Raw genomic sequence first — 61,092 nt, 5'->3', positions numbered from 1 at the left:
CTAGAGTCCCCGCAGGACAGGGACCGACAGACAGAACGGGGGGGACAGGGGGACCGGGGGATGGGAGGACCGGGGGACAGGGGACCGGGAGACGGGTGTAAGGGGGGGGACAGGGAGAACGGTGGGACTGTAGGAACCCGGGGCGGGGGTACCGGGGGACGGGGTACCAGGAGATGGGGGAAGGGTGGCAGGGGGACAGGGAGACCGTTGGAACTGGGAGAACCGGGGGACGGGGGGTCTGGGAGACGGGGGCATGTGGGACGGGGGGAAGGGGTGACCGGAAGATGGGGGGACGGGAGTACGAGAGGGCCGGGGGGACGGGGGGACTGGGGGATGGGGGGACAAGGGGACCGGGGGACCGGGGGGACAGGGGGACTGGGTACTGGGAGACAGTGGGACCAGGGGACGGGGGGACCGGGAGATGGGGGGACACGGTACCAGGGGAAAGGGAGACCGGGGAATTGGGGGACAGGGAGACTGGGGGACTGGGGGATTGGGGGAATGAGAGGACGGTGGGACTGGCGGACGGTGGGACGGAGGGACCAGGAGACCGGTGGATGGAGGGACAGGAGTACGAGGGTACTGGGGGACGAGGGACATGGGGAGGGGGGGACCGGGAAACGGGGGAACGGGGGACCGTGAGACGGGGGGACCGGGAGATGGGGGACCTGGGGCCGGGGGGACGGGGTGACGGGGGGACCGGGAGACAGAGGGACAGGGGGACTGGAGGGTCGGGGGGACCGGGGTACGGGGGGACCGGGGGACGGGGGGACCGGGGCAACAGAGACGGGGGGGACCGGGGGAACGGCGGATGGGGGGACCAGGGGACCCGCGGACCGGGGGACCGGAGGTTGGGGGAACCGGGGGATAGGGGACCGGGCGACGGGGTGACCAGGGGCATGAATGGACTGGGGGGACGGGGGTACCAGTGGACCGGGAGATGGGGGGACCGGGGGACCGGGGACCGGGGGACGGGGGGACGGGGGACCGGGGGTTGGGGGACTGGGGGATGAGGGGACCGGGAGATCGGGTACCGGGGAACGGGGCGACTAGGAGACGGGGGACCGCGAGACGGGGGACCGGGGACGGGGTGACCGGGAGATGGGACACCGGGAGACGGGAGACTGTGGGACGGGAGGACCGGAAGACGGGGCGAACGGAGAACTGGGGGATCGGTAGACGGGGGCCAGGGCGATGGGGGAACCGGGGGACTGGGGGACCGGGGGACCGGGGGCCAGGGACCGGGGGTTGGGGGTCCAGGGGATGAGGGGACCGGGAGACGGGGGACCTGGGGACCGGGCGACCGGGAGACGGGGGACCGGGAGACGGGGGGATGGGTGTGCGGCCGGACCGGGAGACAGAGGGACAGGGAGATGGGGGGACCGGGGGACCGGGGGAAGGGGGTAACACTGGACGGAGGACCGGGGGACCGGAAGACCGGGCGACCGGGAGACAGGGGACCGGGAGACTGGGGACCGGGAGACGGGGCGACCGGGGAACGGGGGGACCGGTAGAAGGGCGCCTGGGCGCCGGGGGAACCGGGGGACCGGGGGACCAGGAGACGGGGGACCGGGGAACGGGAGACCGGGGGTATGGGGGGACGGGGGGACCAGGCGAAGGAGGGACGGGGGGACGGGGAGACGTTGGGACTGGGGGACCGGGGGACAGGTGGACCGCGAGACGGAGGACCGGGAGACGGGGGAACGGGGGTCGGGGGACCCGGGGAGGGGGGGAACGGGAGACGAGGGAATGGGGGACGGGTGGACCAGGGGCGTGGGGGGACTGGGGGGACGGGGGAGCGGGGGACGGGGGATGGGGCACTGGGGGGACGGGGGCACCGGGGGACGGGTGGACTGGGAGAGGGTGGATGGGGGTACGGGGGAACAGGGGGATCAGGGGACGGGGGGAACAGGGGACGGGGGGGACCGGAATAGGGGGGATGGTGGAACGTGGGGACGGGGGACCCGGGAGACGGGGGACAGGAAGACGGGGAACCGGGGGAACGGAGACAGGGGTGACGGGGAGACGGGGGTACCGGGGGACGGGGGTACTGCGTGGGGCTGCACTGACATCAGCTGTTACCGCTTGGCCTTCAGCTGTTGCCAGTTGGCCATTGGACACCGGCAGAGCTGCGGTGGCCAAGCTAGGAAGCGCGGATGGTGGACTGCAAATTGCAGAGGGGCGCGGACTGCAGTGGGCCGGCTTGGTGGGTCTGTTGGTTGGCAGAGAATCGGCCAGCAGGTGGGGGATCGGGCGGCTCCGGCTTGCCGTGTCTCCAAGCCAGCCGCCCGTGAGACATGGTGCTATGAGCCCCCTATCCGTGGCTCTGTGGGTGTTCCTTCTTGGCCTCGCCAAATCCTGCGTTCTTGTGCGGGCAGAGGGACTAGAGTCCCCGCAGGACAGGGACAGACAGACAGAACGGGAGGAGGAGTAAGAGGGAGCGAGATGGAAATATACACGTATATGTACATGTATGTGTCTAGACATACAGAGAGACATGGACAGAGACAGAGAAAGAGGGGGCTGGCACGCGGGGAGAGAGCTCCTGAGCCAGAGCCAGAACCCAACAGGCACGTCACAGAGCCAGACAGACATGGGGTGGGGGAGGGTGGGAGGGACGCCCATTCGGGCACACGGACTGGGACAGACGCACTGAGGCTGTGTTGAAGTGGTGGCTTCTCCACCGGAGTGTGGTCGTGCCCGGGGCTGGGCTCCGCCAAGGAGGCATTGCCCTGGCGTTGGCAGTCACCATTGAAGCCCCCGGGGCGGGCCGCCAGGGTCTCCGGAGGGCCAGTGGGCTCTGAGCCCCGCCCAGGGACCCGCCCGCGGGAGGAGAGTGGCAGCCCCCAGGCACCCTGGTTGTGAGGATTGTGTGCCTGCGTGCCTGCTCTTCCCTTGTGGCGGTCTCCCCTGGAGTCGATGGCGCGTGGTGTGTTGGGGTGCTGCTCCCGCCGTCCCCTGGTTTGTCCCGGCTCTTTGTGCCCTTTGTGTCGGGGACACCGTGGCCGGCGGGAAGGGAGGGCTCCTGGCTCTTGTGGGAGACGGGAGGGGACGCGCGGGGGTGTGGGGAGAGGTGCCTGCCCGCGGAGACAGAAGACTCCGGTGCGGCGGGGCGGGTGGGCGTCCCGTTTGCCCGAGGACACGCCGATCCTGTGTCTCGGGGCCCAGGGGCAGGCGCAGGGATGGGCGTCCCCTGGGCTCGGGCCGAGGTGCAAAGGACTGGCACGTCCTGGGATGGAGAGAGCCTGGTGGAAGCCTGCGCCGGCAGGCAGCCCTGGGCTTGGGCGTTGGGGGTTGCGGCGGCGGCAGGGTCGGGGAGCGAGAGGGAGCCCTGCGATGGCGGTGGCGGCGGCGGCGACCTAGACGCGGCTGACTGCTGCAGGCTGACGGCCTGCCTCGGCGAAGAGCACTAAGAAGAGGGAGAGGGGGGGAGCCCTGGCCGACAGGCCTGGTGTGCGGCCGGGGATGCGAGCTTGTAGTGCTGGGCGGCTGTCCCTCCTCTGGCCAGCGGGACCTTCGGCTGGCTGGGCGGCTGCAGGGGTTGCAGAGGGGCAAGGGGCGGCAGGGATTCGGAGGGAGGCACGCCGGGGCGGCGGCGCAAAAGGAGAGGCGAGCAAAAGCCTACAGGTATTCCCAGGAGGTCTCCCATGCAAGTACTAACCAGGCCCCTCCCTGCTTAGCTCCCGAGATCAGAGGAGATCGGGCGCGTTCAGGGTGGTATGGCCGTAGACGCTGGGACCCGGCTCCCGCGCCCCAAGAGCCTGCTCCCGGCCTGTCTCGTGAGCGCCCGCCATGCAGATGAGCCGCTCCGGTGGCGAGCATCGACCCGCGGGCCGGCTCTGCCAGCACCGCGTCCCCCCCCAGTCCGGCTCCCCGCCTCTTCCTAATGCCCCTGGCGTGGGCGGCGGGCTACTCCTGGCCGACAGCGAGGCCCCTTCGCGCCACCCGGGGCTCCATGGGACACTGCCACTTCCCTGATGGTGCCAGAAGTCGTGGAACTCTGGCATCCTGGGACTCCCCGCACCCAGACCGGCATACAACCCGCCCCCCTACCGCCACCAGGTTTACCCCCAACCGCAGCCCCAAGGCTGGTGGAGGCCTGCACCAGCAGGCAACCCTGGGCCTGGGAGTTGTGGGAGGACCCCGCGGCGGCGGCGGGGGCGGCTGCGGCGGCGGCGGCGGCGGCGGCGGAGGCAGGGGAGGGTGGCGAGGTAGGCGATGGCAACCGCGTGGATGGCGCCAGGGCGACGATGGCGGCGGCGACAATGGGGGCTTTGACGGTGGGCGCTGGGACACGGGGGCCGATGGCGGCGGCGGTGGCGGCGGGGGCTGGGGAGGGCGTGAGGGCGGTGCTGGCGGCGGAGGCCGGGAGAGCAGAGGCGGGAGACTGAGCGAGTATGGCATTGGTGGCGGCGGGGGCTGGGGCGGGGGCGGGGGAGATGGCGGTGCTGGAGGCGGGGAGAGCAGAGGAGGGAATTGAGGGAGTGCGGCAATGGCGGCAGCGGGGGCTGGGGAGGGCGTGAGGGCGGTGCTGGCGGCGGAGGCCGGGAGAGCAGAGGCGGGAGACTGAGGGAGTATGGCGATGGTGGCTGCGGGGGTCTGGGGCGGGGGCGGGGGAGATGGCGGTGCTGGAGGCGGGGAGAGCGGAGGAGGGAATTGAGGGAGTACGGATATGGCGGCGGCGGGGGCGGGGGTGGGGGAGAGGGCAGCACTGGTGGCGGAGATGGGGAGCGCGGTGCTGGCGGCCGAGGTGGGGAGAGCACAGGAGGGAGTTTGAGGGAGTTTGGCGGTGGCGGCGGCGGGGGCGGGGACAGGGGCGGGGGCGAGGGCAGCGCTGGCGGGGGGGGGGGGGGGGGGGGTGGGGGGGGGGGAGCCCGGTGGTGGCGGTGGCTTTGGCGCAGGCGGCGGTGGCGGCGACCGCGAGTCGGCGAAGGATTCGCGATGACGGCCTGCGGGACCGAAGAGGACTGAGAGGAGGGTGTGTGGGGGGAGCCCTGGCCCACGGGCCTGGTGTGCGGCCGGGGCTGCCAGCTTGTAGTGCCGGGCGGCTGACCCTCTGCTGGTCAGGGGGACCTGCGGCTGGCTGGGAGGCTGCAGAGGGAGCCACGCCGGAGCGGCGATGCAAAAGGAGACGCTAGCAAAAGCCAACAGGTATTCCCAGGCGGTCTCCCATCCAAGTACTAACCAGGACAGACCCTGCTTCGCTTCCGAGATCAGACGAGATCTGCTGCGTTCAGGGTGGTATGGCCTTAGGCACTGGGACCCGGCTCCCGGCACTCCAAGAGCCTGCTCCCGACTTGCCTCCTGAGCGCACGCGCCATGCTGCTGGGCCGCTCGGGTGGCGAGCATGTCTGCCCGAGTGCCTCCCGCCCGCTCCCCGCCTCCTCCGGTCGCCGCTGGTGCTGGTGTGGGCGACGAGCTACTCCTGGCCCGCAGCGAGGCCCCTTCGCGCCCCCCAGTGGCTCCACAGGCCTCTGTCACTTCCCTGACTGTGACATATGTCTGGGCGCCCTGGCATCCTGGGACTCCCCACGCCCGGAATGGCTTTTACCACGCCCCCCTACCCCAACCCCTCTCATCCCCCCCCCCCAGCCCCACAACCGCACACCCCCCTTGCTGCTGTGCTGTCCCCACCACTCAGGGCCACCGAGGGGGTCGCAGGGTCCTCTCAGTCCCCTCCACCCTAGGGACGTGCGACCCAGGCCCTGGCCCTGGCCGGCCCCACCCACTGGCCCAAAGCCAGGGAGAGCCACCCGCGACCAGGGGGCAGCACCTCCAGACTGCCGCCACCCTTCGTCACACAGCCTTCTGTCTGGGCCCTCGCCCCTCATCAGCGACCGGCGTCCCGCCCGATCACTGGTCACTTCACTGGCTACACATCACCTCTCCTGACCCAGGGTGTTGAGAGAGAGGATGAGAGAAGGCCAGAGACGGAGCAAGAGGTAGGCGGAGAGAGACAGACGGGGACTGTGGGGACAGACTTGCAGAGAGCACTTTCCAGGCTCTGGGCCTCGCGTGGAGGGGTGCTGCGTGGGGGCTGCACGGACATCAGCTGTTACTGCTTGGCCATCAGCTGTTGCCAGTTGGCCATTGGCCACTGGCAGAGCTGCGGTGGCCAAGGTAGGAAGCGCGGATGGTGGACTGCAAATTGCAGAGGGGCGCGGACTGCAGTGGGCCGGCTTGGTGGGTCTGTTGGTTGGCAGAGAATCGTCCGGCAGGTTGGGGATCGGGCGGCTCCGGCTTGCCGTGTCTCCAAGCCAGCCGCCCGTGAGACATGGTGCTATGAGCCCCCTATCCGTGGCTCTGTTGGTGTTCCTTCTTGGCCTCGCCAAATCCTGGGTTCTTGTGCGGGCGGAGGGACTAGAGTCCCCGCAGGACAGGGACCGACAGACAGAACGGGGGGACAGGGGGACCGGGGGATGGGAGGACCGGGGGACAGGGGACCGGGAGACGGGTGTAAGGGGGGGGACAGGGAGAACGGTGGGACTGTAGGAACCCGGGGCGGGGGTACCGGGGGACGGGGTACCAGGAGATGGGGGAAGGGTGGCAGGGGGACAGGGAGACCGTTGGAACTGGGAGAACCGGGGGACGGGGGGTCTGGGAGACGGGGGCATGTGGGACGGGGGGAAGGGGTGACCGGAAGATGGGGGGACGGGAGTACGAGAGGGCCGGGGGGACGGGGGGACTGGGGGATGGGGGGACAAGGGGACCGGGGGACCGGGGGGACAGGGGGACTGGGTACTGGGAGACAGTGGGACCAGGGGACGGGGGGACCGGGAGATGGGGGGACACGGTACCAGGGGAAAGGGAGACCGGGGAATTGGGGGACAGGGAGACTGGGGGACTGGGGGATTGGGGGAATGAGAGGACGGTGGGACTGGCGGACGGTGGGACGGAGGGACCAGGAGACCGGTGGATGGAGGGACAGGAGTACGAGGGTACTGGGGGACGAGGGACATGGGGAGGGGGGGACCGGGAAACGGGGGAACGGGGGACCGTGAGACGGGGGGACCGGGAGATGGGGGACCTGGGGCCGGGGGGACGGGGTGACGGGGGGACCGGGAGACAGAGGGACAGGGGGACTGGAGGGTCGGGGGGACCGGGGTACGGGGGGACCGGGGGACGGGGGGACCGGGGCAACGGAGACGGGGGGGACCGGGGGAACGGCGGATGGGGGGACCAGGGGACCCGCGGACCGGGGGACCGGAGGTTGGGGGGACCGGGGGATAGGGGACCGGGCGACGGGGTGACCAGGGGCATGAATGGACTGGGGGGACGGGGGTACCAGTGGACCGGGAGATGGGGGGACCGGGGGACCGGGGACCGGGGGACGGGGGGACCGGGGGACCGGGGGTTGGGGGACTGGGGGATGAGGGGACCGGGAGATCGGGTACCGGGGAACGGGGCGACTAGGAGACGGGGGACCGCGAGACGGGGGACCGGGGACGGGGTGACCGGGAGATGGGACACCGGGAGACGGGAGACTGTGGGACGGGAGGACCGGAAGACGGGGCGAACGGAGAACTGGGGGATCGGTAGACGGGGGCCAGGGCGATGGGGGAACCGGGGGACTGGGGGACCGGGGGACCAGGGACCGGGGGTTGGGGGTCCAGGGGATGAGGGGACCGGGAGACGGGGGACCTGGGGACCGGGCGACCGGGAGACGGGGGACCGGGAGACGGGGGGATGGGTGTGCGGCCGGACCGGGAGACAGAGGGACAGGGAGATGGGGGGACCGGGGGACCGGGGGAAGGGGGTAACACTGGACGGAGGACCGGGGGACCGGAAGACCGGGCGACCGGGAGACAGGGGACCGGGAGACTGGGGACCGGGAGACGGGGCGACCGGGGAACGGGGGGACCGGTAGAAGGGCGCCTGGGCGCCGGGGGAACCGGGGGACCGGGGGACCAGGAGACGGGGGACCGGGGAACGGGAGACCTGGGGTATGGGGGGACGGGGGGACCAGGCGAAGGAGGGACGGGGGGACGGGGAGACGTTGGGACTGGGGGACCGGGGGACAGGTGGACCGCGAGACGGAGGACCGGGAGACGGGGGAACGGGGGTCGGGGGACCCGGGGAGGGGGGGACCGGGAGACGAGGGAATGGGGGACGGGTGGACCAGGGGCGTGGGGGGACTGGGGGGACGGGCCACCGGGGGACGTGTGGACTGGGAGAGGGTGGATGGGGGTACGGGGGAACAGGGGGATCAGGGGACGGGGGGAACAGGGGACGGGGGGGACCGGAATAGGGGGGATGGTGGAACGTGGGGACGGGGGACCCGGGAGACGGGGGACAGGAAGACGGGGAACCGGGGGAACGGAGACAGGGGTGACGGGGAGACGGGGGTACCGGGGGACGGGGGTACTGCGTGGGGCTGCACTGACATCAGCTGTTACCGCTTGGCCTTCAGCTGTTGCCAGTTGGCCATTGGACACCGGCAGAGCTGCGGTGGCCAAGCTAGGAAGCGCGGATGGTGGACTGCAAATTGCAGAGGGGCGCGGACTGCAGTGGGCCGGCTTGGTGGGTCTGTTGGTTGGCAGAGAATCGGCCAGCAGGTGGGGGATCGGGCGGCTCCGGCTTGCCGTGTCTCCAAGCCAGCCGCCCGTGAGACATGGTGCTATGAGCCCCCTATCCGTGGCTCTGTGGGTGTTCCTTCTTGGCCTCGCCAAATCCTGCGTTCTTGTGCGGGCAGAGGGACTAGAGTCCCCGCAGGACAGGGACAGACAGACAGAACGGGAGGAGGAGTAAGAGGGAGCGAGATGGAAATATACACGTATATGTACATGTATGTGTCTAGACATACAGAGAGACATGGACAGAGACAGAGAAAGAGGGGGCTGGCACGCGGGGAGAGAGCTCCTGAGCCAGAGCCAGAACCCAACAGGCACGTCACAGAGCCAGACAGACATGGGGTGGGGGAGGGTGGGAGGGACGCCCATTCGGGCACACGGACTGGGACAGACGCACTGAGGCTGTGTTGAAGTGGTGGCTTCTCCACCGGAGTGTGGTCGTGCCCGGGGCTGGGCTCCGCCAAGGAGGCATTGCCCTGGCGTTGGCAGTCACCATTGAAGCCCCCGGGGCGGGCCGCCAGGGTCTCCGGAGGGCCAGTGGGCTCTGAGCCCCGCCCAGGGACCCGCCCGCGGGAGGAGAGTGGCAGCCCCCAGGCACCCTGGTTGTGAGGATTGTGTGCCTGCGTGCCTGCTCTTCCCTTGTGGCGGTCTCCCCTGGAGTCGATGGCGCGTGGTGTGTTGGGGTGCTGCTCCCGCCGTCCCCTGGTTTGTCCCGGCTCTTTGTGCCCTTTGTGTCGGGGACACCGTGGCCGGCGGGAAGGGAGGGCTCCTGGCTCTTGTGGGAGACGGGAGGGGACGCGCAGGGGTGTGGGGAGAGGTGCCTGCCCGCGGAGACAGAAGACTCCGGTGCGGCGGGGCGGGTGGGCGTCCCGTTTGCCCGAGGACACGCCGATCCTGTGTCTCGGGGCCCAGGGGCAGGCGCAGGGATGGGCGTCCCCTGGGCTCGGGCCGAGGTGCAAAGGACTGGCACGTCCTGGGATGGAGAGAGCCTGGTGGAAGCCTGCGCCGGCAGGCAGCCCTGGGCTTGGGCGTTGGGGGTTGCGGCGGCGGCAGGGTCGGGGAGCGAGAGGGAGCCCTGCGATGGCGGTGGCGGCGGCGGCGACCTAGACGCGGCTGACTGCTGCAGGCTGACGGCCTGCCTCGGCGAAGAGCACTAAGAAGAGGGAGAGGGGGGGAGCCCTGGCCGACAGGCCTGGTGTGCGGCCGGGGATGCGAGCTTGTAGTGCTGGGCGGCTGTCCCTCCTCTGGCCAGCGGGACCTTCGGCTGGCTGGGCGGCTGCAGGGGTTGCAGAGGGGCAAGGGGCGGCAGGGATTCGGAGGGAGGCACGCCGGGGCGGCGGCGCAAAAGGAGAGGCGAGCAAAAGCCTACAGGTATTCCCAGGAGGTCTCCCATGCAAGTACTAACCAGGCCCCTCCCTGCTTAGCTCCCGAGATCAGAGGAGATCGGGCGCGTTCAGGGTGGTATGGCCGTAGACGCTGGGACCCGGCTCCCGCGCCCCAAGAGCCTGCTCCCGGCCTGTCTCGTGAGCGCCCGCCATGCAGATGAGCCGCTCCGGTGGCGAGCATCGACCCGCGGGCCGGCTCTGCCAGCACCGCGTCCCCCCCCAGTCCGGCTCCCCGCCTCTTCCTAATGCCCCTGGCGTGGGCGGCGGGCTACTCCTGGCCGACAGCGAGGCCCCTTCGCGCCACCCGGGGCTCCATGGGACACTGCCACTTCCCTGATGGTGCCAGAAGTCGTGGAACTCTGGCATCCTGGGACTCCCCGCACCCAGACCGGCATACAACCCGCCCCCCTACCGCCACCAGGTTTACCCCCAACCGCAGCCCCAAGGCTGGTGGAGGCCTGCACCAGCAGGCAACCCTGGGCCTGGGAGTTGTGGGAGGACCCCGCGGCGGCGGCGGGGGCGGCTGCGGCGGCGGCGGCGGCGGCGGCGGCGGAGGCAGGGGAGGGTGGCGAGGTAGGCGATGGCAACCGCGTGGATGGCGCCAGGGCGACGATGGCGGCGGCGACAATGGGGGCTTTGACGGTGGGCGCTGGGACACGGGGGCCGATGGCGGCGGCGGTGGCGGCGGGGGCTGGGGAGGGCGTGAGGGCGGTGCTGGCGGCGGAGGCCGGGAGAGCAGAGGCGGGAGACTGAGCGAGTATGGCATTGGTGGCGGCGGGGGCTGGGGCGGGGGCGGGGAAGATGGCGGTGCTGGAGGCGGGGAGAGCAGAGGAGGGAATTGAGGGAGTGCGGCAATGGCGGCAGCGGGGGCTGGGGAGGGCGTGAGGGCGGTGCTGGCGGCGGAGGCCGGGAGAGCAGAGGCGGGAGACTGAGGGAGTATGGCGATGGTGGCTGCGGGGGTCTGGGGCGGGGGCGGGGGAGATGGCGGTGCTGGAGGCGGGGAGAGCGGAGGAGGGAATTGAGGGAGTACGGATATGGCGGCGGCGGGGGCGGGGGTGGGGGAGAGGGCAGCACTGGTGGCGGAGATGGGGAGCGCGGTGCTGGCGGCCGAGGTGGGGAGAGCACAGGAGGGAGTTTGAGGGAGTTTGGCGGTGGCGGCGGCGGGGGCGGGGACAGGGGCGGGGGCGAGGGCAGCGCTGGCGGGGGGGGGGGGGGGGGGTGGAGGGGGTGGGGAGCCCGGTGGTGGCGGTGGCTTTGGCGCAGGCGGCGGTGGCGGCGACCGCGAGTCGGCGAAGGATTCGCGATGACGGCCTGCGGGACCGAAGAGGACTGAGAGGAGGGTGTGTGGGGGGAGCCCTGGCCCACGGGCCTGGTGTGCGGCCGGGGCTGCCAGCTTGTAGTGCCGGGCGGCTGACCCTCTGCTGGTCAGGGGGACCTGCGGCTGGCTGGGAGGCTGCAGAGGGAGCCACGCCGGAGTGGCGATGCAAAAGGAGACGCTAGCAAAAGCCAACAGGTATTCCCAGGCGGTCTCCCATCCAAGTACTAACCAGGACAGACCCTGCTTCGCTTCCGAGATCAGACGAGATCTGCTGCGTTCAGGGTGGTATGGCCTTAGGCACTGGGACCCGGCTCCCGGCACTCCAAGAGCCTGCTCCCGACTTGCCTCCTGAGCGCACGCGCCATGCTGCTGGGCCGCTCGGGTGGCGAGCATGTCTGCCCGAGTGCCTCCCGCCCGCTCCCCGCCTCCTCCGGTCGCCGCTGGTGTGGGCGACGAGCTACTCCTGGCCCGCAGCGAGGCCCCTTCGCGCCCCCTAGTGGCTCCACAGGCCTCTGTCACTTCCCTGACTGTGACATATGTCTGGGCGCCCTGGCATCCTGGGACTCCCCACGCCCGGAATGGCTTTTACCACGCCCCCCTACCCCAACCCCTCTCATCCCCCCCCCCCAGCCCCACAACCGCACACCCCCCTTGCTGCTGTGCTGTCCCCACCACTCAGGGCCACCGAGGGGGTCGCAGGGTCCTCTCAGTCCCCTCCACCCTAGGGACGTGCGACCCAGGCCCTGGCCCTGGCCGGCCCCACCCACTGGCCCAAAGCCAGGGAGAGCCACCCGCGACCAGGGGGCAGCACCTCCAGACTGCCGCCACCCTTCGTCACACAGCCTTCTGTCTGGGCCCTCGCCCCTCATCAGCGACCGGCGTCCCGCCCGATCACTGGTCACTTCACTGGCTACACATCACCTCTCCTGACCCAGGGTGTTGAGAGAGAGGATGAGAGAAGGCCAGAGACGGAGCAAGAGGTAGGCGGAGAGAGACAGACGGGGACTGTGGGGACAGACTTGCAGAGAGCACTTTCCAGGCTCTGGGCCTCGCGTGGAGGGGTGCTGCGTGAGGGCTGCACGGACATCAGCTGTTACCGCTTGGCCATCAGCTGTTGCCAGTTGGCCATTGGCCACTGGCAGAGCTGCGGTGGCCAAGGTAGGAAGCGCGGATGGTGGACTGCAAATTGCAGAGGGGCGCGGACTGCAGTGGGCCGGCTTGGTGGGTCTGTTGGTTGGCAGAGAATCGTCCGGCAGGTTGGGGATCGGGCGGCTCCGGCTTGCCGTGTCTCCAAGCCAGCCGCCCGTGAGACATGGTGCTATGAGCCCCCTATCCGTGGCTCTGTTGGTGTTCCTTCTTGGCCTCGCCAAATCCTGGGTTCTTGTGCGGGCAGAGGGACTAGAGTCCCCGCAGGACAGGGACCGACAGACAGAACGGGGGGACAGGGGGACCGGGGGATGGGAGGACCGGGGGACAGGGGACCGGGAGACGGGTGTAAGGGGGGGGACAGGGAGAACGGTGGGACTGTAGGAACCCGGGGCGGGGGTACCGGGGGACCGGGTACCAGGAGATGGGGGAAGGGTGACAGGGGGACAGGGAGACCGTTGGAACTGGGAGAACCGGGGGACGGGGGGTCTGGGAGACGGGGGCATGTGGGACGGGGGGAAGGGGTGACCGGAAGATGGGGGGACGGGAGTACGAGAGGGCCGGGGGGACGGGGGGACTGGGGGATGGGGGGACAAGGGGACCGGGGGACCGGGGGGACAGGGGGACTGGGTACTGGGAGACAGTGGGACCAGGGGACGGGGGGACCGGGAGATGGGGGGACACGGTACCAGGGGAAAGGGAGACCGGGGAATTGGGGGACAGGGAGACTGGGGGACTGGGGGATTGGGGGAATGAGAGGACGGTGGGACTGGCGGACGGTGGGACGGAGGGACCAGGAGACCGGTGGATGGAGGGACAGGAGTACGAGGGTACTGGGGGACGAGGGACATGGGGAGGGGGGGACCGGGAAACGGGGGAACGGGGGACCGTGAGACGGGGGGACCGGGAGATGGGGGACCTGGGGCCGGGGGGACGGGGTGACGGGGGGACCGGGAGACAGAGGGACAGGGGGACTGGAGGGTCGGGGGGACCGGGGTACGGGGGGACCGGGGGACGGGGGGACCGGGGCAACGGAGACGGGGGGGACCGGGGGAACGGCGGATGGGGGGACCAGGGGACCCGCGGACCGGGGGACCGGAGGTTGGGGGGACCGGGGGATAGGGGACCGGGCGACGGGGTGACCAGGGGCATGAATGGACTGGGGGGACGGGGGTACCAGTGGACCGGGAGATGGGGGGACCGGGGGACCGGGGACCGGGGGACGGGGGGACCGGGGGACCGGGGGTTGGGGGACTGGGGGATGAGGGGACCGGGAGATCGGGTACCGGGGAACGGGGCGACTAGGAGACGGGGGACCGCGAGACGGGGGACCGGGGACGGGGTGACCGGGAGATGGGACACCGGGAGACGGGAGACTGTGGGACGGGAGGACCGGAAGACGGGGCGAACGGAGAACTGGGGGATCGGTAGACGGGGGCCAGGGCGATGGGGGAACCGGGGGACTGGGGGACCGGGGGACCGGGGGCCAGGGACCGGGGGTTGGGGGTCCAGGGGATGAGGGGACCGGGAGACGGGGGACCTGGGGACCGGGCGACCGGGAGACGGGGGACCGGGAGACGGGGGGATGGGTGTGCGGCCGGACCGGGAGACAGAGGGACAGGGAGATGGGGGGACCGGGGGACCGGGGGAAGGGGGTAACACTGGACGGAGGACCGGGGGACCGGAAGACCGGGCGACCGGGAGACAGGGGACCGGGAGACTGGGGACCGGGAGACGGGGCGACCGGGGAACGGGGGGACCGGTAGAAGGGCGCCTGGGCGCCGGGGGAACCGGGGGACCGGGGGACCAGGAGACGGGGGACCGGGGAACGGGAGACCGGGGGTATGGGGGGACGGGGGGACCAGGCGAAGGAGGGACGGGGGGACGGGGAGACGTTGGGACTGGGGGACCGGGGGACAGGTGGACCGCGAGACGGAGGACCGGGAGACGGGGGAACGGGGGTCGGGGGACCCGGGGAGGGGGGGACCGGGAGACGAGGGAATGGGGGACGGGTGGACCAGGGGCGTGGGGGGACTGGGGGGACGGGCCACCGGGGGACGTGTGGACTGGGAGAGGGTGGATGGGGGTACGGGGGAACAGGGGGATCAGGGGACGGGGGGAACAGGGGACGGGTGGGGGGACCGGAATAGGGGGGATGGTGGAACGTGGGGACGGGGGACCCGGGAGACGGGGGACAGGAAGACGGGGAACCGGGGGAACGGAGACAGGGGTGACGGGGAGACGGGGGTACCGGGGGACGGGGGTACTGCGTGGGGCTGCACTGACATCAGCTGTTACCGCTTGGCCTTCAGCTGTTGCCAGTTGGCCATTGGACACCGGCAGAGCTGCGGTGGCCAAGCTAGGAAGCGCGGATGGTGGACTGCAAATTGCAGAGGGGCGCGGACTGCAGTGGGCCGGCTTGGTGGGTCTGTTGGTTGGCAGAGAATCGGCCAGCAGGTGGGGGATCGGGCGGCTCCGGCTTGCCGTGTCTCCAAGCCAGCCGCCCGTGAGACATGGTGCTATGAGCCCCCTATCCGTGGCTCTGTGGGTGTTCCTTCTTGGCCTCGCCAAATCCTGCGTTCTTGTGCGGGCAGAGGGACTAGAGTCCCCGCAGGACAGGGACAGACAGACAGAACGGGAGGAGGAGTAAGAGGGAGCGAGATGGAAATATACACGTATATGTACATGTATGTGTCTAGACATACAGAGAGACATGGACAGAGACAGAGAAAGAGGGGGCTGGCACGCGGGGAGAGAGCTCCTGAGCCAGAGCCAGAACCCAACAGGCACGTCACAGAGCCAGACAGACATGGGGTGGGGGAGGGTGGGAGGGACGCCCATTCGGGCACACGGACTGGGACAGACGCACTGAGGCTGTGTTGAAGTGGTGGCTTCTCCACCGGAGTGTGGTCGTGCCCGGGGCTGGGCTCCGCCAAGGAGGCATTGCCCTGGCGTTGGCAGTCACCATTGAAGCCCCCGGGGCGGGCCGCCAGGGTCTCCGGAGGGCCAGTGGGCTCTGAGCCCCGCCCAGGGACCCGCCCGCGGGAGGAGAGTGGCAGCCCCCAGGCACCCTGGTTGTGAGGATTGTGTGCCTGCGTGCCTGCTCTTCCCTTGTGGCGGTCTCCCCTGGAGTCGATGGCGCGTGGTGTGTTGGGGTGCTGCTCCCGCCGTCCCCTGGTTTGTCCCGGCTCTTTGTGCCCTTTGTGTCGGGGACACCGTGGCCGGCGGGAAGGGAGGGCTCCTGGCTCTTGTGGGAGATGGGAGGGGACGCGCGGGGGTGTGGGGAGAGGTGCCTGCCCGCGGAGACAGAAGACTGCGGTGGGGCGGGGCGGGTGGGCGTCCCGTTTGCCCGAGGACACGCCGATCCTGTGTCTCGGGGCCCAGGGGCAGGCGCAGGGATGGGCGTCCCCTGGGCTCGGGCCGAGGTGCAAAGGACCGGCACGTCCTGGGATGGAGAGAGCCTGGTGGAAGCCTGCGCCGGCAGGCAGCCCTGGGCTTGGGCGTTGGGGGTTGCGGCGGCGGCAGGGTCGGGGAGCGAGAGGGAGCCCTGCGATGGCGGTGGCGGCGGCGGCGACCTAGACGCGGCTGACTGCTGCAGGCTGACGGCCTGCCTCGGCGAAGAGCACTAAGAAGAGGGAGAGGGGGGGAGCCCTGGCCGACAGGCCTGGTGTGCGGCCGGGGATGCGAGCTTGTAGTGCTGGGCGGCTGTCCCTCCTCTGGCCAGGGGGACCTTCGGCTGGCTGGGCGGCTGCAGGGGTTGCAGAGGGGCAAGGGGCGGCAGGGATTCGGAGGGAGGCACGCCGGGGCGGCGGCGCAAAAGGAGAGGCGAGCAAAAGCCTACAGGTATTCCCAGGAGGTCTCCCATGCAAGTACTAACCAGGCCCCTCCCTGCTTAGCTCCCGAGCTCAGAGGAGATCGGGCGCGTTCAGGGTGGTATGGCCGTAGACGCTGGGACCCGGGTCCCGCGCCCCAAGAGCCTGCTCCCGGCCTGTCTCGTGAGCGCCCGCCATGCAGATGAGCCGCTCCGGTGGCGAGCATCGACCCGCGGGCCGGCTCTGCCAGCACCGCGTCCCCCCCCAGTCCGGCTCCCCGCCTCTTCCTAATGCCCCTGGCGTGGGCGGCGGGCTACTCCTGGCCGACAGCGAGGCCCCTTCGCGCCACCCGGGGCTCCATGGGACACTGCCACTTCCCTGATGGTGCCAGAAGTCGTGGAACTCTGGCATCCTGGGACTCCCCGCACCCAGACCGGCATACAACCCGCCCCCCTACCGCCACCAGGTTTACCCCCAACCGCAGCCCCAAGGCTGGTGGAGGCCTGCACCAGCAGGCAACCCTGGGCCTGGGAGTTGTGGGAGGATCCCGCGGCGGCGGCGGGGGCGGCTGCGGCGGCGGCGGCGGCGGCGGCGGCGGCGGAGGCAGGGGAGGGTGGCGAGGTAGGCGATGGCAACCGCGTGGATGGCGCCAGGGCGACGATGGCGGCGGCGACAATGGGGGCTTTGACGGTGGGCGCTGGGACACGGGGGCCGATGGCGGCGGCGGTGGCGGCGGGGGCTGGGGAGGGCGTGAGGGCGGTGCTGGCGGCGGAGGCCAGGAGAGCAGAGGCGGGAGACTGAGCGAGTATGGCATTGGTGGCGGCGGGGGCTGGGGCGGGGGCGGGGAAGATGGCGGTGCTGGAGGCGGGGAGAGCAGAGGAGGGAATTGAGGGAGTGCGGCAATGGCGGCAGCGGGGGCTGGGGAGGGCGTGAGGGCGGTGCTGGCGGCGGAGGCCGGGAGAGCAGAGGCGGGAGACTGAGGGAGTATGGCGATGGTGGCTGCGGGGGTCTGGGGCGGGGGCGGGGGAGATGGCGGTGCTGGAGGCGGGGAGAGCGGAGGAGGGAATTGAGGGAGTACGGATATGGCGGCGGCGGGGGCGGGGGTGGGGGAGAGGGCAGCACTGGTGGCGGAGATGGGGAGCGCGGTGCTGGCGGCCGAGGTGGGGAGAGCACAGGAGGGAGTTTGAGGGAGTTTGGCGGTGGCGGCGGCGGGGGCGGGGACAGGGGCGGGGGCGAGGGCAGCGCTGGCGGGGGGGGGGGGGGGGGTGGAGGGGGTGGGGAGCCCGGTGGTGGCGGTGGCTTTGGCGCAGGCGGCGGTGGCGGCGACCGCGAGTCGGCGAAGGATTCGCGATGACGGCCTGCGGGACCGAAGAGGACTGAGAGGAGGGTGTGTGGGGGGAGCCCTGGCCCACGGGCCTGGTGTGCGGCCGGGGCTGCCAGCTTGTAGTGCCGGGCGGCTGACCCTCTGCTGGTCAGGGGGACCTGCGGCTGGCTGGGAGGCTGCAGAGAGAGCCACGCCGGAGCGGCGATGCAAAAGGAGACGCTAGCAAAAGCCAACAGGTATTCCCAGGCGGTCTCCCATCCAAGTACTAACCAGGACAGACCCTGCTTCGCTTCCGAGATCAGACGAGATCTGCTGCGTTCAGGGTGGTATGGCCTTAGGCACTGGGACCCGGCTCCCGGCACTCCAAGAGCCTGCTCCCGACTTGCCTCCTGAGCGCACGCGCCATGCTGCTGGGCCGCTCGGGTGGCGAGCATGTCTGCCCGAGTGCCTCCCGCCCGCTCCCCGCCTCCTCCGGTCGCCGCTGGTGTGGGCGACGAGCTACTCCTGGCCCGCAGCGAGGCCCCTTCGCGCCCCCTAGTGGCTCCACAGGCCTCTGTCACTTCCCTGACTGTGACATATGTCTGGGCGCCCTGGCATCCTGGGACTCCCCACGCCCGGAATGGCTTTTACCACGCCCCCCTACCCCAACCCCTCTCATCCCCCCCCCCCAGCCCCACAACCGCACACCCCCCTGGCTGCTGTGCTGTCCCCACCACTCAGGGCCACCGAGGGGGTCGCAGGGTCCTCTCAGTCCCCTCCACCCTAGGGACGTGCGACCCAGGCCCTGGCCCTGGCCGGCCCCACCCACTGGCCCAAAGCCAGGGAGAGCCACCCGCGACCAGGGGGCAGCACCTCCAGACTGCCGCCACCCTTCGTCACACAGCCTTCTGTCTGGGCCCTCGCCCCTCATCAGCGACCGGCGTCCCGCCCGATCACTGGTCACTTCACTGGCTACACATCACCTCTCCTGACCCAGGGTGTTGAGAGAGAGGATGAGAGAAGGCCAGAGACGGAGCAAGAGGTAGGCGGAGAGAGACAGACGGGGACTGTGGGGACAGACTTGCAGAGAGCACTTTCCAGGCTCTGGGCCTCGCGTGGAGGGGTGCTGCGTGAGGGCTGCACGGACATCAGCTGTTACCGCTTGGCCATCAGCTGTTGCCAGTTGGCCATTGGCCACTGGCAGAGCTGCGGTGGCCAAGGTAGGAAGCGCGGATGGTGGACTGCAAATTGCAGAGGGGCGCGGACTGCAGTGGGCCGGCTTGGTGGGTCTGTTGGTTGGCAGAGAATCGTCCGGCAGGTTGGGGATCGGGCGGCTCCGGCTTGCCGTGTCTCCAAGCCAGCCGCCCGTGAGACATGGTGCTATGAGCCCCCTATCCGTGGCTCTGTTGGTGTTCCTTCTTGGCCTCGCCAAATCCTGGGTTCTTGTGCGGGCAGAGGGACTAGAGTCCCCGCAGGACAGGGACCGACAGACAGAACGGGGGGACAGGGGGACCGGGGGATGGGAGGACCGGGGGACAGGGGACCGGGAGACGGGTGTAAGGGGGGGGACAGGGAGAACGGTGGGACTGTAGGAACCCGGGGCGGGGGTACCGGGGGACCGGGTACCAGGAGATGGGGGAAGGGTGACAGGGGGACAGGGAGACCGTTGGAACTGGGAGAACCGGGGGACGGGGGGTCTGGGAGACGGGGGCATGTGGGACGGGGGGAAGGGGTGACCGGAAGATGGGGGGACGGGAGTACGAGAGGGCCGGGGGGACGGGGGGACTGGGGGATGGGGGGACAAGGGGACCGGGGGACCGGGGGGACAGGGGGACTGGGTACTGGGAGACAGTGGGACCAGGGGACGGGGGGACCGGGAGATGGGGGGACACGGTACCAGGGGAAAGGGAGACCGGGGAATTGGGGGACAGGGAGACTGGGGGACTGGGGGATTGGGGGAATGAGAGGACGGTGGGACTGGCGGACGGTGGGACGGAGGGACCAGGAGACCGGTGGATGGAGGGACAGGAGTACGAGGGTACTGGGGGACGAGGGACATGGGGAGGGGGGGACCGGGAAACGGGGGAACGGGGGACCGTGAGACGGGGGGACCGGGAGATGGGGGACCTGGGGCCGGGGGGACGGGGTGACGGGGGGACCGGGAGACAGAGGGACAGGGGGACTGGAGGGTCGGGGGGACCGGGGTACGGGGGGACCGGGGGACGGGGGGACCGGGGCAACGGAGACGGGGGGGACCGGGGGAACGGCGGATGGGGGGACCAGGGGACCCGCGGACCGGGGGACCGGAGGTTGGGGGGACCGGGGGATAGGGGACCGGGCGACGGGGTGACCAGGGGCATGAATGGACTGGGGGGACGGGGGTACCAGTGGACCGGGAGATGGGGGACCGGGGGACCGGGGACCGGGGGACGGGGGGACCGGGGGACCGGGGGTTGGGGGACTGGGGGATGAGGGGACCGGGAGATCGGGTACCGGGGAACGGGGCGACTAGGAGACGGGGGACCGCGAGACGGGGGACCGGGGACGGGGTGACCGGGAGATGGGACACCGGGAGACGGGAGACTGTGGGACGGGAGGACCGGAAGACGGGGCGAACGGAGAACTGGGGGATCGGTAGACGGGGGCCAGGGCGATGGGGGAACCGGGGGACTGGGGGACCGGGGGACCGGGGGCCAGGGACCGGGGGTTGGGGGTCCAGGGGATGAGGGGACCGGGAGACGGGGGACCTGGGGACCGGGCGACCGGGAGACGGGGGACCGGGAGACGGGGGGATGGGTGTGCGGCCGGACCGGGAGACAGAGGGACAGGGAGATGGGGGGACCGGGGGACCGGGGGAAGGGGGTAACACTGGACGGAGGACCGGGGGACCGGAAGACCGGGCGACCGGGAGACAGGGGACCGGGAGACTGGGGACCGGGAGACGGGGCGACCGGGGAACGGGGGGACCGGTAGAAGGGCGCCTGGGCGCCGGGGGAACCGGGGGACCGGGGGACCAGGAGACGGGGGACCGGGGAACGGGAGACCGGGGGTATGGGGGGACGGGGGGACCAGGCGAAGGAGGGACGGGGGGACGGGGAGACGTTGGGACTGGGGGACCGGGGGACAGGTGGACCGCGAGACGGAGGACCGGGAGACGGGGGAACGGGGGTCGGGGGACCCGGGGAGGGGGGGACCGGGAGACGAGGGAATGGGGGACGGGTGGACCAGGGGCGTGGGGGGACTGGGGGGACGGGGGAGGGGGGACGGGGGATGGGGCACTGGGGGGACGGGGGCACCGGGGGACGGGTGGACTGGGAGAGGGTGGATGGGGGTACGGGGGAACAGGGGGATCAGGGGACGGGGGGAACAGGGGACGGGGGGGACCGGAATAGGGGGGATGGTGGAACGTGGGGACGGGGGACCCGGGAGACGGGGGACAGGAAGACGGGGAACCGGGGGAACGGAGACAGGGGTGACGGGGAGACGGGGGTACCGGGGGACGGGGGTACTGCGTGGGGCTGCACTGACATCAGCTGTTACCGCTTGGCCTTCAGCTGTTGCCAGTTGGCCATTGGACACCGGCAGAGCTGCGGTGGCCAAGCTAGGAAGCGCGGATGGTGGACTGCAAATTGCAGAGGGGCGCGGACTGCAGTGGGCCGGCTTGGTGGGTCTGTTGGTTGGCAGAGAATCGGCCAGCAGGTGGGGGATCGGGCGGCTCCGGCTTGCCGTGTCTCCAAGCCAGCCGCCCGTGAGACATGGTGCTATGAGCCCCCTATCCGTGGCTCTGTGGGTGTTCCTTCTTGGCCTCGCCAAATCCTGCGTTCTTGTGCGGGCAGAGGGACTAGAGTCCCCGCAGGACAGGGACAGACAGACAGAACGGGAGGAGGAGTAAGAGGGAGCGAGATGGAAATATACACGTATATGTACATGTATGTGTCTAGACATACAGAGAGACATGGACAGAGACAGAGAAAGAGGGGGCTGGCACGCGGGGAGAGAGCTCCTGAGCCAGAGCCAGAACCCAACAGGCACGTCACAGAGCCAGACAGACATGGGGTGGGGGAGGGTGGGAGGGACGCCCATTCGGGCACACGGACTGGGACAGACGCACTGAGGCTGTGTTGAAGTGGTGGCTTCTCCACCGGAGTGTGGTCGTGCCCGGGGCTGGGCTCCGCCAAGGAGGCATTGCCCTGGCGTTGGCAGTCACCATTGAAGCCCCCGGGGCGGGCCGCCAGGGTCTCCGGAGGGCCAGTGGGCTCTGAGCCCCGCCCAGGGACCCGCCCGCGGGAGGAGAGTGGCAGCCCCCAGGCACCCTGGTTGTGAGGATTGTGTGCCTGCGTGCCTGCTCTTCCCTTGTGGCGGTCTCCCCTGGAGTCGATGGCGCGTGGTGTGTTGGGGTGCTGCTCCCGCCGTCCCCTGGTTTGTCCCGGCTCTTTGTGCCCTTTGTGTCGGGGACACCGTGGCCGGCGGGAAGGGAGGGCTCCTGGCTCTTGTGGGAGACGGGAGGGGACGCGCGGGGGTGTGGGGAGAGGTGCCTGCCCGCGGAGACAGAAGACTCCGGTGGGGCGGGGCGGGTGGGCGTCCCGTTTGCCCGAGGACACGCCGATCCTGTGTCTCGGGGCCCAGGGGCAGGCGCAGGGATGGGCGTCCCCTGGGCTCGGGCCGAGGTGCAAAGGACCGGCACGTCCTGGGATGGAGAGAGCCTGGTGGAAGCCTGCGCCGGCAGGCAGCCCTGGGCTTGGGCGTTGGGGGTTGCGGCGGCGGCAGGGTCGGGGAGCGAGAGGGAGCCCTGCGATGGCGGTGGCGGCGGCGGCGACCTAGACGCGGCTGACTGCTGCAGGCTGACGGCCTGCCTCGGCGAAGAGCACTAAGAAGAGGGAGAGGGGGGGAGCCCTGGCCGACAGGCCTGGTGTGCGGCCGGGGATGCGAGCTTGTAGTGCTGGGCGGCTGTCCCTCCTCTGGCCAGCGGGACCTTCGGCTGGCTGGGCGGCTGCAGGGGTTGCAGAGGGGCAAGGGGTGGCAGGGATTCGGAGGGAGGCACGCCGGGGCGGCGGCGCAAAAGGAGAGGCGAGCAAAAGCCTACAGGTATTCCCAGGAGGTCTCCCATGCAAGTACTAACCAGGCCCCTCCCTGCTTAGCTCCCGAGATCAGAGGAGATCGGGCGCGTTCAGGGTGGTATGGCCGTAGACGCTGGGACCCGGCTCCCGCGCCCCAAGAGCCTGCTCCCGGCCTGTCTCGTGAGCGCCCGCCATGCAGATGAGCCGCTCCGGTGGCGAGCATCGACCCGCGGGCCGGCTCTGCCAGCACCGCGTCCCCCCCCAGTCCGGCTCCCCGCCTCTTCCTAATGCCCCTGGCGTGGGCGGCGGGCTACTCCTGGCCGACAGCGAGGCCCCTTCGCGCCACCCGGGGCTCCATGGGACACTGCCACTTCCCTGATGGTGCCAGAAGTCGTGGAACTCTGGCATCCTGGGACTCCCCGCACCCAGACCGGCATACAACCCGCCCCCCTACCGCCACCAGGTTTACCCCCAACCGCAGCCCCAAGGCTGGTGGAGGCCTGCACCAGCAGGCAACCCTGGGCCTGGGAGTTGTGGGAGGACCCCGCGGCGGCGGCGGGGGCGGCTGCGGCGGCGGCGGCGGAGGCAGGGGAGGGTGGCGAGGTAGGCGATGGCAACCGCGTGGATGGCGCCAGGGCGACGATGGCGGCGGCGACAATGGGGGCTTTGACGGTGGGCGCTGGGACACGGGGGCCGATGGCGGCGGCGGTGGCGGCGGGGGCTGGGGAGGGCGTGAGGGCGGTGCTGGCGGCGGAGGCCGGGAGAGCAGAGGCGGGAGACTGAGCGAGTATGGCATTGGTGGCGGCGGGGGCTGGGGCGGGGGCGGGGAAGATGGCGGTGCTGGAGGCGGGGAGAGCAGAGGAGGGAATTGAGGGAGTGCGGCAATGGCGGCAGCGGGGGCTGGGGAGGGCGTGAGGGCGGTGCTGGCGGCGGAGGCCGGGAGAGCAGAGGCGGGAGACTGAGGGAGTATGGCGATGGTGGCTGCGGGGGTCTGGGGCGGGGGCGGGGGAGATGGCGGTGCTGGAGGCGGGGAGAGCGGAGGAGGGAATTGAGGGAGTACGGATATGGCGGCGGCGGGGGCGGGGGTGGGGGAGAGGGCAGCACTGGTGGCGGAGATGGGGAGCGCGGTGCTGGCGGCCGAGGTGGGGAGAGCACAGGAGGGAGTTTGAGGGAGTTTGGCGGTGGCGGCGGCGGGGGCGGGGACAGGGGCGGGGGCGAGGGCAGCGCTGGCGGGGGGGGGGGGGGGGGTGGGGGGTGGGGGGGGGGTGGGGGGGGGGAGCCCGGTGGTGGCGGTGGCTTTGGCGCAGGCGGCGGTGGCGGCGACCGCAAGTCGGCGAAGGATTCGCGATGACGGCCTGCGGGACCGAAGAGGACTGAGAGGAGGGTGTGTGGGGGGAGCCCTGGCCCACGGGCCTGGTGTGCGGCCGGGGCTGCCAGCTTGTAGTGCCGGGCGGCTGACCCTCTGCTGGTCAGGGGGACCTGCGGCTGGCTGGGAGGCTGCAGAGGGAGCCACGCCGGAGCGGCGATGCAAAAGGAGACGCTAGCAAAAGCCAACAGGTATTCCCAGGCGGTCTCCCATCCAAGTACTAACCAGGACAGACCCTGCTTCGCTTCCGAGATCAGACGAGATCTGCTGCGTTCAGGGTGGTATGGCCTTAGGCACTGGGACCCGGCTCCCGGCACTCCAAGAGCCTGCTCCCGACTTGCCTCCTGAGCGCACGCGCCATGCTGCTGGGCCGCTCGGGTGGCGAGCATGTCTGCCCGAGTGCCTCCCGCCCGCTCCCCGCCTCCTCCGGTCGCCGCTGGTGCTGGTGTGGGCGACGAGCTACTCCTGGCCCGCAGCGAGGCCCCTTCGCGCCCCCCAGTGGCTCCACAGGCCTCTGTCACTTCCCTGACTGTGACATATGTCTGGGCGCCCTGGCATCCTGGGACTCCCCACGCCCGGAATGGCTTTTACCACGCCCCCCTACCCCAACCCCTCTCATCCCCCCCCCCCAGCCCCACAACCGCACACCCCCCTTGCTGCTGTGCTGTCCCCACCACTCAGGGCCACCGAGGGGGTCGCAGGGTCCTCTCAGTCCCCTCCACCCTAGGGACGTGCAACCCAGGCCCTGGCCCTGGCCGGCCCCACCCACTGGCCCAAAGCCAGGGAGAGCCACCCGCGACCAGGGGGCAGCACCTCCAGACTGCCGCCACCCTTCGTCACACAGCCTTCTGTCTGGGCCCTCGCCCCTCATCAGCGACCGGCGTCCCGCCCGATCACTGGTCACTTCACTGGCTACACATCACCTCTCCTGACCCAGGGTGTTGAGAGAGAGGATGAGAGAAGGCCAGAGACGGAGCAAGAGGTAGGCGGAGAGAGACAGACGGGGACTGTGGGGACAGACTTGCAGAGAGCACTTTCCAGGCTCTGGGCCTCGCGTGGAGGGGTGCTGCGTGGGGGCTGCACGGACATCAGCTGTTACCGCTTGGCCATCAGCTGTTGCCAGTTGGCCATTGGCCACTGGCAGAGCTGCGGTGGCCAAGCTAGGAAGCGCGGATGGTGGACTGCAAATTGCAGAGGGGCGCGGACTGCAGTGGGCCGGCTTGGTGGGTCTGTTGGTTGGCAGAGAATAGTCCGGCAGGTTGGGGATCGGGCGGCTCCGGCTTGCCGTGTCTCCAAGCCAGCCGCCCGTGAGACATGGTGCTATGAGCCCCCTATCCGTGGCTCTGTTGGTGTTCCTTCTTGGCCTCGCCAAATCCTGGGTTCTTGTGCGGGCGGAGGGACTAGAGTCCCCGCAGGACAGGGACCGACAGACAGAACGGGGGGACAGGGGGACCGGGGGATGGGAGGACCGGGGGACAGGGGACCGGGAGACGGGTGTAAGGGGGGGGACAGGGAGAACGGTGGGACTGTAGGAACCCGGGGCGGGGGTACCGGGGGATGGGGTACCAGGAGATGGGGGAAGGGTGGCAGGGGGACAGGGAGACCGTTGGAACTGGGAGAACCGGGGGACGGGGGGTCTGGGAGACGGGGGCATGTGGGACGGGGGGAAGGGGTGACCGGAAGATGGGGGGACGGGAGTACGAGAGGGCCGGGGGGACGGGGGGACTGGGGGATGGGGGGACAAGGGGACCGGGGGACCGGGGGGACAGGGGGACTGGGTACTGGGAGACAGTGGGACCAGGGGACGGGGGGACCGGGAGATGGGGGGACACGGTACCAGGGGAAAGGGAGACCGGGGAATTGGGGGACAGGGAGACTGGGGGACTGGGGGATTGGGGGAATGAGAGGACGGTGGGACTGGCGGACGGTGGGACGGAGGGACCAGGAGACCGGTGGATGGAGGGACAGGAGTACGAGGGTACTGGGGGACGAGGGACATGGGGAGGGGGGGACCGGGAAACGGGGGAACGGGGGACCGTGAGACGGGGGGACCGGGAGATGGGGGACCTGGGGCCGGGGGGACGGGGTGACGGGGGGACCGGGAGACAGAGGGACAGGGGGACTGGAGGGTCGGGGGGACCGGGGTACGGGGGGACCGGGGGACGGGGGGACCGGGGCAACGGAGACGGGGGGGACCGGGGGAACGGCGGATGGGGGGACCAGGGGACCCGCGGACCGGGGGACCGGAGGTTGGGGGGACCGGGGGATAGGGGACCGGGCGACGGGGTGACCAGGGGCATGAATGGACTGGGGGGACGGGGGTACCAGTGGACCGGGAGATGGGGGGACCGGGGGTCCGGGAACCGGGGGACGGGGGGACCGGGGGACCGGGGGTTGGGGGACTGGGGGATGAGGGGACCGGGAGATCGGGTACCGGGGAACGGGGCGACTAGGAGACGGGGGACCGCGAGACGGGGGACCGGGGACGGGGTGACCGGGAGATGGGACACCGGGAGACGGGAGACTGTGGGACGGGAGGACCGGAAGACGGGGCGAACGGAGAACTGGGGGATCGGTAGACGGGGGCCAGGGCGATGGGGGAACCGGGGGACTGGGGGACCGGGGGACCAGGGACCGGGGGTTGGGGGTCCAGGGGATGAGGGGACCGGGAGACGGGGGACCTGGGGACCGGGCGACCGGGAGACGGGGGACCGGGAGACGGGGGGATGGGTGTGCGGCCGGACCGGGAGACAGAGGGACAGGGAGATGGGGGGACCGGGGGACCGGGGGAAGGGGGTAACACTGGACGGAGGACCGGGGGACCGGAAGACCGGGCGACCGGGAGACAGGGGACCGGGAGACTGGGGACCGGGAGACGGGGCGACCGGGGAACGGGGGGACCGGTAGAAGGGCGCCTGGGCGCCGGGGGAACCGGGGGACCGGGGGACCAGGAGACGGGGGACCGGGGAACGGGAGACCGGGGGTATGGGGGGACGGGGGGACCAGGCGAAGGAGGGACGGGGGGACGGGGAGACGTTGGGACTGGGGGACCGGGGGACAGGTGGACCGCGAGACGGAGGACCGGGAGACGGGGGAACGGGGGTCGGGGGACCCGGGGAGGGGGGGAACGGGAGACGAGGGAATGGGGGACGGGTGGACCAGGGGCGTGGGGGGACTGGGGGAACGGGGGAGCGGGGGACGGGGGATGGGGCACTGGGGGGACGGGGGCACCGGGGGACGGGTGGACTGGGAGAGGGTGGATGGGGGTACGGGGGAACAGGGGGATCAGGGGACGGGGGGAACAGGGGACGGGGGGGACCGGAATAGGGGGGATGGTGGAACGTGGGGACGGGGGACCCGGGAGACGGGGGACAGGAAGACGGGGAACCGGGGGAACGGAGACAGGGGTGACGGGGAGACGGGGGTACCGGGGGACGGGGGTACTGCGTGGGGCTGCACTGACATCAGCTGTTACCGCTTGGCCTTCAGCTGTTGCCAGTTGGCCATTGGACACCGGCAGAGCTGCGGTGGCCAAGCTAGGAAGCGCGGATGGTGGACTGCAAATTGCAGAGGGGCGCGGACTGCAGTGGGCCGGCTTGGTGGGTCTGTTGGTTGGCAGAGAATCGGCCAGCAGGTGGGGGATCGGGCGGCTCCGGCTTGCCGTGTCTCCAAGCCAGCCGCCCGTGAGACATGGTGCTATGAGCCCCCTATCCGTGGCTCTGTGGGTGTTCCTTCTTGGCCTCGCCAAATCCTGCGTTCTTGTGCGGGCAGAGGGACTAGAGTCCCCGCAGGACAGGGACAGACAGACAGAACGGGAGGAGGAGTAAGAGGGAGCGAGATGGAAATATACACGTATATGTACATGTATGTGTCTAGACATACAGAGAGACATGGACAGAGACAGAGAAAGAGGGGGCTGGCACGCGGGGAGAGAGCTCCTGAGCCAGAGCCAGAACCCAACAGGCACGTCACAGAGCCAGACAGACATGGGGTGGGGGAGGGTGGGAGGGACGCCCATTCGGGCACACGGACTGGGACAGACGCACTGAGGCTGTGTTGAAGTGGTGGCTTCTCCACCGGAGTGTGGTCGTGCCCGGGGCTGGGCTCCGCCAAGGAGGCATTGCCCTGGCGTTGGCAGTCACCATTGAAGCCCCCGGGGCGGGCCGCCAGGGTCTCCGGAGGGCCAGTGGGCTCTGAGCCCCGCCCAGGGACCCGCCCGCGGGAGGAGAGTGGCAGCCCCCAGGCACCCTGGTTGTGAGGATTGTGTGCCTGCGTGCCTGCTCTTCCCTTGTGGCGGTCTCCCCTGGAGTCGATGGCGCGTGGTGTGTTGGGGTGCTGCTCCCGCCGTCCCCTGGTTTGTCCCGGCTCTTTGTGCCCTTTGTGTCGGGGACACCGTGGCCGGCGGGAAGGGAGGGCTCCTGGCTCTTGTGGGAGACGGGAGGGGACGCGCGGGGGTGTGGGGAGAGGTGCCTGCCCGCGGAGACAGAAGACTCCGGTGGGGCGGGGCGGGTGGGCGTCCCGTTTGCCCGAGGACACGCCGATCCTGTGTCTCGGGGCCCAGGGGCAGGCGCAGGGATGGGCGTCCCCTGGGCTCGGGCCGAGGTGCAAAGGACCGGCACGTCCTGGGATGGAGAGAGCCTGGTGGAAGCCTGCGCCGGCAGGCAGCCCTGGGCTTGGGCGTTGGGGGTTGCGGCGGCGGCAGGGTCGGGGAGCGAGAGGGAGCCCTGCGATGGCGGTGGCGGCGGCGGCGACCTAGACGCGGCTGACTGCTGCAGGCTGACGGCCTGCCTCGGCGAAGAGCACTAAGAAGAGGGAGAGGGGGGGAGCCCTGGCCGACAGGCCTGGTGTGCGGCCGGGGATGCGAGCTTGTAGTGCTGGGCGGCTGTCCCTCCTCTGGCCAGCGGGACCTTCGGCTGGCTGGGCGGCTGCAGGGTTTGCAGAGGGGCAAGGGGTGGCAGGGATTCGGAGGGAGGCACGCCGGGGCGGCGGCGCAAAAGGAGAGGCGAGCAAAAGCCTACAGGTATTCCCAGGAGGTCTCCCATGCAAGTACTAACCAGGCCCCTCCCTGCTTAGCTCCCGAGATCAGAGGAGATCGGGCGCGTTCAGGGTGGTATGGCCGTAGACGCTGGGACCCGGCTCCCGCGCCCCAAGAGCCTGCTCCCGGCCTGTCTCGTGAGCGCCCGCCATGCAGATGAGCCGCTCCGGTGGCGAGCATCGACCCGCGGGCCGGCTCTGCCAGCACCGCGTCCCCCCCCAGTCCGGCTCCCCGCCTCTTCCTAATGCCCCTGGCGTGGGCGGCGGGCTACTCCTGGCCGACAGCGAGGCCCCTTCGCGCCACCCGGGGCTCCATGGGACACTGCCACTTCCCTGATGGTGCCAGAAGTCGTGGAACTCTGGCATCCTGGGACTCCCCGCACCCAGACCGGCATACAACCCGCCCCCCTACCGCCACCAGGTTTACCCCCAACCGCAGCCCCAAGGCTGGTGGAGGCCTGCACCAGCAGGCAACCCTGGGCCTGGGAGTTGTGGGAGGACCCCGCGGCGGCGGCGGGGGCGGCTGCGGCGGCGGCGGCGGAGGCAGGGGAGGGTGGCGAGGTAGGCGATGGCAACCGCGTGGATGGCGCCAGGGCGACGATGGCGGCGGCGACAATGGGGGCTTTGACGGTGGGCGCTGGGACACGGGGGCCGATGGCGGCGGCGGTGGCGGCGGGGGCTGGGGAGGGCGTGAGGGCGGTGCTGGCGGCGGAGGCCGGGAGAGCAGAGGCGGGAGACTGAGCGAGTATGGCATTGGTGGCGGCGGGGGCTGGGGCGGGGGCGGGGAAGATGGCGGTGCTGGAGGCGGGGAGAGCAGAGGAGGGAATTGAGGGAGTGCGGCAATGGCGGCAGCGGGGGCTGGGGAGGGCGTGAGGGCGGTGCTGGCGGCGGAGGCCGGGAGAGCAGAGGCGGGAGACTGAGGGAGTATGGCGATGGTGGCTGCGGGGGTCTGGGGCGGGGGCGGGGGAGATGGCGGTGCTGGAGGCGGGGAGAGCGGAGGAGGGAATTGAGGGAGTACGGATATGGCGGCGGCGGGGGCGGGGGTGGGGGAGAGGGCAGCACTGGTGGCGGAGATGGGGAGCGCGGTGCTGGCGGCCGAGGTGGGGAGAGCACAGGAGGGAGTTTGAGGGAGTTTGGCGGTGGCGGCGGCGGGGGCGGGGACAGGGGCGGGGGCGAGGGCAGCGCTGGCGGGGGGGGTGGGGGGTGGGGGGTGGGGGGGGGTGGGGGGGGGGAGCCCGGTGGTGGCGGTGGCTTTGGCGCAGGCGGCGGTGGCGGCGACCGCAAGTCGGCGAAGGATTCGCGATGACGGCCTGCGGGACCGAAGAGGACTGAGAGGAGGGTGTGTGGGGGGAGCCCTGGCCCACGGGCCTGGTGTGCGGCCGGGGCTGCCAGCTTGTAGTGCCGGGCGGCTGACCCTCTGCTGGTCAGGGGGACCTGCGGCTGGCTGGGAGGCTGCAGAGGGAGCCACGCCGGAGCGGCGATGCAAAAGGAGACGCTAGCAAAAGCCAACAGGTATTCCCAGGCGGTCTCCCATCCAAGTACTAACCAGGACAGACCCTGCTTCGCTTCCGAGATCAGACGAGATCTGCTGCGTTCAGGGTGGTATGGCCTTAGGCACTGGGACCCGGCTCCCGGCACTCCAAGAGCCTGCTCCCGACTTGCCTCCTGAGCGCACGCGCCATGCTGCTGGGCCGCTCGGGTGGCGAGCATGTCTGCCCGAGTGCCTCCCGCCCGCTCCCCGCCTCCTCCGGTCGCCGCTGGTGCTGGTGTGGGCGACGAGCTACTCCTGGCCCGCAGCGAGGCCCCTTCGCGCCCCCCAGTGGCTCCACAGGCCTCTGTCACTTCCCTGACTGTGACATATGTCTGGGCGCCCTGGCATCCTGGGACTCCCCACGCCCGGAATGGCTTTTACCACGCCCCCCTACCCCAACCCCTCTCATCCCCCCCCAGCCCCACAACCGCACACCCCCCTTGCTGCTGTGCTGTCCCCACCACTCAGGGCCACCGAGGGGGTCGCAGGGTCCTCTCAGTCCCCTCCACCCTAGGGACGTGCAACCCAGGCCCTGGCCCTGGCCGGCCCCACCCACTGGCCCAAAGCCAGGGAGAGCCACCCGCGACCAGGGGGCAGCACCTCCAGACTGCCGCCACCCTTCGTCACACAGCCTTCTGTCTGGGCCCTCGCCCCTCATCAGCGACCGGCGTCCCGCCCGATCACTGGTCACTTCACTGGCTACACATCACCTCTCCTGACCCAGGGTGTTGAGAGAGAGGATGAGAGAAGGCCAGAGACGGAGCAAGAGGTAGGCAGAGAGAGACAGACGGGGACTGTGGGGACAGACTTGCAGAGAGCACTTTCCAGGCTCTGGGCCTCGCGTGGAGGGGTGCTGCGTGGGGGCTGCACGGACATCAGCTGTTACCGCTTGGCCATCAGCTGTTGCCAGTTGGCCATTGGCCACTGGCAGAGCTGCGGTGGCCAAGGTAGGAAGCGCGGATGGTGGACTGCAAATTGCAGAGGGGCGCGGACTGCAGTGGGCCGGCTTGGTGGGTCTGTTGGTTGGCAGAGAATCGTCCGGCAGGTTGGGGATCGGGCGGCTCCGGCTTGCCGTGTCTCCAAGCCAGCCGCCCGTGAGACATGGTGCTATGAGCCCCCTATCCGTGGCTCTGTTGGTGTTCCTTCTTGGCCTCGCCAAATCCTGGGTTCTTGTGCGGGCGGAGGGACTAGAGTCCCCGCAGGACAGGGACCGACAGACAGAACGGGGGGACAGGGGGACCGGGGGATGGGAGGACCGGGGGACAGGGGACCGGGAGACGGGTGTAAGGGGGGGGACAGGGAGAACGGTGGGACTGTAGGAACCCGGGGCGGGGGTACCGGGGGACGGGGTACCAGGAGATGGGGGAAGGGTGGCAGGGGGACAGGGAGACCGTTGGAACTGGGAGAACCGGGGGACGGGGGGTCTGGGAGACGGGGGCATGTGGGACGGGGGGAAGGGGTGACCGGAAGATGGGGGGACGGGAGTACGAGAGGGCCGGGGGGACGGGGGGACTGGGGGATGGGGGGACAAGGGGACCGGGGGACCGGGGGGACAGGGGGACTGGGTACTGGGAGACAGTGGGACCAGGGGACGGGGGGACCGGGAGATGGGGGGACACGGTACCAGGGGAAAGGGAGACCGGGGAATTGGGGGACAGGGAGACTGGGGGACTGGGGGATTGGGGGAATGAGAGGACGGTGGGACTGGCGGACGGTGGGACGGAGGGACCAGGAGACCGGTGGATGGAGGGACAGGAGTACGAGGGTACTGGGGGACGAGGGACATGGGGAGGGGGGGACCGGGAAACGGGGGAACGGGGGACCGTGAGACGGGGGGACCGGGAGATGGGGGACCTGGGGCCGGGGGGACGGGGTGACGGGGGGACCGGGAGACAGAGGGACAGGGGGACTGGAGGGTCGGGGGGACCGGGGTACGGGGGGACCGGGGGACGGGGGGACCGGGGCAACGGAGACGGGGGGGACCGGGGGAACGGCGGATGGGGGGACCAGGGGACCCGCGGACCGGGGGACCGGAGGTTGGGGGGACCGGGGGATAGGGGACCGGGCGACGGGGTGACCAGGGGCATGAATGGACTGGGGGGACGGGGGTACCAGTGGACCGGGAGATGGGGGGACCGGGGGTCCGGGAACCGGGGGACGGGGGGACCGGGGGACCGGGGGTTGGGGGACTGGGGGATGAGGGGACCGGGAGATCGGGTACCGGGGAACGGGGCGACTAGGAGACGGGGGACCGCGAGACGGGGGACCGGGGACGGGGTGACCGGGAGATGGGACACCGGGAGACGGGAGACTGTGGGACGGGAGGACCGGAAGACGGGGCGAACGGAGAACTGGGGGATCGGTAGACGGGGGCCAGGGCGATGGGGGAACCGGGGGACTGGGGGACCGGGGGACCAGGGACCGGGGGTTGGGGGTCCAGGGGATGAGGGGACCGGGAGACGGGGGACCTGGGGACCGGGCGACCGGGAGACGGGGGACCGGGAGACGGGGGGATGGGTGTGCGGCCGGACCGGGAGACAGAGGGACAGGGAGATGGGGGGACCGGGGGACCGGGGGAAGGGGGTAACACTGGACGGAGGACCGGGGGACCGGAAGACCGGGCGACCGGGAGACAGGGGACCGGGAGACTGGGGACCGGGAGACGGGGCGACCGGGGAACGGGGGGACCGGTAGAAGGGCGCCTGGGCGCCGGGGGAACCGGGGGACCGGGGGACCAGGAGACGGGGGACCGGGGAACGGGAGACCGGGGGTATGGGGGGACGGGGGGACCAGGCGAAGGAGGGACGGGGGGACGGGGAGACGTTGGGACTGGGGGACCGGGGGACAGGTGGACCGCGAGACGGAGGACCGGGAGACGGGGGAACGGGGGTCGGGGGACCCGGGGAGGGGGGGAACGGGAGACGAGGGAATGGGGGACGGGTGGACCAGGGGCGTGGGGGGACTGGGGGAACGGGGGAGCGGGGGACGGGGGATGGGGCACTGGGGGGACGGGGGCACCGGGGGACGGGTGGACTGGGAGAGGGTGGATGGGGGTACGGGGGAACAGGGGGATCAGGGGACGGGGGGAACAGGGGACGGGGGGGACCGGAATAGGGGGGATGGTGGAACGTGGGGACGGGGGACCCGGGAGACGGGGGACAGGAAGACGGGGAACCGGGGGAACGGAGACAGGGGTGACGGGGAGACGGGGGTACCGGGGGACGGGGGTACTGCGTGGGGCTGCACTGACATCAGCTGTTACCGCTTGGCCTTCAGCTGTTGCCAGTTGGCCATTGGACACCGGCAGAGCTGCGGTGGCCAAGCTAGGAAGCGCGGATGGTGGACTGCAAATTGCAGAGGGGCGCGGACTGCAGTGGGCCGGCTTGGTGGGTCTGTTGGTTGGCAGAGAATCGGCCAGCAGGTGGGGGATCGGGCGGCTCCGGCTTGCCGTGTCTCCAAGCCAGCCGCCCGTGAGACATGGTGCTATGAGCCCCCTATCCGTGGCTCTGTGGGTGTTCCTTCTTGGCCTCGCCAAATCCTGCGTTCTTGTGCGGGCAGAGGGACTAGAGTCCCCGCAGGACAGGGACAGACAGACAGAACGGGAGGAGGAGTAAGAGGGAGCGAGATGGAAATATACACGTATATGTACATGTATGTGTCTAGACATACAGAGAGACATGGACAGAGACAGAGAAAGAGGGGGCTGGCACGCGGGGAGAGAGCTCCTGAGCCAGAGCCAGAACCCAACAGGCACGTCACAGAGCCAGACAGACATGGGGTGGGGGAGGGTGGGAGGGACGCCCATTCGGGCACACGGACTGGGACAGACGCACTGAGGCTGTGTTGAAGTGGTGGCTTCTCCACCGGAGTGTGGTCGTGCCCGGGGCTGGGCTCCGCCAAGGAGGCATTGCCCTGGCGTTGGCAGTCACCATTGAAGCCCCCGGGGCGGGCCGCCAGGGTCTCCGGAGGGCCAGTGGGCTCTGAGCCCCGCCCAGGGACCCGCCCGCGGGAGGAGAGTGGCAGCCCCCAGGCACCCTGGTTGTGAGGATTGTGTGCCTGCGTGCCTGCTCTTCCCTTGTGGCGGTCTCCCCTGGAGTCGATGGCGCGTGGTGTGTTGGGGTGCTGCTCCCGCCGTCCCCTGGTTTGTCCCGGCTCTTTGTGCCCTTTGTGTCGGGGACACCGTGGCCGGCGGGAAGGGAGGGCTCCTGGCTCTTGTGGGAGACGGGAGGGGACGCGCAGGGGTGTGGGGAGAGGTGCCTGCCCGCGGAGACAGAAGACTCCGGTGCGGCGGGGCGGGTGGGCGTCCCGTTTGCCCGAGGACACGCCGATCCTGTGTCTCGGGGCCCAGGGGCAGGCGCAGGGATGGGCGTCCCCTGGGCTCGGGCCGAGGTGCAAAGGACTGGCACGTCCTGGGATGGAGAGAGCCTGGTGGAAGCCTGCGCCGGCAGGCAGCCCTGGGCTTGGGCGTTGGGGGTTGCGGCGGCGGCAGGGTCGGGGAGCGAGAGGGAGCCCTGCGATGGCGGTGGCGGCGGCGGCGACCTAGACGCGGCTGACTGCTGCAGGCTGACGGCCTGCCTCGGCGAAGAGCACTAAGAAGAGGGAGAGGGGGGGAGCCCTGGCCGACAGGCCTGGTGTGCGGCCGGGGATGCGAGCTTGTAGTGCTGGGCGGCTGTCCCTCCTCTGGCCAGCGGGACCTTCGGCTGGCTGGGCGGCTGCAGGGGTTGCAGAGGGGCAAGGGGCGGCAGGGATTCGGAGGGAGGCACGCCGGGGCGGCGGCGCAAAAGGAGAGGCGAGCAAAAGCCTACAGGTATTCCCAGGAGGTCTCCCATGCAAGTACTAACCAGGCCCCTCCCTGCTTAGCTCCCGAGATCAGAGGAGATCGGGCGCGTTCAGGGTGGTATGGCCGTAGACGCTGGGACCCGGCTCCCGCGCCCCAAGAGCCTGCTCCCGGCCTGTCTCGTGAGCGCCCGCCATGCAGATGAGCCGCTCCGGTGGCGAGCATCGACCCGCGGGCCGGCTCTGCCAGCACCGCGTCCCCCCCCAGTCCGGCTCCCCGCCTCTTCCTAATGCCCCTGGCGTGGGCGGCGGGCTACTCCTGGCCGACAGCGAGGCCCCTTCGCGCCACCCGGGGCTCCATGGGACACTGCCACTTCCCTGATGGTGCCAGAAGTCGTGGAACTCTGGCATCCTGGGACTCCCCGCACCCAGACCGGCATACAACCCGCCCCCCTACCGCCACCAGGTTTACCCCCAACCGCAGCCCCAAGGCTGGTGGAGGCCTGCACCAGCAGGCAACCCTGGGCCTGGGAGTTGTGGGAGGACCCCGCGGCGGCGGCGGGGGCGGCTGCGGCGGCGGCGGCGGCGGCGGCGGAGGCAGGGGAGGGTGGCGAGGTAGGCGATGGCAACCGCGTGGATGGCGCCAGGGCGACGATGGCGGCGGCGACAATGGGGGCTTTGACGGTGGGCGCTGGGACACGGGGGCCGATGGCGGCGGCGGTGGCGGCGGGGGCTGGGGAGGGCGTGAGGGAGGTGCTGGCGGCGGAGGCCGGGAGAGCAGAGGCGGGAGACTGAGCGAGTATGGCATTGGTGGCGGCGGGGGCTGGGGCGGGGGCGGGAAGATGGCGGTGCTGGAGGCGGGGAGAGCAGAGGAGGGAATTGAGGGAGTGCGGCAATGGCGGCAGCGGGGGCTGGGGAGGGCGTGAGGGCGGTGCTGGCGGCGGAGGCCGGGAGAGCAGAGGCGGGAGACTGAGGGAGTATGGCGATGGTGGCTGCGGGGGTCTGGGGCGGGGGCGGGGGAGATGGCGGTGCTGGAGGCGGGGAGAGCGGAGGAGGGAATTGAGGGAGTACGGATATGGCGGCGGCGGGGGCGGGGGTGGGGGAGAGGGCAGCACTGGTGGCGGAGATGGGGAGCGCGGTGCTGGCGGCCGAGGTGGGGAGAGCACAGGAGGGAGTTTGAGGGAGTTTGGCGGTGGCGGCGGCGGGGGCGGGGACAGGGGCGGGGGCGAGGGCAGCGCTGGCGGGGGGGGGGGGGTGGGGGGGGGGTGGGGGGGTGGGGGGGGTGGGGAGCCCGGTGGTGGCGGTGGCTTTGGCGCAGGCGGCGGTGGCGGCGACCGCGAGTCGGCGAAGGATTCGCGATGACGGCCTGCGGGACCGAAGAGGACTGAGAGGAGGGTGTGTGGGGGGAGCCCTGGCCCACGGGCCTGGTGTGCGGCCGGGGCTGCCAGCTTGTAGTGCCGGGCGGCTGACCCTCTGCTGGTCAGGGGGACCTGCGGCTGGCTGGGAGGCTGCAGAGGGAGCCACGCCGGAGCGGCGATGCAAAAGGAGACGCTAGCAAAAGCCAACAGGTATTCCCAGGCGGTCTCCCATCCAAGTACTAACCAGGACAGACCCTGCTTCGCTTCCGAGATCAGACGAGATCTGCTGCGTTCAGGGTGGTATGGCCTTAGGCACTGGGACCCGGCTCCCGGCACTCCAAGAGCCTGCTCCCGACTTGCCTCCTGAGCGCACGCGCCATGCTGCTGGGCCGCTCGGGTGGCGAGCATGTCTGCCCGAGTGCCTCCCGCCCGCTCCCCGCCTCCTCCGGTCGCCGCTGGTGTGGGCGACGAGCTACTCCTGGCCCGCAGCGAGGCCCCTTCGCGCCCCCCAGTGGCTCCACAGGCCTCTGTCACTTCCCTGACTGTGACATATGTCTGGGCGCCCTGGCATCCTGGGACTCCCCACGCCCGGAATGGCTTTTACCACGCCCCCCTACCCCAACCCCTCTCATCCCCCCCCCCAGCCCCACAACCGCACACCCCCCTTGCTGCTGTGCTGTCCCCACCACTCAGGGCCACCGAGGGGGTCGCAGGGTCCTCTCAGTCCCCTCCACCCTAGGGACGTGCAACCCAGGCCCTGGCCCTGGCCGGCCCCACCCACTGGCCCAAAGCCAGGGAGAGCCACCCGCGACCAGGGGGCAGCACCTCCAGACTGCCGCCACCCTTCGTCACACAGCCTTCTGTCTGGGCCCTCGCCCCTCATCAGCGACCGGCGTCCCGCCCGATCACTGGTCACTTCACTGGCTACACATCACCTCTCCTGACCCAGGGTGTTGAGAGAGAGGATGAGAGAAGGCCAGAGACGGAGCAAGAGGTAGGCGGAGAGAGACAGACGGGGACTGTGGGGACAGACTTGCAGAGAGCACTTTCCAGGCTCTGGGCCTCGCGTGGAGGGGTGCTGCGTGGGGGCTGCACGGACATCAGCTGTTACCGCTTGGCCATCAGCTGTTGCCAGTTGGCCATTGGCCACTGGCAGAGCTGCGGTGGCCAAGGTAGGAAGCGCGGATGGTGGACTGCAAATTGCAGAGGGGCGCGGACTGCAGTGGGCCGGCTTGGTGGGTCTGTTGGTTGGCAGAGAATCGTCCGGCAGGTTGGGGATCGGGCGGCTCCGGCTTGCCGTGTCTCCAAGCCAGCAGCCCGTGAGACATGGTTCTATGAGCCCCCTATCCGTGGCTCTGTTGGTGTTCCTTCTTGGCCTCGCCAAATCCTGCGTTCTTGTGCGGGCAGAGGGACTAGAGTCCCCGCAGGACAGGGACCGACAGACAGAACGGGGGGACAGGGGGACCGGGGGATGGGAGGACCGGGGGACAGGGGACCGGGAGACGGGTGTAAGGGGGGGGACAGGGAGAACGGTGGGACTGTAGGAACCCGGGGCTGGGGTACCGGGGGACGGGGTACCAGGAGATGGGGGAAGGGTGGCAGGGGGACAGGGAGACCGTTGGAACTGGGAGAACCGGGGGACGGGGGGTCTGGGAGACGGGGGCATGTGGGACGGGGGGAAGGGGTGACCGGAAGATGGGGGGACGGGAGTACGAGAGGGCCGGGGGGACGGGGGGACTGGGGGATGGGGGGACAAGGGGACCGGGGGACCGGGGGGACAGGGGGACTGGATACTGGGAGACAGTGGGACCAGGGGACGGGGGGACCGGGAGATGGGGGGACACGGTACCAGGGGAAAGGGAGACCGGGGAATTGGGGGACAGGGAGACTGGGGGACTGGGGGATTGGGGGAATGAGAGGACGGTGGGACTGGCGGACGGTGGGACGGAGGGACCAGGAGACCGGTGGATGGAGGGACAGGAGTACGAGGGTACTGGGGGACGAGGGACATGGGGAGGGGGGGACCGGGAAACGGGGGAACGGGGGACCGTGAGACGGGGGGACCGGGAGATGGGGGACCTGGGGCCGGGGGGACGGGGTGACGGGGGGACCGGGAGACAGAGGGACAGGGGGACTGGAGGGTCGGGGGGACCGGGGTACGGGGGGACCGGGGGACGGGGGGACCGGGGCAACGGAGACGGGGGGGACCGGGGGAACGGCGGATGGGGGGACCAGGGGACCCGCGGACCGGGGGACCGGAGGTTGGGGAGACCGGGGGATAGGGGACCGGGCGACGGGGTGACCAGGGGCATGAATGGACTGGGGGGACGGGGGTACCAGTGGACCGGGAGATGGGGGGACCGGGGGACCGGGGACCGGGGGACGGGGGACCGGGGGACCGGGGGTTGGGGGACTGGGGGATGAGGGGACCGGGAGATCGGGTACCGGGGAACGGGGCGACTAGGAGACGGGGGACCGCGAGACGGGGGACCGGGGACGGGGTGACCGGGAGATGGGACACCGGGAGACGGGAGACTGTGGGACGGGAGGACCGGAAGACGGGGCGAACGGAGAACTGGGGGATCGGTAGACGGGGGCCAGGGCGATGGGGGAACCGGGGGACTGGGGGACCGGGGGACCAGGGACCGGGGGTTGGGGGTCCAGGGGATGAGGGGACCGGGAGACGGGGGACCTGGGGACCGGGCGACCGGGAGACGGGGGACCGGGAGACGGGGGGATGGGTGTGCGGCCGGACCGGGAGACAGACGGACAGGGAGATGGGGGGACCGGGGGACCGGGGGAAGGGGGTAACACTGGACGGAGGGCCAGGGGACCGGAAGACCGGGCGACCGGGAGACAGGGGACCGGGAGACTGGGGACCGGGAGACGGGGCGACCGGGGAACGGGGGGACCGGTAGAAGGGCGCCTGGGCGCCGGGGGAACCGGGGGACCGGGGGACCAGGAGACGGGGGACGGGGGAACGGGAGACCGGGGGTATGGGGGGACGGGGGGACCAGGCGAAGGAGGGACGTGGGGACGGGGAGACGTTGGGACTGGGGGACCGGGGGACAGGTGGACCGCGAGACGGAGGACCGGGAGACGGGGGAACGGGGGTCGGGGGACCCGGGGAGGGGGGGAACGGGAGACGAGGGAATGGGGGACGGGTGGACCAGGGGCGTGGGGGGACTGGGGGGACGGGGGAGCGGGGGACGGGGGATGGGGCACTGGGGGGACGGGGGCACCGGGGGACGGGTGGACTGGGAGAGGGTGGATGGGGGTACGGGGGAACAGGGGGATCAGGGGACGGGGGGAACAGGGGACGGGGGGGACCGGAATAGGGGGGATGGTGGAACGTGGGGACGGGGGACCCGGGAGACGGGGGACAGGAAGACGGGGAACCGGGGGAACGGAGACAGGGGTGACGGGGAGACGGGGGTACCGGGGGACGGGGGTACTGCGTGGGGCTGCACTGACATCAGCTGTTACCGCTTGGCCTTCAGCTGTTGCCAGTTGGCCATTGGACACCGGCAGAGCTGCGGTGGCCAAGCTAGGAAGCGCGGATGGTGGACTGCAAATTGCAGAGGGGCGCGGACTGCAGTGGGCCGGCTTGGTGGGTCTGTTGGTTGGCAGAGAATCGGCCAGCAGGTGGGGGATCGGGCGGCTCCGGCTTGCCGTGTCTCCAAGCCAGCCGCCCGTGAGACATGGTGCTATGAGCCCCCTATCCGTGGCTCTGTGGGTGTTCCTTCTTGGCCTCGCCAAATCCTGCGTTCTTGTGCGGGCAGAGGGACTAGAGTCCCCGCAGGACAGGGACAGACAGACAGAACGGGAGGAGGAGTAAGAGGGAGCGAGATGGAAATATACACGTATATGTACATGTATGTGTCTAGACATACAGAGAGACATGGACAGAGACAGAGAAAGAGGGGGCTGGCACGCGGGGAGAGAGCTCCTGAGCCAGAGCCAGAACCCAACAGGCACGTCACAGAGCCAGACAGACATGGGGTGGGGGAGGGTGGGAGGGACGCCCATTCGGGCACACGGACTGGGACAGACGCACTGAGGCTGTGTTGAAGTGGTGGCTTCTCCACCGGAGTGTGGTCGTGCCCGGGGCTGGGCTCCGCCAAGGAGGCATTGCCCTGGCGTTGGCAGTCACCATTGAAGCCCCCGGGGCGGGCCGCCAGGGTCTCCGGAGGGCCAGTGGGCTCTGAGCCCCGCCCAGGGACCCGCCCGCGGGAGGAGAGTGGCAGCCCCCAGGCACCCTGGTTGTGAGGATTGTGTGCCTGCGTGCCTGCTCTTCCCTTGTGGCGGTCTCCCCTGGAGTCGATGGCGCGTGGTGTGTTGGGGTGCTGCTCCCGCCGTCCCCTGGTTTGTCCCGGCTCTTTGTGCCCTTTGTGTCGGGGACACCGTGGCCGGCGGGAAGGGAGGGCTCCTGGCTCTTGTGGGAGACGGGAGGGGACGCGCGGGGGTGTGGGGAGAGGTGCCTGCCCGCGGAGACAGAAGACTGCGGTGGGGCGGGGCGGGTGGGCGTCCCGTTTGCCCGAGGACACGCCGATCCTGTGTCTCGGGGCCCAGGGGCAGGCGCAGGGATGGGCGTCCCCTGGGCTCGGGCCGAGGTGCAAAGGACCGGCACGTCCTGGGATGGAGAGAGCCTGGTGGAAGCCTGCGCCGGCAGGCAGCCCTGGGCTTGGGCGTTGGGGGTTGCGGCGGCGGCAGGGTCGGGGAGCGAGAGGGAGCCCTGCGATGGCGGTGGCGGCGGCGGCGACCTAGACGCGGCTGACTGCTGCAGGCTGACGGCCTGCCTCGGCGAAGAGCACTAAGAAGAGGGAGAGGGGGGGAGCCCTGGCCGACAGGCCTGGTGTGCGGCCGGGGATGCGAGCTTGTAGTGCTGGGCGGCTGTCCCTCCTCTGGCCAGGGGGACCTTCGGCTGGCTGGGCGGCTGCAGGGGTTGCAGAGGGGCAAGGGGCGGCAGGGATTCGGAGGGAGGCACGCCGGGGCGGCGGCGCAAAAGGAGAGGCGAGCAAAAGCCTACAGGTATTCCCAGGAGGTCTCCCATGCAAGTACTAACCAGGCCCCTCCCTGCTTAGCTCCCGAGCTCAGAGGAGATCGGGCGCGTTCAGGGTGGTATGGCCGTAGACGCTGGGACCCGGCTCCCGCGCCCCAAGAGCCTGCTCCCGGCCTGTCTCGTGAGCGCCCGCCATGCAGATGAGCCGCTCCGGTGGCGAGCATCGACCCGCGGGCCGGCTCTGCCAGCACCGCGTCCCCCCCCAGTCCGGCTCCCCGCCTCTTCCTAATGCCCCTGGCGTGGGCGGCGGGCTACTCCTGGCCGACAGCGAGGCCCCTTCGCGCCACCCGGGTCTCCATGGGACACTGCCACTTCCCTGATGGTGCCAGAAGTCGTGGAACTCTGGCATCCTGGGACTCCCCGCACCCAGACCGGCATACAACCCGCCCCCCTACCGCCACCAGGTTTACCCCCAACCGCAGCCCCAAGGCTGGTGGAGGCCTGCACCAGCAGGCAACCCTGGGCCTGGGAGTTGTGGGAGGATCCCGCGGCGGCGGCGGGGGCGGCTGCGGCGGCGGCGGCGGCGGCGGCGGCGGCGGAGGCAGGGGAGGGTGGCGAGGTAGGCGATGGCAACCGCGTGGATGGCGCCAGGGCGACGATGGCGGCGGCGACAATGGGGGCTTTGACGGTGGGCGCTGGGACACGGGGGCCGATGGCGGCGGCGGTGGCGGCGGGGGCTGGGGAGGGCGTGAGGGCGGTGCTGGCGGCGGAGGCCAGGAGAGCAGAGGCGGGAGACTGAGCGAGTATGGCATTGGTGGCGGCGGGGGCTGGGGCGGGGGCGGGGAAGATGGCGGTGCTGGAGGCGGGGAGAGCAGAGGAGGGAATTGAGGGAGTGCGGCAATGGCGGCAGCGGGGGCTAGGGAGGGCGTGAGGGCGGTGCTGGCGGCGGAGGCCGGGAGAGCAGAGGCGGGAGACTGAGGGAGTATGGCGATGGTGGCTGCGGGGGTCTGGGGCGGGGGCGGGGGAGATGGCGGTGCTGGAGGCGGGGAGAGCGGAGGAGGGAATTGAGGGAGTACGGATATGGCGGCGGCGGGGGCGGGGGTGGGGGAGAGGGCAGCACTGGTGGCGGAGATGGGGAGCGCGGTGCTGGCGGCCGAGGTGGGGAGAGCACAGGAGGGAGTTTGAGGGAGTTTGGCGGTGGCGGCGGCGGGGGCGGGGACAGGGGCGGGGGCGAGGGCAGCGCTGGCGGGGTGGGTGGGGGGGGGTGGGGGGGTAGGGGGGGTGGGGAGCCCGGTGGTGGCGGTGGCTTTGGCGCAGGCGGCGGTGGCGGCGACCGCGAGTCGGCGAAGGATTCGCGATGACGGCCTGCGGGACCGAAGAGGACTGAGAGGAGGGTGTGTGGGGGGAGCCCTGGCCCACGGGCCTGGTGTGCGGCCGGGGCTGCCAGCTTGTAGTGCCGGGCGGCTGACCCTCTGCTGGTCAGGGGGACCTGCGGCTGGCTGGGAGGCTGCAGAGGGAGCCACGCCGGAGTGGCGATGCAAAAGGAGACGCTAGCAAAAGCCAACAGGTATTCCCAGGCGGTCTCCCATCCAAGTACTAACCAGGACAGACCCTGCTTCGCTTCCGAGATCAGACGAGATCTGCTGCGTTCAGGGTGGTATGGCCTTAGGCACTGGGACCCGGCTCCCGGCACTCCAAGAGCCTGCTCCCGACTTGCCTCCTGAGCGCACGCGCCATGCTGCTGGGCCGCTCGGGTGGCGAGCATGTCTGCCCGAGTGCCTCCCGCCCGCTCCCCGCCTCCTCCGGTCGCCGCTGGTGTGGGCGACGAGCTACTCCTGGCCCGCAGCGAGGCCCCTTCGCGCCCCCCAGTGGCTCCACAGGCCTCTGTCACTTCCCTGACTGTGACATATGTCTGGGCGCCCTGGCATCCTGGGACTCCCCACGCCCGGAATGGCTTTTACCACGCCCCCCTACCCCAACCCCTCTCATCCCCCCCCCCAGCCCCACAACCGCACACCCCCCTTGCTGCTGTGCTGTCCCCACCACTCAGGGCCACCGAGGGGGTCGCAGGGTCCTCTCAGTCCCCTCCACCCTAGGGACGTGCGACCCAGGCCCTGGCCCTGGCCGGCCCCACCCACTGGCCCAAAGCCAGGGAGAGCCACCCGCGACCAGGGGGCAGCACCTCCAGACTGCCGCCACCCTTCGTCACACAGCCTTCTGTCTGGGCCCTCGCCCCTCATCAGCGACCGGCGTCCCGCCCGATCACTGGTCACTTCACTGGCTACACATCACCTCCTCTGACCCAGGGTGTTGAGAGAGAGGATGAGAGAAGGCCAGAGACGGAGCAAGAGGTAGGCGGAGAGAGACAGACAGGGACTGTGGGGACAGACTTGCAGAGAGCACTTTCCAGGCTCTGGGCCTCGCGTGGAGGGGTGCTGCGTGGGGGCTGCACGGACATCAGCTGTTACCGCTTGGCCATCAGCTGTTGCCAGTTGGCCATTGGCCACTGGCAGAGCTGCGGTGGCCAAGGTAGGAAGCGCGGATGGTGGACTGCAAATTGCAGAGGGGCGCGGACTGCAGTGGGCCGGCTTGGTGGGTCTGTTGGTTGGCAGAGAATCGTCCGGCAGGTTGGGGATCGGGCGGCTCCGGCTTGCCGTGTCTCCAAGCCAGCAGCCCGTGAGACATGGTTCTATGAGCCCCCTATCCGTGGCTCTGTTGGTGTTCCTTCTTGGCCTCGCCAAATCCTGCGTTCTTGTGCGGGCAGAGGGACTAGAGTCCCCGCAGGACAGGGACCGACAGACAGAACGGGGGGACAGGGGGACCGGGGGATGGGAGGACCGGGGGACAGGGGACCGGGAGACGGGTGTAAGGGGGGGGACAGGGAGAACGGTGGGACTGTAGGAACCCGGGGCTGGGGTACCGGGGGACGGGGTACCAGGAGATGGGGGAAGGGTGGCAGGGGGACAGGGAGACCGTTGGAACTGGGAGAACCGGGGGACGGGGGGTCTGGGAGACGGGGGCATGGGGGACGGGGGGAAGGGGTGACCGGAAGATGGGGGGACGGGAGTACGAGAGGGCCGGGGGGACGGGGGGACTGGGGGATGGGGGGACAAGGGGACCGGGGGACCGGGGGGACAGGGGGACTGGGTACTGGGAGACAGTGGGACCAGGGGACGGGGGGACCGGGAGATGGGGGGACACGGTACCAGGGGAAAGGGAGACCGGGGAATTGGGGGACAGGGAGACTGGGGGACTGGGGGATTGGGGGAATGAGAGGACGGTGGGACTGGCGGACGGTGGGACGGAGGGACCAGGAGACCGGTGGATGGAGGGACAGGAGTACGAGGGTACTGGGGGACGAGGGACATGGGGAGGGGGGGACCGGGAAACGGGGGAACGGGGGACCGTGAGACGGGGGGACCGGGAGATGGGGGACCTGGGGCCGGGGGGACGGGGTGACGGGGGGACCGGGAGACAGAGGGACAGGGGGACTGGAGGGTCGGGGGGACCGGGGTACGGGGGGACCGGGGGACGGGGGGACCGGGGCAACGGAGACGGGGGGGACCGGGAGAACGGCGGATGGGGGGACCAGGGGACCCGCGGACCGGGGGACCGGAGGTTGGGGAGACCGGGGGATAGGGGACCGGGCGACGGGGTGACCAGGGGCATGAATGGACTGGGGGGACGGGGGTACCAGTGGACCGGGAGATGGGGGGACCGGGGGACCGGGGACCGGGGGACGGGGGGACCGGGGGACCGGGGGTTGGGGGACTGGGGGATGAGGGGACCGGGAGATCGGGTACCGGGGAACGGGGCGACTAGGAGACGGGGGACCGCGAGACGGGGGACCGGGGACGGGGTGACCGGGAGATGGGACACCGGGAGACGGGAGACTGTGGGACGGGAGGACCGGAAGACGGGGCGAACGGAGAACTGGGGGATCGGTAGACGGGGGCCAGGGCGATGGGGGAACCGGGGGACTGGGGGACCGGGGGACCAGGGACCGGGGGTTGGGGGTCCAGGGGATGAGGGGACCGGGAGACGGGGGACCTGGGGACCGGGCGACCGGGAGACGGGGGACCGGGAGACGGGGGGATGGGTGTGCGGCCGGACCGGGAGACAGACGGACAGGGAGATGGGGGGACCGGGGGACCGGGGGAAGGGGGTAACACTGGACGGAGGACCAGGGGACCGGAAGACCGGGCGACCGGGAGACAGGGGACCGGGAGACTGGGGACCGGGAGACGGGGCGACCGGGGAACGGGGGGACCGGTAGAAGGGCGCCTGGGCGCCGGGGGAACCGGGGGACCGGGGGACCAGGAGACGGGGGACGGGGGAACGGGAGACCGGGGGTATGGGGGGACGGGGGGACCAGGCGAAGGAGGGACGTGGGGACGGGGAGACGTTGGGACTGGGGGACCGGGGGACAGGTGGACCGCGAGACGGAGGACCGGGAGACGGGGGAACGGGGGTCGGGGGACCCGGGGAGGGGGGGAACGGGAGACGAGGGAATGGGGGACGGGTGGACCAGGGGCGTGGGGGGACTGGGGGGACGGGGGAGCGGGGGACGGGGGATGGGGCACTGGGGGGACGGGGGCACCGGGGGACGGGTGGACTGGGAGAGGGTGGATGGGGGTACGGGGGAACAGGGGGATCAGGGGACGGGGGGAACAGGGGACGGGGGGGACCGGAATAGGGGGGATGGTGGAACGTGGGGACGGGGGACCCGGGAGACGGGGGACAGGAAGACGGGGAACCGGGGGAACGGAGACAGGGGTGACGGGGAGACGGGGGTACCGGGGGACGGGGGTACTGCGTGGGGCTGCACTGACATCAGCTGTTACCGCTTGGCCTTCAGCTGTTGCCAGTTGGCCATTGGACACCGGCAGAGCTGCGGTGGCCAAGCTAGGAAGCGCGGATGGTGGACTGCAAATTGCAGAGGGGCGCGGACTGCAGTGGGCCGGCTTGGTGGGTCTGTTGGTTGGCAGAGAATCGGCCAGCAGGTGGGGGATCGGGCGGCTCCGGCTTGCCGTGTCTCCAAGCCAGCCGCCCGTGAGACATGGTGCTATGAGCCCCCTATCCGTGGCTCTGTGGGTGTTCCTTCTTGGCCTCGCCAAATCCTGCGTTCTTGTGCGGGCAGAGGGACTAGAGTCCCCGCAGGACAGGGACAGACAGACAGAACGGGAGGAGGAGTAAGAGGGAGCGAGATGGAAATATACACGTATATGTACATGTATGTGTCTAGACATACAGAGAGACATGGACAGAGACAGAGAAAGAGGGGGCTGGCACGCGGGGAGAGAGCTCCTGAGCCAGAGCCAGAACCCAACAGGCACGTCACAGAGCCAGACAGACATGGGGTGGGGGAGGGTGGGAGGGACGCCCATTCGGGCACACGGACTGGGACAGACGCACTGAGGCTGTGTTGAAGTGGTGGCTTCTCCACCGGAGTGTGGTCGTGCCCGGGGCTGGGCTCCGCCAAGGAGGCATTGCCCTGGCGTTGGCAGTCACCATTGAAGCCCCCGGGGCGGGCCGCCAGGGTCTCCGGAGGGCCAGTGGGCTCTGAGCCCCGCCCAGGGACCCGCCCGCGGGAGGAGAGTGGCAGCCCCCAGGCACCCTGGTTGTGAGGATTGTGTGCCTGCGTGCCTGCTCTTCCCTTGTGGCGGTCTCCCCTGGAGTCGATGGCGCGTGGTGTGTTGGGGTGCTGCTCCCGCCGTCCCCTGGTTTGTCCCGGCTCTTTGTGCCCTTTGTGTCGGGGACACCGTGGCCGGCGGGAAGGGAGGGCTCCTGGCTCTTGTGGGAGACGGGAGGGGACGCGCGGGGGTGTGGGGAGAGGTGCCTGCCCGCGGAGACAGAAGACTGCGGTGGGGCGGGGCGGGTGGGCGTCCCGTTTGCCCGAGGACACGCCGATCCTGTGTCTCGGGGCCCAGGGGCAGGCGCAGGGATGGGCGTCCCCTGGGCTCGGGCCGAGGTGCAAAGGACCGGCACGTCCTGGGATGGAGAGAGCCTGGTGGAAGCCTGCGCCGGCAGGCAGCCCTGGGCTTGGGCGTTGGGGGTTGCGGCGGCGGCAGGGTCGGGGAGCGAGAGGGAGCCCTGCGATGGCGGTGGCGGCGGCGGCGACCTAGACGCGGCTGACTGCTGCAGGCTGACGGCCTGCCTCGGCGAAGAGCACTAAGAAGAGGGAGAGGGGGGGAGCCCTGGCCGACAGGCCTGGTGTGCGGCCGGGGATGCGAGCTTGTAGTGCTGGGCGGCTGTCCCTCCTCTGGCCAGGGGGACCTTCGGCTGGCTGGGCGGCTGCAGGGGTTGCAGAGGGGCAAGGGGCGGCAGGGATTCGGAGGGAGGCACGCCGGGGCGGCGGCGCAAAAGGAGAGGCGAGCAAAAGCCTACAGGTATTCCCAGGAGGTCTCCCATGCAAGTACTAACCAGGCCCCTCCCTGCTTAGCTCCCGAGCTCAGAGGAGATCGGGCGCGTTCAGGGTGGTATGGCCGTAGACGCTGGGACCCGGCTCCCGCGCCCCAAGAGCCTGCTCCCGGCCTGTCTCGTGAGCGCCCGCCATGCAGATGAGCCGCTCCGGTGGCGAGCATCGACCCGCGGGCCGGCTCTGCCAGCACCGCGTCCCCCCCCAGTCCGGCTCCCCGCCTCTTCCTAATGCCCCTGGCGTGGGCGGCGGGCTACTCCTGGCCGACAGCGAGGCCCCTTCGCGCCACCCGGGGCTCCATGGGACACTGCCACTTCCCTGATGGTGCCAGAAGTCGTGGAACTCTGGCATCCTGGGACTCCCCGCACCCAGACCGGCATACAACCCGCCCCCCTACCGCCACCAGGTTTACCCCCAACCGCAGCCCCAAGGCTGGTGGAGGCCTGCACCAGCAGGCAACCCTGGGCCTGGGAGTTGTGGGAGGATCCCGCGGCGGCGGCGGGGGCGGCTGCGGCGGCGGCGGCGGCGGCGGCGGCGGCGGAGGCAGGGGAGGGTGGCGAGGTAGGCGATGGCAACCGCGTGGATGGCGCCAGGGCGACGATGGCGGCGGCGACAATGGGGGCTTTGACGGTGGGCGCTGGGACACGGGGGCCGATGGCGGCGGCGGTGGCGGCGGGGGCTGGGGAGGGCGTGAGGGCGGTGCTGGCGGCGGAGGCCAGGAGAGCAGAGGCGGGAGACTGAGCGAGTATGGCATTGGTGGCGGCGGGGGCTGGGGCGGGGGCGGGGAAGATGGCGGTGCTGGAGGCGGGGAGAGCAGAGGAGGGAATTGAGGGAGTGCGGCAATGGCGGCAGCGGGGGCTGGGGAGGGCGTGAGGGCGGTGCTGGCGGCGGAGGCCGGGAGAGCAGAGGCGGGAGACTGAGGGAGTATGGCGATGGTGGCTGCGGGGGTCTGGGGCGGGGGCGGGGGAGATGGCGGTGCTGGAGGCGGGGAGAGCGGAGGAGGGAATTGAGGGAGTACGGATATGGCGGCGGCGGGGGCGGGGGTGGGGGAGAGGGCAGCACTGGTGGCGGAGATGGGGAGCGCGGTGCTGGCGGCCGAGGTGGGGAGAGCACAGGAGGGAGTTTGAGGGAGTTTGGCGGTGGCGGCGGCGGGGGCGGGGACAGGGGCGGGGGCGAGGGCAGCGCTGGCGGGGGGGGGGGGGGGGTGGAGGGGGGGGGGAGCCCGGTGGTGGCGGTGGCTTTGGCGCAGGCGGCGGTGGCGGCGACCGCGAGTCGGCGAAGGATTCGCGATGACGGCCTGCGGGACCGAAGAGGACTGAGAGGAGGGTGTGTGGGGGGAGCCCTGGCCCACGGGCCTGGTGTGCGGCCGGGGCTGCCAGCTTGTAGTGCCGGGCGGCTGACCCTCTGCTGGTCAGGGGGACCTGCGGCTGGCTGGGAGGCTGCAGAGGGAGCCACGCCGGAGCGGCGATGCAAAAGGAGACGCTAGCAAAAGCCAACAGGTATTCCCAGGCGGTCTCCCATCCAAGTACTAACCAGGACAGACCCTGCTTCGCTTCCGAGATCAGACGAGATCTGCTGCGTTCAGGGTGGTATGGCCTTAGGCACTGGGACCCGGCTCCCGGCACTCCAAGAGCCTGCTCCCGACTTGCCTCCTGAGCGCACGCGCCATGCTGCTGGGCCGCTCGGGTGGCGAGCATGTCTGCCCGAGTGCCTCCCGCCCGCTCCCCGCCTCCTCCGGTCGCCGCTGGTGTGGGCGACGAGCTACTCCTGGCCCGCAGCGAGGCCCCTTCGCGCCCCCCAGTGGCTCCACAGGCCTCTGTCACTTCCCTGACTGTGACATATGTCTGGGCGCCCTGGCATCCTGGGACTCCCCACGCCCGGAATGGCTTTTACCACGCCCCCCTACCCCAACCCCTCTCATCCCCCCCCCCAGCCCCACAACCGCACACCCCCCTTGCTGCTGTGCTGTCCCCACCACTCAGGGCCACCGAGGGGGTCGCAGGGTCCTCTCAGTCCCCTCCACCCTAGGGACGTGCGACCCAGGCCCTGGCCCTGGCCGGCCCCACCCACTGGCCCAAAGCCAGGGAGAGCCACCCGCGACCAGGGGGCAGCACCTCCAGACTGCCGCCACCCTTCGTCACACAGCCTTCTGTCTGGGCCCTCGCCCCTCATCAGCGACCGGCGTCCCGCCCGATCACTGGTCACTTCACTGGCTACACATCACCTCTCCTGACCCAGGGTGTTGAGAGAGAGGATGAGAGAAGGCCAGAGACGGAGCAAGAGGTAGGCGGAGAGAGACAGACGGGGACTGTGGGGACAGACTTGCAGAGAGCACTTTCCAGGCTCTGGGCCTCGCGTGGAGGGGTGCTGCGTGAGGGCTGCACGGACATCAGCTGTTACCGCTTGGCCATCAGCTGTTGCCAGTTGGCCATTGGCCACTGGCAGAGCTGCGGTGGCCAAGGTAGGAAGCGCGGATGGTGGACTGCAAATTGCAGAGGGGCGCGGACTGCAGTGGGCCGGCTTGGTGGGTCTGTTGGTTGGCAGAGAATCGTCCGGCAGGTTGGGGATCGGGCGGCTCCGGCTTGCCGTGTCTCCAAGCCAGCCGCCCGTGAGACATGGTGCTATGAGCCCCCTATCCGTGGCTCTGTTGGTGTTCCTTCTTGGCCTCGCCAAATCCTGGGTTCTTGTGCGGGCAGAGGGACTAGAGTCCCCGCAGGACAGGGACCGACAGACAGAACGGGGGGACAGGGGGACCGGGGGATGGGAGGACCGGGGGACAGGGGACCGGGAGACGGGTGTAAGGGGGGGGACAGGGAGAACGGTGGGACTGTAGGAACCCGGGGCGGGGGTACCGGGGGACCGGGTACCAGGAGATGGGGGAAGGGTGGCAGGGGGACAGGGAGACCGTTGGAACTGGGAGAACCGGGGGACGGGGGGTCTGGGAGACGGGGGCATGTGGGACGGGGGGAAGGGGTGACCGGAAGATGGGGGGACGGGAGTACGAGAGGGCCGGGGGGACGGGGGGACTGGGGGATGGGGGGACAAGGGGACCGGGGGACCGGGGGGACAGGGGGACTGGGTACTGGGAGACAGTGGGACCAGGGGACGGGGGGACCGGGAGATGGGGGGACACGGTACCAGGGGAAAGGGAGACCGGGGAATTGGGGGACAGGGAGACTGGGGGACTGGGGGATTGGGGGAATGAGAGGACGGTGGGACTGGCGGACGGTGGGACGGAGGGACCAGGAGACCGGTGGATGGAGGGACAGGAGTACGAGGGTACTGGGGGACGAGGGACATGGGGAGGGGGGGACCGGGAAACGGGGGAACGGGGGACCGTGAGACGGGGGGACCGGGAGATGGGGGACCTGGGGCCGGGGGGACGGGGTGACGGGGGGACCGGGAGACAGAGGGACAGGGGGACTGGAGGGTCGGGGGGACCGGGGTACGGGGGGACCGGGGGACGGGGGGACCGGGGCAACGGAGACGGGGGGGACCGGGGGAACGGCGGATGGGGGGACCAGGGGACCCGCGGACCGGGGGACCGGAGGTTGGGGGGACCGGGGGATAGGGGACCGGGCGACGGGGTGACCAGGGGCATGAATGGACTGGGGGGACGGGGGTACCAGTGGACCGGGAGATGGGGGGACCGGGGGACCGGGGACCGGGGGACGGGGGGACCGGGGGACCGGGGGTTGGGGGACTGGGGGATGAGGGGACCGGGAGATCGGGTACCGGGGAACGGGGCGACTAGGAGACGGGGGACCGCGAGACGGGGGACCGGGGACGGGGTGACCGGGAGATGGGACACCGGGAGACGGGAGACTGTGGGACGGGAGGACCGGAAGACGGGGCGAACGGAGAACTGGGGGATCGGTAGACGGGGGCCAGGGCGATGGGGGAACCGGGGGACTGGGGGACCGGGGGACCGGGGGCCAGGGACTGGGGGTTGGGGGTCCAGGGGATGAGGGGACCGGGAGACGGGGGACCTGGGGACCGGGCGACCGGGAGACGGGGGACCGGGAGACGGGGGGATGGGTGTGCGGCCGGACCGGGAGACAGAGGGACAGGGAGATGGGGGGACCGGGGGACCGGGGGAAGGGGGTAACACTGGACGGAGGACCGGGGGACCGGAAGACCGGGCGACCGGGAGACAGGGGACCGGGAGACTGGGGACCGGGAGACGGGGCGACCGGGGAACGGGGGGACCGGTAGAAGGGCGCCTGGGCGCCGGGGGAACCGGGGGACCGGGGGACCAGGAGACGGGGGACCGGGGAACGGGAGACCGGGGGTATGGGGGGACGGGGGGACCAGGCGAAGGAGGGACGGGGGGACGGGGAGACGTTGGGACTGGGGGACCGGGGGACAGGTGGACCGCGAGACGGAGGACCGGGAGACGGGGGAACGGGGGTCGGGGGACCCGGGGAGGGGGGGAACGGGAGACGAGGGAATGGGGGACGGGTGGACCAGGGGCGTGGGGGGACTGGGGGGACGGGGGAGCGGGGGACGGGGGATGGGGCACTGGGGGGACGGGGGCACCGGGGGACGGGTGGACTGGGAGAGGGTGGATGGGGGTACGGGGGAACAGGGGGATCAGGGGACGGGGGGAACAGGGGACGGGGGGGACCGGAATAGGGGGGATGGTGGAACGTGGGGACGGGGGACCCGGGAGACGGGGGACAGGAAGACGGGGAACCGGGGGAACGGAGACAGGGGTGACGGGGAGACGGGGGTACCGGGGGACGGGGGTACTGCGTGGGGCTGCACTGACATCAGCTGTTACCGCTTGGCCTTCAGCTGTTGCCAGTTGGCCATTGGACACCGGCAGAGCTGCGGTGGCCAAGCTAGGAAGCGCGGATGGTGGACTGCAAATTGCAGAGGGGCGCGGACTGCAGTGGGCCGGCTTGGTGGGTCTGTTGGTTGGCAGAGAATCGGCCAGCAGGTGGGGGATCGGGCGGCTCCGGCTTGCCGTGTCTCCAAGCCAGCCGCCCGTGAGACATGGTGCTATGAGCCCCCTATCCGTGGCTCTGTGGGTGTTCCTTCTTGGCCTCGCCAAATCCTGCGTTCTTGTGCGGGCAGAGGGACTAGAGTCCCCGCAGGACAGGGACAGACAGACAGAACGGGAGGAGGAGTAAGAGGGAGCGAGATGGAAATATACACGTATATGTACATGTATGTGTCTAGACATACAGAGAGACATGGACAGAGACAGAGAAAGAGGGGGCTGGCACGCGGGGAGAGAGCTCCTGAGCCAGAGCCAGAACCCAACAGGCACGTCACAGAGCCAGACAGACATGGGGTGGGGGAGGGTGGGAGGGACGCCCATTCGGGCACACGGACTGGGACAGACGCACTGAGGCTGTGTTGAAGTGGTGGCTTCTCCACCGGAGTGTGGTCGTGCCCGGGGCTGGGCTCCGCCAAGGAGGCATTGCCCTGGCGTTGGCAGTCACCATTGAAGCCCCCGGGGCGGGCCGCCAGGGTCTCCGGAGGGCCAGTGGGCTCTGAGCCCCGCCCAGGGACCCGCCCGCGGGAGGAGAGTGGCAGCCCCCAGGCACCCTGGTTGTGAGGATTGTGTGCCTGCGTGCCTGCTCTTCCCTTGTGGCGGTCTCCCCTGGAGTCGATGGCGCGTGGTGTGTTGGGGTGCTGCTCCCGCCGTCCCCTGGTTTGTCCCGGCTCTTTGTGCCCTTTGTGTCGGGGACACCGTGGCCGGCGGGAAGGGAGGGCTCCTGGCTCTTGTGGGAGACGGGAGGGGACGCGCAGGGGTGTGGGGAGAGGTGCCTGCCCGCGGAGACAGAAGACTCCGGTGCGGCGGGGCGGGTGGGCGTCCCGTTTGCCCGAGGACACGCCGATCCTGTGTCTCGGGGCCCAGGGGCAGGCGCAGGGATGGGCGTCCCCTGGGCTCGGGCCGAGGTGCAAAGGACTGGCACGTCCTGGGATGGAGAGAGCCTGGTGGAAGCCTGCGCCGGCAGGCAGCCCTGGGCTTGGGCGTTGGGGGTTGCGGCGGCGGCAGGGTCGGGGAGCGAGAGGGAGCCCTGCGATGGCGGTGGCGGCGGCGGCGACCTAGACGCGGCTGACTGCTGCAGGCTGACGGCCTGCCTCGGCGAAGAGCACTAAGAAGAGGGAGAGGGGGGGAGCCCTGGCCGACAGGCCTGGTGTGCGGCCGGGGATGCGAGCTTGTAGTGCTGGGCGGCTGTCCCTCCTCTGGCCAGCGGGACCTTCGGCTGGCTGGGCGGCTGCAGGGGTTGCAGAGGGGCAAGGGGCGGCAGGGATTCGGAGGGAGGCACGCCGGGGCGGCGGCGCAAAAGGAGAGGCGAGCAAAAGCCTACAGGTATTCCCAGGAGGTCTCCCATGCAAGTACTAACCAGGCCCCTCCCTGCTTAGCTCCCGAGATCAGAGGAGATCGGGCGCGTTCAGGGTGGTATGGCCGTAGACGCTGGGACCCGGCTCCCGCGCCCCAAGAGCCTGCTCCCGGCCTGTCTCGTGAGCGCCCGCCATGCAGATGAGCCGCTCCGGTGGCGAGCATCGACCCGCGGGCCGGCTCTGCCAGCACCGCGTCCCCCCCCAGTCCGGCTCCCCGCCTCTTCCTAATGCCCCTGGCGTGGGCGGCGGGCTACTCCTGGCCGACAGCGAGGCCCCTTCGCGCCACCCGGGGCTCCATGGGACACTGCCACTTCCCTGATGGTGCCAGAAGTCGTGGAACTCTGGCATCCTGGGACTCCCCGCACCCAGACCGGCATACAACCCGCCCCCCTACCGCCACCAGGTTTACCCCCAACCGCAGCCCCAAGGCTGGTGGAGGCCTGCACCAGCAGGCAACCCTGGGCCTGGGAGTTGTGGGAGGACCCCGCGGCGGCGGCGGGGGCGGCTGCGGCGGCGGCGGCGGCGGCGGCGGAGGCAGGGGAGGGTGGCGAGGTAGGCGATGGCAACCGCGTGGATGGCGCCAGGGCGACGTTGGCGGCGGCGACAATGGGGGCTTTGACGGTGGGCGCTGGGACACGGGGGCCGATGGCGGCGGCGGTGGCGGCGGGGGCTGGGGAGGGCGTGAGGGCGGTGCTGGCGGCGGAGGCCGGGAGAGCAGAGGCGGGAGACTGAGCGAGTATGGCATTGGTGGCGGCGGGGGCTGGGGCGGGGGCGGGGAAGATGGCGGTGCTGGAGGCGGGGAGAGCAGAGGAGGGAATTGAGGGAGTGCGGCAATGGCGGCAGCGGGGGCTGGGGAGGGCGTGAGGGCGGTGCTGGCGGCGGAGGCCGGGAGAGCAGAGGCGGGAGACTGAGGGAGTATGGCGATGGTGGCTGCGGGGGTCTGGGGCGGGGACGGGGGAGATGGCGGTGCTGGAGGCGGGGAGAGCGGAGGAGGGAATTGAGGGAGTACGGATATGGCGGCGGCGGGGGCGGGGGTGGGGGAGAGGGCAGCACTGGTGGCGGAGATGGGGAGCGCGGTGCTGGCGGCCGAGGTGGGGAGAGCACAGGAGGGAGTTTGAGGGAGTTTGGCGGTGGCGGCGGCGGGGGCGGGGACAGGGGCGGGGGCGAGGGCAGCGCTGGCGGGGGGGGGGGGGGTGGGGGGGGGGGGAGCCCGGTGGTGGCGGTGGCTTTGGCGCAGGCGGCGGTGGCGGCGACCGCGAGTCGGCGAAGGATTCGCGATGACGGCCTGCGGGACCGAAGAGGACTGAGAGGAGGGTGTGTGGGGGGAGCCCTGGCCCACGGGCCTGGTGTGCGGCCGGGGCTGCCAGCTTGTAGTGCCGGGCGGCTGACCCTCTGCTGGTCAGGGGGACCTGCGGCTGGCTGGGAGGCTGCAGAGGGAGCCACGCCGGAGCGGCGATGCAAAAGGAGACGCTAGCAAAAGCCAACAGGTATTCCCAGGCGGTCTCCCATCCAAGTACTAACCAGGACAGACCCTGCTTCGCTTCCGAGATCAGACGAGATCTGCTGCGTTCAGGGTGGTATGGCCTTAGGCACTGGGACCCGGCTCCCGGCACTCCAAGAGCCTGCTCCCGACTTGCCTCCTGAGCGCACGCGCCATGCTGCTGGGCCGCTCGGGTGGCGAGCATGTCTGCCCGAGTGCCCCCCGCCCGCTCCCCGCCTCCTCCGGTCGCCGCTGGTGTGGGCGACGAGCTACTCCTGGCCCGCAGCGAGGCCCCTTCGCGCCCCCCAGTGGCTCCACAGGCCTCTGTCACTTCCCTGACTGTGACATATGTCTGGGCGCCCTGGCATCCTGGGACTCCCCATGCCCGGAATGGCTTTTACCACGCCCCCCTACCCCAACCCCTCTCATCCCCCCCCCCAGCCCCACAACCGCACACCCCCCTTGCTGCTGTGCTGTCCCCACCACTCAGGGCCACCGAGGGGGTCGCAGGGTCCTCTCAGTCCCCTCCACCCTAGGGACGTGCGACCCAGGCCCTGGCCCTGGCCGGCCCCACCCACTGGCCCAAAGCCAGGGAGAGCCACCCGCGACCAGGGGGCAGCACCTCCAGACTGCCGCCACCCTTCGTCACACAGCCTTCTGTCTGGGCCCTCGCCCCTCATCAGCGACCGGCGTCCCGCCCGATCACTGGTCACTTCACTGGCTACACATCACCTCTCCTGACCCAGGGTGTTGAGAGAGAGGATGAGAGAAGGCCAGAGACGGAGCAAGAGGTAGGCGGAGAGAGACAGACGGGGACTGTGGGGACAGACTTGCAGAGAGCACTTTCCAGGCTCTGGGCCTCGCGTGGAGGGGTGCTGCGTGGGGGCTGCACGGACATCAGCTGTTACCGCTTGGCCATCAGCTGTTGCCAGTTGGCCATTGGCCACTGGCAGAGCTGCGGTGGCCAAGGTAGGAAGCGCGGATGGTGGACTGCAAATTGCAGAGGGGCGCGGACTGCAGTGGGCCGGCTTGGTGGGTCTGTTGGTTGGCAGAGAATCGTCCGGCAGGTTGGGGATCGGGCGGCTCCGGCTTGCCGTGTCTCCAAGCCAGCCGCCCGTGAGACATGGTGCTATGAGCCCCCTATCCGTGGCTCTGTTGGTGTTCCTTCTTGGCCTCGCCAAATCCTGCGTTCTTGTGCGGGCAGAGGGACTAGAGTCCCCGCAGGACAGGGACCGACAGACAGAACGGGGGGACAGGGGGACCGGGGGATGGGAGGACCGGGGGACAGGGGACCGGGAGACGGGTGTAAGGGGGGGGACAGGGAGAACGGTGGGACTGTAGGAACCCGGGGCGGGGGTACCGGGGGACGGGGTACCAGGAGATGGGGGAAGGGTGGCAGGGGGACAGGGAGACCGTTGGAACTGGGAGAACCGGGGGACGGGGGGTCTGGGAGACGGGGGCATGTGGGACGGGGGGAAGGGGTGACCGGAAGATGGGGGGACGGGAGTACGAGAGGGCCGGGGGGACGGGGGGACTGGGGGATGGGGGGACAAGGGGACCGGGGGACCGGGGGGACAGGGGGACTGGGTACTGGGAGACAGTGGGACCAGGGGACGGGGGGACCGGGAGATGGGGGGACACGGTACCAGGGGAAAGGGAGACCGGGGAATTGGGGGACAGGGAGACTGGGGGACTGGGGGATTGGGGGAATGAGAGGACGGTGGGACTGGCGGACGGTGGGACGGAGGGACCAGGAGACCGGTGGATGGAGGGACAGGAGTACGAGGGTACTGGGGGACGAGGGACATGGGGAGGGGGGGACCGGGAAACGGGGGAACGGGGGACCGTGAGACGGGGGGACCGGGAGATGGGGGACCTGGGGCCGGGGGGACGGGGTGACGGGGGGACCGGGAGACAGAGGGACAGGGGGACTGGAGGGTCGGGGGGACCGGGGTACGGGGGGACCGGGGGACGGGGGGACCGGGGCAACGGAGACGGGGGGGACCGGGGGAACGGCGGATGGGGGGACCAGGGGACCCGCGGACCGGGGGACCGGAGGTTGGGGGGACCGGGGGATAGGGGACCGGGCGACGGGGTGACCAGGGGCATGAATGGACTGGGGGGACGGGGGTACCAGTGGACCGGGAGATGGGGGGACCGGGGGACCGGGGACCGGGGGACGGGGGGACCGGGGGACCGGGGGTTGGGGGACTGGGGGATGAGGGGACCGGGAGATCGGGTACCGGGGAACGGGGCGACTAGGAGACGGGGGACCGCGAGACGGGGGACCGGGGACGGGGTGACCGGGAGATGGGACACCGGGAGACGGGAGACTGTGGGACGGGAGGACCGGAAGACGGGGCGAACGGAGAACTGGGGGATCGGTAGACGGGGGCCAGGGCGATGGGGGAACCGGGGGACTGGGGGACCGGGGGACCAGGGACCGGGGGTTGGGGGTCCAGGGGATGAGGGGACCGGGAGACGGGGGACCTGGGGACCGGGCGACCGGGAGACGGGGGACCGGGAGACGGGGGGATGGGTGTGCGGCCGGACCGGGAGACAGAGGGACAGGGAGATGGGGGGACCGGGGGACCGGGGGAAGGGGGTAACACTGGACGGAGGACCGGGGGACCGGAAGACCGGGCGACCGGGAGACAGGGGACCGGGAGACTGGGGACCGGGAGACGGGGCGACCGGGGAACGGGGGGACCGGTAGAAGGGCGCCTGGGCGCCGGGGGAACCGGGGGACCGGGGGACCAGGAGACGGGGGACCGGGGAACGGGAGACCGGGGGTATGGGGGGACGGGGGGACCAGGCGAAGGAGGGACGGGGGGACGGGGAGACGTTGGGACTGGGGGACCGGGGGACAGGTGGACCGCGAGACGGAGGACCGGGAGACGGGGGAACGGGGGTCGGGGGACCCGGGGAGGGGGGGAACGGGAGACGAGGGAATGGGGGACGGGTGGACCAGGGGCGTGGGGGGACTGGGGGGACGGGGGAGCGGGGGACGGGGGATGGGGCACTGGGGGGACGGGGGCACCGGGGGACGGGTGGACTGGGAGAGGGTGGATGGGGGTACGGGGGAACAGGGGGATCAGGGGACGGGGGGAACAGGGGACGGGGGGGACCGGAATAGGGGGGATGGTGGAACGTGGGGACGGGGGACCCGGGAGACGGGGGACAGGAAGACGGGGAACCGGGGGAACGGAGACAGGGGTGACGGGGAGACGGGGGTACCGGGGGACGGGGGTACTGCGTGGGGCTGCACTGACATCAGCTGTTACCGCTTGGCCTTCAGCTGTTGCCAGTTGGCCATTGGACACCGGCAGAGCTGCGGTGGCCAAGCTAGGAAGCGCGGATGGTGGACTGCAAATTGCAGAGGGGCGCGGACTGCAGTGGGCCGGCTTGGTGGGTCTGTTGGTTGGCAGAGAATCGGCCAGCAGGTGGGGGATCGGGCGGCTCCGGCTTGCCGTGTCTCCAAGCCAGCCGCCCGTGAGACATGGTGCTATGAGCCCCCTATCCGTGGCTCTGTGGGTGTTCCTTCTTGGCCTCGCCAAATCCTGCGTTCTTGTGCGGGCAGAGGGACTAGAGTCCCCGCAGGACAGGGACAGACAGACAGAACGGGAGGAGGAGTAAGAGGGAGCGAGATGGAAATATACACGTATATGTACATGTATGTGTCTAGACATACAGAGAGACATGGACAGAGACAGAGAAAGAGGGGGCTGGCACGCGGGGAGAGAGCTCCTGAGCCAGAGCCAGAACCCAACAGGCACGTCACAGAGCCAGACAGACATGGGGTGGGGGAGGGTGGGAGGGACGCACATTCGGGCACACGGACTGGGACAGACGCACTGAGGCTGTGTTGAAGTGGTGGCTTCTCCACCGGAGTGTGGTCGTGCCCGGGGCTGGGCTCCGCCAAGGAGGCATTGCCCTGGCGTTGGCAGTCACCATTGAAGCCCCCGGGGCGGGCCGCCAGGGTCTCCGGAGGGCCAGTGGGCTCTGAGCCCCGCCCAGGGACCCGCCCGCGGGAGGAGAGTGGCAGCCCCCAGGCACCCTGGTTGTGAGGATTGTGTGCCTGCGTGCCTGCTCTTCCCTTGTGGCGGTCTCCCCTGGAGTCGATGGCGCGTGGTGTGTTGGGGTGCTGCTCCCGCCGTCCCCTGGTTTGTCCCGGCTCTTTGTGCCCTTTGTGTCGGGGACACCGTGGCCGGCGGGAAGGGAGGGCTCCTGGCTCTTGTGGGAGACGGGAGGGGACGCGCAGGGGTGTGGGGAGAGGTGCCTGCCCGCGGAGACAGAAGACTCCGGTGCGGCGGGGCGGGTGGGCGTCCCGTTTGCCCGAGGACACGCCGATCCTGTGTCTCGGGGCCCAGGGGCAGGCGCAGGGATGGGCGTCCCCTGGGCTCGGGCCGAGGTGCAAAGGACCGGCACGTCCTGGGATGGAGAGAGCCTGGTGGAAGCCTGCGCCGGCAGGCAGCCCTGGGCTTGGGCGTTGGGGGTTGCGGCGGCGGCAGGGTCGGGGAGCGAGAGGGAGCCCTGCGATGGCGGTGGCGGCGGCGGCGACCTAGACGCGGCTGACTGCTGCAGGCTGACGGCCTGCCTCGGCGAAGAGCACTAAGAAGAGGGAGAGGGGGGGAGCCCTGGCCGACAGGCCTGGTGTGCGGCCGGGGATGCGAGCTTGTAGTGCTGGGCGGCTGTCCCTCCTCTGGCCAGGGGGACCTTCGGCTGGCTGGGCGGCTGCAGGGGTTGCAGAGGGGCAAGGGGCGGCAGGGATTCGGAGGGAGGCACGCCGGGGCGGCGGCGCAAAAGGAGAGGCGAGCAAAAGCCTACAGGTATTCCCAGGAGGTCTCCCATGCAAGTACTAACCAGGCCCCTCCCTGCTTAGCTCCCGAGATCAGAGGAGATCGGGCGCGTTCAGGGTGGTATGGCCGTAGACGCTGGGACCCGGCTCCCGCGCCCCAAGAGCCTGCTCCCGGCCTGTCTCGTGAGCGCCCGCCATGCACATGAGCCGCTCCGGTGGCGAGCATCGACCCGCGGGCCGGCTCTGCCAGCACCGCGTCCCCCCCCAGTCCGGCTCCCCGCCTCTTCCTAATGCCCCTGGCGTGGGCGGCGGGCTACTCCTGGCCGACAGCGAGGCCCCTTCGCGCCACCCGGGGCTCCATGGGACACTGCCACTTCC

The 61,092-nt window shown here is 70.9% G+C and overlaps 19 pseudogenes; all 19 read right to left on the bottom strand.

Moving 5' to 3' along the window:
* Nucleotides 1-3,611: 3,611 nt before the first annotated feature.
* LOC148756764 (5S ribosomal RNA) lies at nucleotides 3,612-3,731 on the bottom strand (annotated as a pseudogene).
* Nucleotides 3,732-5,135: 1,404 nt separating this feature from the next.
* Nucleotides 5,136-5,255, bottom strand: LOC148756763 (5S ribosomal RNA; annotated as a pseudogene).
* A 4,670-nt stretch (nucleotides 5,256-9,925) lies between these two features.
* Nucleotides 9,926-10,045, bottom strand: LOC148756762 (5S ribosomal RNA; annotated as a pseudogene).
* Nucleotides 10,046-11,452: 1,407 nt separating this feature from the next.
* LOC148756761 (5S ribosomal RNA) lies at nucleotides 11,453-11,572 on the bottom strand (annotated as a pseudogene).
* Nucleotides 11,573-16,246: 4,674 nt separating this feature from the next.
* LOC148756760 (5S ribosomal RNA) lies at nucleotides 16,247-16,366 on the bottom strand (annotated as a pseudogene).
* Nucleotides 16,367-17,775: 1,409 nt separating this feature from the next.
* LOC148756759 (5S ribosomal RNA) lies at nucleotides 17,776-17,895 on the bottom strand (annotated as a pseudogene).
* Nucleotides 17,896-22,603: 4,708 nt separating this feature from the next.
* On the bottom strand, nucleotides 22,604-22,723 carry LOC148756758 (5S ribosomal RNA; annotated as a pseudogene).
* Nucleotides 22,724-24,132: 1,409 nt separating this feature from the next.
* LOC148756757 (5S ribosomal RNA) lies at nucleotides 24,133-24,252 on the bottom strand (annotated as a pseudogene).
* Nucleotides 24,253-28,961: 4,709 nt separating this feature from the next.
* Nucleotides 28,962-29,081, bottom strand: LOC148756756 (5S ribosomal RNA; annotated as a pseudogene).
* Nucleotides 29,082-30,487: 1,406 nt separating this feature from the next.
* Nucleotides 30,488-30,607, bottom strand: LOC148756755 (5S ribosomal RNA; annotated as a pseudogene).
* Nucleotides 30,608-35,313: 4,706 nt separating this feature from the next.
* Nucleotides 35,314-35,433, bottom strand: LOC148756754 (5S ribosomal RNA; annotated as a pseudogene).
* Nucleotides 35,434-36,850: 1,417 nt separating this feature from the next.
* Nucleotides 36,851-36,970, bottom strand: LOC148756753 (5S ribosomal RNA; annotated as a pseudogene).
* A 4,701-nt stretch (nucleotides 36,971-41,671) lies between these two features.
* On the bottom strand, nucleotides 41,672-41,791 carry LOC148756752 (5S ribosomal RNA; annotated as a pseudogene).
* Nucleotides 41,792-43,209: 1,418 nt separating this feature from the next.
* LOC148756751 (5S ribosomal RNA) lies at nucleotides 43,210-43,329 on the bottom strand (annotated as a pseudogene).
* Nucleotides 43,330-48,031: 4,702 nt separating this feature from the next.
* LOC148756750 (5S ribosomal RNA) lies at nucleotides 48,032-48,151 on the bottom strand (annotated as a pseudogene).
* A 1,408-nt stretch (nucleotides 48,152-49,559) lies between these two features.
* On the bottom strand, nucleotides 49,560-49,679 carry LOC148756749 (5S ribosomal RNA; annotated as a pseudogene).
* A 4,709-nt stretch (nucleotides 49,680-54,388) lies between these two features.
* On the bottom strand, nucleotides 54,389-54,508 carry LOC148756748 (5S ribosomal RNA; annotated as a pseudogene).
* A 1,399-nt stretch (nucleotides 54,509-55,907) lies between these two features.
* Nucleotides 55,908-56,027, bottom strand: LOC148756747 (5S ribosomal RNA; annotated as a pseudogene).
* Nucleotides 56,028-60,729: 4,702 nt separating this feature from the next.
* LOC148756746 (5S ribosomal RNA) lies at nucleotides 60,730-60,849 on the bottom strand (annotated as a pseudogene).
* Between the last annotated feature and the right edge of the window lie 243 nt (nucleotides 60,850-61,092).

This window comes from Rhinolophus sinicus, chromosome 11, assembly GCF_057876585.1.
Source record: "Rhinolophus sinicus isolate RSI-liver-muscle chromosome 11, RSI-T2T, whole genome shotgun sequence".
NCBI classification, from domain to species: Eukaryota; Metazoa; Chordata; class Mammalia; order Chiroptera; family Rhinolophidae; genus Rhinolophus; species Rhinolophus sinicus.
This window is presented reverse-complemented; position numbering and strand designations above follow the sequence as displayed.